We start from the raw sequence: 69,027 nt of genomic DNA on the forward strand, positions 1-69,027 counted from the left end.
CCCCTTATTCACAACAGCTCCTCGATAAGTGACTGACAGCATGCCAAATTAATACCAATTAAATCCATGTAGTTAATTCCATTGGACATGAACTGTTGTCCAAGTCTGAAAGTAAGATTGGTCCTATCTGCCCCTAAGCTCCCTCAGGAGGCTACAAAGCAAGTGGGTCCACTCTGAACCTCGTGACTCTGCGGGAGGGTTTCCCTTACCCTTTTGTTTCTCTGGTCTCTGTGTAAAGAGAGTGTATTGTGTGTATTGTGTCTCTGTGTATTGTGGCTCGATTGTAACTTGATTTTCCTTTGTGTGTTTCCTCCATGGAGTAAGTAATAGAGTGGAGCTTGCCATCAAACTTTCTTGAGTCACATCTTTACAAATCCGTATGAAAAGCACTTTTGCTTTTCATCCCTTTGACAGGGATTCTTTAAGCAATCTAAATCTCTCATTACAGGACAGGAGGCTGTCATTGACAGATAGTCCTATTGTAACACTGGTTACATTGTACAAACCATGCGTGCCTCACTAACGACTATACCCTTGAAGAAGAACTAAAGGACTGATAAAGAGGGAACATCCTGCTCCAGAAGGTGCCAAAAGCCAAAGCCAAAAGCCGGATGATTACCAAAGGAGCACAAAGTCAGCAAAAATCTGCGGTAACGGGGGGCGGGGGAGTGGGAAGGTAAAGGTGGCAGCGGGAGATCGTGACCACTGACTCGACTCAAGATCAGGAAGACTTGCCCTGCACACACACCTGTAAGGACCATGCATGCTAATTTACCTAGAAAGCAAGGCTAATTTAAATATAACCGAACAAAAGCAGAAGGAACAGCAACTACTAACTAATAGGCACGGAATGAGGTGGGCCGTTACTAACGATGTAACAGGACAAACACGCTGTGATCTCCGTGGCAAGGCCAGCCAGCTGTGTGGAACACCACCCTGCTTCCCGCTGTGCACAAACCTGTAACTAAAGAACCACCCTGACCCTGTGCCCGTGTTGGCTTCCCACAGCAGGTGAACGATTCCCCCTTTTCAGGACACACCGCGACGGCGGGGTAGGCCTTTCGGACCTCGGCAGCCCCTCTGGTGCAGACGGACCGTCAACCCCACCCCCCATGACCGGCCTTCCCCGCCCAGCGCCTCGCCCCTGTCCTACAGAGGCACCTGGGGGGGCGAGGGGGGCAAGGGGGGGGTCGGCCGCCGCCCCGAGCGTGGACTCGCCTCCTCCATCCCCTCCATCCGCTGCGGGTCGCCAGCACTCCCCGGGCTGCTCCTCACCGCGGCGGGGGTGGCCGCGGCCCTGCGGCCGGGCCCTGCCGGGGGCCCCGCTCGGGCCGGGCCGGCTCCGCGGCGGCTCCCCCCGGCCACGGGCCGCTCCCGGCCGCTGCGCCGCGCTCGAACCTCCCGCCGTTGCCCTGGCAACGCCCAGGCCGCGCCGCGGCTCTCGGAGCGCTGCCGGCTGGCGGCGGGTCCCGTCGTGGCCCGGGCGGGGCCCCGCCGGAGGGGCCCCGCTGCGCGCCGGGGCTGCTCGGGGCTGCGGGCCGGAAAGCTGTGGACAGCTCGCCTCGGCCGGGGCCGGCCGGCTCCAGGGGTACCCGGGCGGGCAGCAGCCCCGGTGCCTCCGAGGGAGCTGCCCGAGGGGGCTGCTGGCCCTGAAGCAAGGCCCCTGCCCCGGGGCCCGCCCGAGACTCCCCCGAGGTGCCTCCCGGAGCGCTCCACCCTCTGCTCTAGGGACCCGAGGTCCCAGAGAGCAGCCCCTGGCTCCCCCAGGGAAGCCTCTCTAAGTGCTGCTTCTCTGCTGGAGAAAGCTCGCTCCTTCGAGATCCACCCAAGACTCCTCTCCAGAGGCTCCTCCCCTGTGCCTTAGGGCCCTGAATTTCTGGCCGATCGGTTCTGATACCCATCTCACTTTTGCTCCCGCAGAGGGAGGCCGCCGTTGGTCTGTCTCGTCTCGTTTCAGTTTTCCCCACCTTTGGGAGTCCAGCTGTCTCTGTCTCCATAGCAGACACAAGGTTAATGTGCCTGGGGGATGTTGTCGCTCTCTCTTTAAGGGTAACGGAGCAGCCCAAGTCCCACCACTGCTGAACCAAACAGTGTGACCCGTGGGTGGGATAGTGTCCCGGTTGCAATCAACTGAACGGAACCTTTCTGTTTGATCGGTCCATGTATCCAGAAGGGAACTGGTTTGATTTGAGCATTCGCATCCCCGTTTTAATGCTTGGGTCACCAGACCTATTCTTTGAATTTCAATGGAGTTATTTGACGCGGAACAGCTAGAGGTCAAGCTACAATTCCATCTGGGGTACTTCCTAACAGTTTAATTCCACGTAATACACCAAGGTGTAATTTGCATATATTCCCAATCTCTTGTTTCTGTTTTTTTCCAAACCTTGGGGACTATCATGCCCCATGGGTATAAATGACAGTTTCCTTCGGGATCAATCCATTTGTTCAGCCCAGATTTAGAGGCCAAACTAGTTCCCAGCACTGTTGTAAGATTATCACTCTCTCTGGTCTGTATTCACCAACTTGTAAGGTCGGAGTTGGTTACCTTCCACAACTTTGACCCCTGTCCTAGTCCTAGCACTATGTTGAAGCTCCTGTTTTCTTTTAATTGCAGTGTTCCATCGCTTTCCCGTAGCATGGACTGGCAGGTAGCATTTAAACCTAGAGTTAGCATTCCCCATTCTACCGGTTTAGCTGTTGACTTACGTAGTGGTAAACAAGCAGTTGTACTGCTGGTGTTATGGATCCTCCCGAATGACCGGATGAGCTGCAAAATTGATTTCCTTTACATACTGTGAATGTAAAACAAACTGATACTACACTTATGGCATTCATCTTAACAAAGGCCAATTTATAATAACACCAACACTGCCAAGTCCACCTCTAAACCATGTCCCTGAGCGCATCAGCATCAGCCTTGCACTGCCTTTTCAGGAAAGTACTTGGAGATTTTATTTCACTGAGTTGTTTGTTGTTTTTTTTTTTTTTAACACTGTGTGTTAGAATTTGGCTGCTTGAACTTGCAAAATGCATCAGTTTAACTCAGAATCAAGCAGGGAAGAGGGAGCAGCATCAATGTGATGCCATAACCTCCTTACACATCACTTCAGGATGTGTTTTTGTGGTGGCAGGATGCTCTCCCCACCCCAGCTCCTGGGCGGCTCAGCACTTGCTGTGATCCCTCCTCCCCGGGCCACATACCAACCTAGGGCAAGTCGGGTACAGACTGCAAAAGGCAGCGGCGCTTGGGATTGATTTCATTTAGCAAAATCCGTTGATAAACAGTCGCTTCGTTCTGCTTTGTGCTGTACATTGAATGACAGGATCTGCATGAGGAGCTGAAGACCCTCAGGTGGATTTTTGAAAACGGTAAAGCTCTGAGCAGCGTGCTGTGCAAAGCACTGACATGAGCAGGTGTCCCCGTGTCCTTCGGGTGTTGTGAAAAGAATGAGGTTAACAGTCACAAAAGTTCACAGTTTCCCAACTAGGTGGGCTTGTGTAGTTGATGGAGGGGGGGCGGGGGTGTCAGACCTTGGTGCCACCAAAATAATCTCAAGCAAAGACAACAGGAGTTTGGAGATAAGAGAATGGTAAGTGTCTGATTTCCTAGGGAAAGTTAGGAGTGACATCATTTATTTCACTGCAGTTTCTTTGTTGTTGTTTTGTATATTAAGACCTGGCTTGTTTCCCCAAAGGGGTGCTAGCTTTGTGGAGCTACCACCTAGCACACTTTTCTGTTCAGAACTGGAATTAAACAAATATGCTGACTGTGTTTTTCAGCTCTTTGCACACCAAGTGAAAGAACCCTGATTTGGGGGACAACAGGACTTACAGTGCTAATACCCCCCCCAGCTTTTTGGAAAACACATAGAAGATAGTGTGACAAATGAACTCCTAGAGAGGAGGGGGGAAGAAAACCCACCAGATGACTAAGAGCTATGTCTGTAGTTGGATAAAGCTGCTCCGAGAGAGAGAGACACATCCATCTTCCCTCCATGGGAGAGTCAAGGCAACGATTAGAAATGAGGAGCTATAATCAGGTGTCCTTTTTTAACCCCAGTGTTGAAGCTGTCCTTTGAGCATTTCCTAATCCCACTGCAGCTGAAGTGGGTCAGGTACCTCAAAAGCATCTCTTGACTGACCCAACTGGTATCTGCAGTTGTCCATATGTGAAGGGGGAAAATACCCAGTTTGAATAATGGCCTCATTAATGCCTTTAGCCTTAGGGTCTGGGTGTGGACTCTGACAAAGGTGAGGAGTTGAACAGATCTTTTAATGGGTCTTCCCCTGTTGCTGCTAGTGTTTCAGTAGAGATCCTTCATCTGTTAAGTACAGTTCTTCCCTCCTGTCCCACTCCTCTCTCTCTGCTGGTTTCAGCTGGTAGTGAAAAGTTGGGGGTTTTCTCCATTTTTCCCTTTCTAAAACAAGTCTTCTATGATGTAAAAAAAAAAGCTAATGCTGCCTTTAATTGAATGGTGCTCTGCCCTGTCGGTCCTGTGCTGCTTCTGACTGCAAATAAGCCTCGACATGCAGGACAAGTAGAGGGTGGGAGGCCAAAATTATGCCTTGCTGTAGCTGGAGTTCCAGGGCAGTAACCTGGGGGCCTCCAAACCGGGGGCCTCCAAACTAAGTGCCTGGTGTCGTGCTCTGCCTAACGGGGCGGTGAGCTCGCTGAGCTGGATCTGAACACCCTCTGCAACCAGAGCCTGGCTAGGGTTGCTTTGTATGCTGACTGGTTTGGATAAAACAGACGTGTGTACAGCTGAGCCTCTGGACTATAAAAACTGAACACCGTGTTACGAGCAGGAGGCTCTCCCAGCAGCATTCGCTGCAGATTAGTTCATGTTTTCTTACTCTTCCATAAACAAACCCAAGGTAATACTGAATTTACTGCATCAGCTCTGTTTAACAGCCCGCTTCGTTAGCTGTCCTTCCCCTAGAAGGCCCTTCCAGAATCAGCAGCAGCACAGCAAATACATTGAATGAAAAGCAGCCAGAGTTAACCTGTCTTGTTTAATGTCAGCAGGAATCTGATGGGAGTATCCTTAAATCACAAGTGGTATGGATCTGGAAATGGGTCCAAAACCTCTGCTGTGTGACCCTTAGTGGGGTTCGAACCTTTTCATTTCCTGGTGATTTGTTCTAGCTGTCCAGATCAATGCAAATAAGTTGTGTTAAGATGGTAACAACTTGGATCTTTTCTTCTATCCACAAATCTTTTTTAAAAGAAGTAGTTGTGGCTTCTAAATTGGGTCAAGTTATCTAAAAATGAGAATCAGGATTTTTTTTTCTCATTTATGTTAATGCTGGGTGAAAGAGCAGAAGCTGATTTGGAAACCTGTAAGCTGAAGGGTGTTTTTCCAATAAGTTTCTTTTTTTGCTTTTGTGGAGTCTTCAGCATTTTGTTTTCTCCCACAGTACTTCTAGGCTGCAGAAGCAGCCCCAGAGGCACCATGGAATTACTTCTGCAATTAGTTTGGCTCCTGCTAAGGATATAGGTTGCCGTAATACTCAGAAGCTGGTTGAAGCGAAGAAGCCGTGTGGGGTATTTGAAGATGAGGAAGAACTGAATCACAGGCATAACAAGGCTGTAAATCTTGTTAGCCTCTTCAGTCTTCTAGGGCAAACTTAACGTGAGTTTTCTTTACAGGCTGGTTTGCAGGAGCTGCGTGAGGACACTGACACGATCAATGTGATCTAACAAGTGAACCTTTATTTCCGTGTTTCCAGTGCAATTTATAACCCTCGACCACACCCAATAAATACTGATTGGCTTCATTGCAGATAACGGCCCACCGTCCGACCTGATTGGCCACATTGCGAGTCATGCTCAAGTCACGTTCACAAATGTTCACACCCATCTTCTTCAAGAAATTAAAACTGCGTCATTAATGGCGGCTGTCTCTTCTCCTGCACCTGTAAGATGTTCATGCCCCCTGCACCAGAAGTTGTTTATACTTGCAGCAGTTCCGGTACGTCCCAGCTCAGATTCTCTGGAAAGGCTGGATTGTTCACATGTCCCTTATTTCGTAAATGCCCTTCCACACATCCCCCTTCTTTTTTTATTGAACAATCCAGACTTGGTTTACAGCCCGCTCGATCATTGAGCTTATGTACCGTAGGATACAAGGTAGCATCAGCAGTACAATTAATAACATGATAACAATAAGGATACCATACTTTACCCAGTGTAGTAACCATTCACTTATACCCCAAGAACTCAACCACGCGTCCAGCGGAGAACGATCGATGCCAATCTTTTTAATATTCTTTTGCAGATTTTGTATATGCTTGTGAAATGATTGAGAATGATCAGAAAGATTCATGCCACACAATCCCTCAAAATCTTCACATCCATGACCTAATGCCCATAACAAAGAATCTATTGCAGCTCTATTCTGTAATACTGCATGTCTAACACTATCTACATCTTCCAGCAATTCTGTTAGTATGCTTGAGGTCAGATTAATTTGCTTAGCGGTCCAGAATGCTAAATATGATAGTTCTCGCAAAGCATTGCCTCCAGCAGCTCCTGGCAAGAATAATGATAAAGCAATTCTAGAAGCCCTTCCCAGAATGAACCCATTCCTTTGCTGTGTATTAACATAGGTGGCTCCTCACTGTTACCTGCTAGATGGAAAAAATTCAAAACATACAATGCTTTCATCAATTGATCATTAGGCAACCAACCCTGGGTTCCCCCTTTTTGTTTTAACAACATTGCTTTTAGTGTCTGGTGAGAGCGCTGAACAATTGCCTGACCGGTAGGAGAGTGAGGTTCACCTGTACGATGGTTAATACCCCAAAAATTGCAAAACATGCAAAGCGAAGCGAAGCATAAGCAGGTGCGTTGTCTGTCTTAATTTCAAGTGGAATGCCTAAACCAGCAAAGCATGCATAAAGATGTCACTCAACATGTCGTGTAGTTTCGCCAGTCTGTGCGGTAGCTGTCCCACATGTCCTTTTTTATTTTGTTGAAAAGCAGCAAAGTGCGGTTAACAAAATATCTTGCATATAATGATAACAATAACACTGCTTCTCACTCACTCACGCATTCAGATATTGATAACTAGTTTTTACACTATCACACAAGGAGCTCCTTTACACCATTCACACAAAAGACATAAGAAGACACTTGCAAATATGATTACTACAATAGCAACTATAGCATTAAGCAGACTAACCCCATTCAAGTAGTTAAATATCAGTGCGAGTGGTGAAAATACACGTTGACATCAGTGCCGATCGGTGCACAGTGTGAACATTTAGCAAATTACAGAAGCAGACCAGAAAGAATACCTTTCTCCGTAGATGGACCGGGTCTGCCTCTGCAGCGAGTCAGATGAGTCAGGGAGCCCCTCCGAGAAAGGGTCCCGGAGCGCGCCTAGGGAGTCCCGGTCTTCAATTGGCTCCTGCAGCCGGACAGAGATTGTCGCATCTGGGTTGTCAACTGAATCTGAGAAAACTCGATAACAACTAAGTGTTATCAAGCAGGTGTTCTCCATTCTCCATTGCACTTCAAGAAATCTGTCAAAGGCTTTTATATCTTTTATGCAGATCCCCCTTTTGCCATCATCTTTTTTAATTAGATTATTTTTCCAAGCAACTTGAGAGCTCTTTCATAATGAACACTGCTTTTCAAATTACACAACTTTATAGGCAACCTGTAAATGAATCCTGAATTTCTTTGCTTGCTTTAGATAAAATGTCTCATATTTTACAGCCAGTTAACATCATGAATAAAAATAGCATTTTGAAGCTTTATCTTTCACCAGACACATACAGATCATAAGACAGTTTAAAAAAAATAGTTTTAGAACAAGGACCTGCTTTGACCCTATTGCAATGACTGAAAAATTAAGCACTTTTTAAACTTGCCTGGCAAGCACAAACCTACAGTGCGATTAGAATTTGGTACGCCGTGTAACTGCGGAAGTTTGATTTACAGAGGGACTGAAATGAGTTTACCTTGGCTCATAAGGTGACCCATTGTCCCGTAATTGAAGCATCTCTTTTGCTTGCCTCTCTCCTTTCTATCTATGAGGGGTTGAACAGCACTGTATACAGCAGCAGCAAGTAAGGACGCGGTACCATTGGTGCGTTCTATAACTTCAAGCATATCGGCTACTTGTGCATCTCTGGGTAGGGTACTTAAAGCTCTTTTTGTTGTATCATTAGCATTCTCAAAGGTAAACATTTTAAAAACCTTTTCCTTCATTTCCTCATCCAAATCTGGATGACTTCTAATAACCTGATGTAAACGATCGATAAAAGAAGGAAAACTTTCTTGTGGACCCTGCTTAATGTTGGCAAAGGAATATACCTTTCCTGGTTCCCTGATTGAAATCATTGCTTGGTAAGCTAACTGCTGTGACAATTGTAATACCTCTCTTATAAAACCCCGTTGTAAGCCCGTATTTGCAAAAGGACCTTGGCCCATTAACATTTGGGTTTGTATACCATACAATGGATCTCCCTGCTGCCGAGGTCGTGCAGCTTCGCGGTCGCAGAGCTGCTGCCATGCCTTGGTAAACATAAGCTGTTGAGAAAGGGATAAAAGAATGTTAGCAACCTGTTGTGAATCATATGGTAACAGATCATCTGCTGTAAAAATAAATTGTAATAATTGTTGAGTATAACTAAATTGAAGCCCGTATTGTGATACTGCTGAATGTGCTTTTTCAAGGATTTTCCAATCAAACGGTTCCCTTTTTCTACCTCCTGCCTGATCTGTAACGATAGGAAAGGCAGAAGGAAGAAAATTTCCTTCAATTAGGGCATCACGAATAACTCCTTTCCATCTTTGTCCTGCTTCTTGTTCACTTAATAGCGTATTTGACAATGAAGTAGTTGGCACAGGCATTTGTGACAAGGGCACTGGTAGTGATGACTGTACAGCAAAAGAATTATGAGTCGCAGCGTTTTCTGGATTCTTCTTGTTGCTGTCCGCTGTGGTATGGAGTTCCGATAGTTTGTTTATAAGTTGCTGTAGGACTTCATCAAGCAGTTCCTTTTTCTGCTTTTTTTTCGACATGATCCCCGGAGAAGGAGAGTCTTCCTGTAGGCGGGCCGTTGTGACGTCAGGATAAGGGCAGGATTCTAGGCGGGTCGTTGTAACATAGGGGATAAGGGCGGGATTTTGGGTGGGTCGCTGTGACGTCGCGATAAGGGCGGGATTCTAGGCGGGTCGTTGTGACGTCAGGATAGGGGTGGGATTTGGGTGGGTCTGCTGGTTCACGTACTTCCCCCTTTTCTTTGCCCACGCCCCCTTGTAGTTTTTCCGCGTTCTCTTCCAAGTCCCTTCTTACTGCTATCGGGTCGGCGCCATTATGGCGGACCTCCTCCTCCGAGGGTGTAGTCCCCGCGGAGGCCCCACAAGCCCCCGAATTCGCGGTCTGTATCTTGTTAGCAGGGGTTAAGGGAGGTGGAACAGGAACAGAAATTCGCATAGAAAAAATAGAAGTAGTAGTTGTTAGCGAAGAATCGCCAGAGGAGGGGGTAAAGGCAGCAAAGGCAGAAGCTGCAGCAGCTCTTTCAGCTTTCATACTACGCAACATCTCCATAAGCAATTTCCATAACGTGGCGTACTTGCCTGCTTCTTTTGCTCTTGCTGCCCCCGAGCTTCTATCTTTCCATAACTCTTTACCTATGGCCTCCCACGTAGCAAGTTCAAAAGCAACTCCCACAGAAGGGATTAAACTTCTATTCCGTGCCCATAATAACAGCCCGCTGCACAAACCACCGCTGGCTCCTGCTATGCACACTCCACTGCCCGCCTGCAGGTACAGGCAGTCCCCCCGTTTCTTGAGCCTTCCCCAGGATCGGCACCACCAGGCAGCTCAACAAACCGGGTGGGCTGCAACCACAGGCCATCCGCACGACTGCAAGGGTCTCTCTCCTTTGCTCGAGAGCTAGTCCAGCTTCTGGTTTCCCTAGTGAATTGCACACACACACAGCGCTCCCACCAGTAGCTGGCCCGAGACACTCGCTCTTTCCCACCACTTGGTCCCTGTGGCCTGTGTTCCCTTCTGCCCTTGCTGGCAGCCAGGCCTCTGGACCTACCCGCGCCCCAGGTGCAGAGCGGGGCCGCACACGAAGGAGTGGGAATCGCTCTCCAAGAGGAGGTAGGACGCACTGCGGTGATCACCTGCAGGGCTCAGTCAAACAAGCACACCGCCCAGCACTTTGCCTCTGTGTGGCTGGCTCCTTGATCCCCCCCTCCCCTCCTTTTTCCATGCCTATACATGCCCCTCAAATGCCTTGACTCCCCCCTTTTCTCCGCCCCTGTCTCCTCCCAAGCAAGGGACCTCCCCGCGGGTATTTTTTCCCCTTGCTCCCAGGTTTGCCACAGCCGTCCACAGGTTTGGTGTTTCAGGCGCTGTTAGCTGGGTCACCTCGGACTTCCACGGCATTACCGATGCAGTTTTTTCCTGGGTACTGCTGTCCCTGCCAGACTGCTCTCCCCAAAACCACCCCAGCTCTTCCTTCAGTTATCTGTCAAGTGTGGCCACCTCCCACGCCAATCCCCCTTAACTACCTGTGAAATCCGGCTCTTCCTCATGGCACTCTGACTCCCGTCAGCTTCGCACTCGCTTTGCTACAGGCAGCAATATCTCTTGCCATGCTCAGGCGTTTCCCACGGTGTGTTCAGTAAGCGAAGGCTCACGGCAGGCCCTAATCTTCGGCTTGCATGCCTTAAGGCATACCCCCAACGCTGGCTGCGTGTCACATCATTTCCTCCTCTCCTCTCGCTAGCCTCCATCTAGCCAGTCTTCTCCACCCCATGGTGGCTCTGAGCACCCTCGTCTCAGACCGGGCACGGTTTCAGCTTTTGGAGTGACTCTTTGCCCGTGCGACCGACTTGTCTGCCTGCAGCCTCGTTCTGCAGGTGCTGGACATGGAAGTCCTTGCCTTGCACAGGAGACTGGACTGAAGCATGGTTAGCTGTGAAAATCGTCAACTTTATTTCAACAACTAAGTCAACAGCAGCAGTTGTGCGCGCCCTGAGAGGAGCGTGGGCAGGACAGAGCAGGCCACTGGCACTGAGGCTGCCTCTGGATCTCGGCGGGCATTGCCCCAGGAGGAAATGGTGGTGCTACTCTGCAGCCTGCACTGGATCCTCTTGCTGCTCAAGCCTTTTTCCCCCTTAGGACCTGCAGGAGCTCCTGCACCCGAGTAAAGAACTCCACCAGCTTCTGGAGTGGGAATGGGCAGGAGCTAAACGTGCCTGACTGTGTTGGGATCGGCCTTGGCCTCTGCACGGGGGTGGAGGCGGTGAGAAAATGACTCCGTGCCCGCGCCGTTGGAGCAGCCCGTACTGCTGGCTGCAGTCCCATCTGTACCAGGATCCAGTCGTAAAAGTGCTGAGTGGAGGTGTAGACTCCGGGCCGCCTGGCTCTCGCGCAGCCTATCCCCCAGCTGGTCACCCCCACGAGCCAGAAGTAGTCGGTGTGGTTGTCTTGACAGACCAGAGGACCACCGCTGTCACCCTGCAGCGGAGCGGAGAAGAGTCAGAGGGTTCTGGTGGTGTTGGGTGGCCCCTGTCAGCACTGTGCCTGGCCCCTTCTCTCTCCCAGCACCTGCCGGAGCTGTACCCACTGCCCAGAAAGGCTCTGCTCAGGTGCTGGAGCCTGCCGGACCTTGTCTGGAAGGGGGTGGTGGGCCTGCAAGGTAGGGCGCTCTCTCCTCTCTGCCCGCTGATCCTGGAGGTGTGGAAGGGGAACGTTCCAGGACTGGGATCCGTACCTCTAGGCTGGGACAAGAGCACTGGGCGGCCTTTCTGGGCAGAGTGCCGGGGCCCTGGAACAGAGAGGTGCTGGGCAAGGGCCTGCAGACAGGGAAGGGGAGGCAAGCCCCGACAGCGGTGGGGACCCAGCGGCAGGAGGGCGACTCGCCAGGCGCAGCACGCGCCGGCGGACATTTGGGCACTGGCGACAGGGCTGCCTGTGCTGCTGGGGGCTGGCGCGGAGCACGCTCCTACCTGGCAGGTGTCGATGCCTCCCTGCGGATAGCCGGCACACACGTTGTGGGGGTGGATGGCCCCTCTGTACCAGCAGCTGCTGGTGCAGAGCTTGACATCGATGAGGTGGACCTGGGCCTCCTGCAGGACAGCAGTAGATCCTGCAGCTGTGAGCACAGAAAGGAGTTCTCGGGAGCAACCCTTCTGTTCCCACTTCTCCTCCCCTGTGTGGGCGAAGCCCTTCCCTAGGGCTCGCCTTTGCCCCTGCAGAGGCCTTGTGCTGGGCTTGCCCTTCCGTCTCGCTTTGGCTAATGGCTCATGTGTTTGTGAGTAAAACAGTGCTGAATTTCAGCTCCCTAGGCCAGTACACCATTCGTTTAAAAAAGTGTTTTCCCTAGCCTGGCTGTTGTAAACAGAAATGGTGCTCATCTGTGGCTGCACACCAAGGGTGGGATGGCAGCCAGAGGTAATCCTTTTGGTGTTTCACGGCTCCTGCCAGGAGTTTTGTTACTGTCCAGACTAGATAATAAATTAATAACTCATCTAAGCAGGTAGGCAGTGCCTGTAATTGAAATTGATGGCCTGCTTCTCTCTTGTGATGCTTCATCTTAGTTTATTGCAAATATTCTTGCTTCTCATAAGAATATTTTCCCTTCAGGATTTAGACGTGACTTTGCATTTGAAAGAGGACTCGGAAAGAGCAGTGCAGGGGAGTCTGGGGAATTTGTGTCCAAAGAGCAATCAACTCTTGAGTCCAAGGTAGCTGTGCCTTTAACTGCAAAACCTGGCAAGGAGTAAGGTCACTTTGGCCAAAAGAGAGCCATTGGACATCTTTTATAGAGTTCTGGTAGGTTTAGAGCAAACCAGCCTGTGGAGTAGGTCGTGTGTGGGAAGGAGAGCTCTGCACATGAATCTCTGGAGCTGTGGTCCTTCTAAAGGACCTTCTTTCGTCACATCCCTCAGTCTGACTCGCTCACCCAGCTGGGCTTGCACTCTGGGCATTCCCAGGCACTGAGGAGTTGTGGGAGTAGTACTGGATCAGCCTGCTGTGCCGGATGAGGAGTTTGGTGTAGGACTTTTTTGACCCAGGAGGGCTGAAATCAATATTCAGATGGGCTTTTTGATGGGCAGTGGCTTGTGTTCTCATGCTGCTCAAGTATTCTGTTGAAGGAGGTTACCTTCAAGGAGAGAAATCTGGCTATCTAGGGTGTCCAAAACGCCTCGGCTCTTGAGAAGCCTCTGTGGCCAGAATCCTGGCAAGACCTGAGCTGACGAAGAGGAGGGGTACCAAGTGCCTCGGTAGGACACTTTGCTGCGCTCCCTGTAGAGAGTATCAGTCCGGGGGGTGCAAGTGGGCCAGGTAAGTGTTACAAAATGCTGGATGTTCCTCTCTGCTTCAGTGGTTAGATCAGCCCAGATTACCACCTGGTGACACGTGCATGCCCACCACCACGTCCTTCCTGTGCTGGGAGGTTTTGTGCTGAGTTCACTACGTGAACCGGCACGCTCTGGCAAGTGAGAGGTTTGGCTTTAAGGACAGCAAGTCCCTGGGCTGTATCAGAGGCTGATTGCTGTTTGGTGTGAGTCTGAAGACTCTGTTACATCTGGACACTCTCAGTGCATCCTAGTTCATACCTCTGTTATTTTTTTATAAGGCTGCTGGAAGTTTTTCTGGATAAAGGTTAAAGCCTGTTACACATGTAGTTATTGCATGAACCATGTGAGTGCCAAAGTAGCGTCAGGAGGGAGTGGAGCCTTATTTCCCAGAGCATCTCTTCGCCATGTGTCAGGTAGCACAGCTTATCAGTGTATCTTTTTCCTTCTAATTGCTGGTTGCTCTGAGCTTGCAGAACTGCGTTTGAACTGGTGTTGTCCTGCTCTTGCCATTAATCCGGTTTAAAAACCAAAATCAGCAAATTTGTTTCTGCAAACTTCCTTCAGCTTTCTTTGCCTGAGCAGGTCTTTTTGAGGTCCTTACGCCCTCTGAAAGAGCCTTGTGTGTTTGGTGATATGAGAGAAAGCAAGCGAGCCACAGTGCGAGTCTCAAATCCTTCAGATGAACTAGTGAGTCCAGCAGGTGAAAACCAGCCCGGTGTAATAAAGCATGTGCCCTTGGAGAGGTGTAACGTAAAGCACGTGTCTGTATCTGTGTGCCAATACAAGATGCAGTTAAGGGCTGGGCCCCTTGTGTGGTGGAGCTGTTGCGGTTTGACTCAGGACTAACTAACCTGGGCTGCTTTTTTTCTTCTTCTTTAGTGATGATGGCCAAGGAGAAACCGCCAATAACTGTGGTTGGACATGCTGGAGGAAGAATTGCCATCATTGCGGTATGAGAGAGATGGGGGGGGGGGGGGGGTGACTTCCTCCCAGCATCTGTTCTTGAGCTGGTTTGTCCCAGAGGGCAGGAGGGATTGCTGGTGTGGGGGTGGGAGTATCATTGTTACCACATTTTCTCCAGTTTTGCTGGTGGCTTTGGTGATTTCAGCTTCTGTTGAAAACCCTTTGTACTTCAATGTTTTAAGCCCTAAAATCTCCTTGAATCTACAAATGTCACATGTCTACAAGTACTCAACAAATGCAGGACATGCAGAGAATTCTCCTGAAGTGTTTAAATAAAAAATAACCACCCAACAAACGAAACAAAAAAGCTTGCTAAGCCGCTTGTAATTGTGCTTGTGCTGCAGTGTGCATAATCAACATGCAGCTACTATCACCGTGAAAAAAATACTTTGCTGAAGATAAGCTCTGTGTGTGTGTGTGCACATGCAGTGACTAATCTGTTTCCAAGACACACTATTTGTTCTGCACGCTAGCAAAAGCGTCCATGGATTAAGGAAATGGTGTTCACAGATTTCAGTTGTGCATGTGTCTGTCCTTGCATCTCAACAGCAGCTGAAGTAGCCAGGGGTGATTTTTTGTTCAGCTGCATGCACAGCCAAACTGCAGTGCCTTGCAGATCCACTCCTGCCCCGCAGCCACAGTGATCTTCTGGTTTTGATGTTACTTCTGTTTCTTCTCAGGATGACATCATCGATGATGTGGAAAGCTTTGTTGCTGCTGCAGAGATCCTGAAGGCGCACGGAGCCTACAAGATTTTTGTGATGGCTACTCGTGGGCTCCTGTCAGCAGACTTGTAGGAGCATGAAGGTTTTCAGGGTCTTGAGCCGTGAGATCTAATAGAAAAAATCATCCTGACCAGCACTTTACAGGTGAATAGAAGAGGCAACTGGTAGTGGGGAGGATTACATCCTAATTAAGAGAGGTGGAGAAATGAGGTGGTGTTGAATTTTTAAGTTGCTTTAATTTTGTTTCCTTTTCTTTTTTTTTAGTGTGTTATCTCTTGCCCTGTAGGGGGGAGGGAGACAAGGGAAAAAAGAAGTAGTCAGCTTATGAGAAGGGACTAGAGAGGGCTCCTTGCCGTGTGGGCAGCATGAGGAGACAGCCTTTGGGTATCTGCTTCTGACTGCGACTCGCCTGAGGGCGCGGAAGGGAGGGCGCAGGCAGCTGGGCCGGGCTGCCGGCTGCTGGCAGAGCTGATCAGCAGAGCAGCTCCTTGCCAGCTGAGCGGCCTCTCGTCGCTTGCACAGCATAGCAAGGGCTTTCATCCAAACTAAGGCAGCGGAACATCCAGAAAGGGCAGCTTAGGGCAACCCATTCGCAGGGCTGCTCCCACTCTTGTGTCAAGGCGCTGGGAACAAGCTCACGTGTGCCTCCCAGCAGGGCAAGGGGTGCTAGTTAACGTGCTGGCCTTTGCATCATTTTGCTAGCCTTGGATCATTATTGTTCTTCAGTGGCAAGTGACGTGAGGGTCTAGTCCTCACTTGAATACTTGTCTGCACTGTGAAACCCCGCACAATTTCTGGAGCTGCCTGGGGCTGAGTTGTGGCAGTCTCGTGGGGAAGGAGAGTTGGAACGATACCTGCCTCTAATGCAGCTGTGCTCTCCACAACACTAACCCCAAACCTGCAATAAAAAGCACAGGATTTTTCATTTTTGGTGCTTCCTGTGAACCCTCTGAACAGCTGCTGCTGTGGCTGTACTGCGGGGCTGGTGCTGTAACCGGGCAGCTTGTAGCCGCCTTCCACGGGGAAGTAGGGCTTGCTGCTCGCTGCTTTCTTGAGTGACACTAATCCTTGGCTGGAGGGGACGCTTGAGAAAGCCGTACAAGGTGCTTGCGAAGGGCTTTGTCTGCAGGATGACACAAGAATAAATTCCCAAACTGTCATCTTCTCCCTTGATGAGGCCAACAAACACCCTCTGGTAAAACCTATACCACTCTCTAGCCAGCTGATGTGAGGAACAAATCCTGCTTGGAGGGAGCACTGCTGCTGACGGGCTGTCTCTAGCAGGCAGTTGTTTAGTTTTGCTTATCCTTCAACTTCTGCCTTCATCCTTCTCTTCCACTCCAGGATCTAAAATGGGTACGGTGCCAAGGGGCAGGCGGTGACTCTGAGAGCATGACTCTTGAACACCAGGCAGACAAGCGTGCCTTGGCACGGGGGCATTTGCCTTGCAGAATAGCGTCCTGCCTCGTAGCTGGTGAGGGTACAAAGAAGCCCAGAGCGGTTGGGTCATCCCCAGTGTCCAGCACAGGGGAAACCTCCCAGCCAGATCCCACGGGGGCTGCACAGGCCTGGATGAGGTCTTCAGGCTGTTGATGGTTTTCCTGCATTTGCCAAGTGCTACGGTCAGGTTGCAGCTGTGCTCCGTGACCACAGCGTGGGACTATCCCAGCCCTGCACTGTAGGTGTTACTGACGGGACCGACTGACGGGTGTGAAGTCTTTGCAGATGTCTCTGTGCCCCCTTGTTCCGAGCCAGTACCAGACCACGCTCTTTGTGCTGGAAGCCAGCGTTAAGAGTGTGAGCAGCACTGCTCTCCCCTCCCCCTCAAAGCGCTCGTCAGACCTGCCCGGAGCAAGGTCAGGACTGTTGAGCACTGGTGCCCCATTCAGGCTTGCTTTTGCTGGGCTGTGTTGGGGTAGAAACAGTGGATCTGCGGCACCAGCGAGCAGAGGGTTGTGCTGGTGTCACCTTGGTCGTACTGGGACCACAGCCCCAGTTATCCTTGGGCTTCGCTTCAAACCTTACCCTGGCCGGAAGCTAAAAGCATTGGTCAAACTGAGGCCAGGAGACGTTCACGTCTCCAACTCCCTACCTGCTTTAGCAAACTGGCACCCTGTGTTCACTGGGCCCTCGAAGCCACGGGCAGATGGTGGGTTGGGGCCGGTGTAGGCTAGAACACAGCATCTGCCCGACCTGACCCAGCCTGGACCAGGTTGCCATCCCACCGGCATCAAACCCCCGCATTTTCCCTCCTGCCCCACCACCCTCCCTTTGCTGTTACTGTAGCACTGTGCTGGTGTGGCCCTGGGTGATTTGAGGTCTTGCAGCTTTTCCCGCCCGTCCTGAGGGCTGTCTGGAAAGCTTCCCCAGTCCCTGGGTGTAGCCTGAGAGCTCCTGAGCCTGCGACTCTGCCAGGGACTGGAGTTAGGGCTTGGGATCCCTCCTGCGAGGGTTAGCTGCTTGCTTCAGCACACCTTGTTCCCATCTCTCAATCTTCCTATTCCCTCTTTGAATTCAGTCATCCCAGCTTGGCAAAGGCAAATACACAGAGCAGAGCTGCATGCTTTGTTTTGAATGCCTGAAAACGGGTATCTCGTCTCTTCGAAAAGAGCACAAGTGTCTGTTCAGCTTCCTGCTTGCCCGCCCTCAACCCTTCTTGGAAATCATCTTTGAACGCCTCGCTGAAGGAGATGTCAGTGCTCCAACTGCGTGACAGTCGGACCTGGAGGTTTATTAAGGAAGAAGAAGTTCTTGTTGGTTATTTTTGTAAGCAATCTCCCCGGTTTAAAGATTTTCCCCACCGTTCGAATTCCTCCCCGGGTTGGCTGGAGGCACACCTTCACCTGCATTTCTTATTCCCTTCTTCCACGGCTCTTTGCTTGGGTGCGTGGTGCTGGAGATGCATGTGTTGATGCGGGCAGCAGCTGCCTTCCACTGTTCCCACCTGAGGGAGGGGTAAAGCCTGCCGGGCTGTTGGGTACAGCCGCCACATGGCGGTGTCTCAGCCGGGCCTGGGCTCCTCCTGGAGGCGTTCGGCCCGGCCTGGCCCGGCCGTCCGGCAGGTGTCGACTCTCTGCACGGGACGCGGCCCTTTGCAGTAACCTGTTTCCAAGCAGTGACGTCATCAGCTGCGTTGTGGGGGCTCAAGCGGAGAAGGCGGCGGGGCGCATCGGCCGCGCCTGGAGCGCGGGAGCGGGACGTCGCTTGGCAACGGGACACGCTGCACTAGCCCACCTGTAAACATGGGCAGGTGGGCAGCTGGCTCGGCCAATGGGTGGCGAGGAGCGGCGGGTGGCGGCCAGTGAGGAAAGGGCAAGGGCGGGCTGAGGGTGCAGAAAAAGGCCGCTGGGTGCAGGTGCAGGGCCACAACGAGCCGGGCTGAGGGTGCGGGATGGGGGGTCGGGCTGGGAGGGGGGGGCTGGAGGGTTGAGAGAGCGGGGCTGGGGCGCCGGGGTGGGGAGAGCTGGCTGGGGGAGTTGGAGGTGGCCAGGGTGGTGGGGAAGGGGACACTTCATCCCCCCCAAAGCGCTGCCCTCGGTGGGGGGCACCCTGGCAGCAGTTGGATGGGGTTTGGTTGCTTTCTGTGAGGAGGAGGAGGGCTGGCGGCTGCCCATGCCTCCTGTCCTCCCAGGACTCCAGGCAAAAAAGCTCCCGGCCTCCCCAGGTCGGGCTCTGTGTTTTCGGGCAGGGCAGCAGCGATGGCCCCGCTCAGCCTGTCCCAGCTGCTGGACATCGCCATCGGGACACCCGAGATCGGGGCCGTCAACTTCACGGCGCTGTACAGCCTGCTGCAGGCCGTGCTCTGGCACCTGGGCCTGCAGGACCTGCCCGCACAGGAGCAGGGGGACCTCCTGGAGGGGGACCAACCCGCCAAGGCACACCCCAAAGAAGGGGGACAGGGCGGAGGTCCTTCCCCTGGGAAGGACCCACTGCAGGGGACGGCAAGCAGCCCTGAGTTCGCCTCCATGGCTGCCGAAGTGGGGCAGAGGAAGGAGACTATCCAAGCGAACGTGAGCGGCATCTCCAAGGTAGAGGCTCTTCCCAGTCCCCTGGGTGCTCCCTAATGAGACGCTCCCTCCTCTGGGGTTTGCACTGCTGTTGTGCTTCCCTTAGACCAAGGTCTGGTTTAAGCCCAAGCTCTTGGCAGCACATGGGGCTTCACTATGGGGAAGGGATGGAGTTTTGGGGAGGAAGAGCTGAGGTTGAAATGCCGCTCCTCACGTTGCCATCAGCAAGTTGTGGTGGGTCCGATACAGCCCCTGGAGCCCTTGTCTCCGCTGCCCAGAGAGGCTCAGCACCTCTCGAGGTCCGTCCCCACCACCCTCTCCATCCCTCCCTTCCCTACTCCTGCCCTACGGCTGGGTACGGCGTCAGCTCCCCAGGCAGCTGAGAGGCTCCATGAGCACCTCACGGGTCTCATCTCTCACCACAAATCCCCTTGACTCACCCGAGGGCTAAACCCAGCACCAGCGGGGACTGGAGAGGGGCCTCATCCTGCACTACACTGAGCTGCTCGTGGCCGTGCTTCACTTGGGCATCCCCAATGGGAAGAAATAAGCTCAGGTTCAAGGAAAGAGCCACTCTCAGCGCTGCAGGGCCGGATCCTGCCAGGGCTGGCACAGGGAGAAGGCAGCAGGGAGGGTTTCCCCGGATGGCTGAGCAGAGAGCGTTCACCCTGCTCAGGGCAGGCCCCTGCTTGATGGCTCCCCACTTCGTTAGCAGCGGTTACTGCTGCCCTCCTGGGCCAGGCTGTGGTGGAGAGGGTGGCAGTGGCTCTTTGCTCTTTGGATTGGCTTCAGCGGTCTTGCACGGAGCCTGGCACAGGCAGGCAGGGCTGGACCCGTACCTGCTGATTAGGGTTGTGCGATAGGCTCCCCAGGGCAGGGCTGGGGGTGTCTGGGGAGGCGCTGCCCCTTCTTGGCTCTTGAAGATGTGAAGAATGGTCAGTGCTGCCCGCAGGGCCCTGCGCTGCCCCTCAGCTCTGTACAGACCACAGCAGGGGTGAAGCTTCTGGTCCCCAGGGACCCTCCTCTGGGTCTCACCCCCGCTGCCCCCCTCTCCTAGGCCACGGCGCTCTCCCAGGATCTCCTCAAGGAGATCAGTGGGATGAAGGCGGCGCAGTCCCGCATGGGAGAGGACATCCGGACGATCCAGAAGGCGCTTGGCTTGGTAAGCTGCCGCCGAAGCCCCCTGGGAGGGAGCTGGGCCCTTTGTCCCCCTCCCTGCCCCTCTCCGGGTCACCCCGCTGCCCCTGCCTCATGGCCCTGGGTGTCAGCTGGCGGGCAGGGCACCAGGAGGGACAAGTGGGAAGGCTGTCCTGAGGGGGGAGCAGGGGAGCTCAGCCCACCCCACCTGGAGCCCCCCATCCTCCGCTTGCCAGGGCTGCCTGGGAAGGGCAGAAACGGGCACCGCTGCCTGCAGGTCAGGCTGGTGGTAGAGGTACCTGCGTCTGACAACCAAAGCGACGTTCAGGCACTCGTTAACTACACAGTCGTAGAGAAAGTGACAGAGGTGCTGGGAAGGAGGGGAGATAAAGTTCTACCCGTGTAATACAGCCACAGCCCTGCCCAGCCTCCCTCTGTCTTGTGCCCCAGTTAATTTGTGGATGCTTCTTTTAAACCCTGCTCCTGTGTCCCGATTGCCATCCTTCTCCTCACCCCTCTCCAGGAGAACCTCCAGGATGCTGCTGGACAGCTGCCAGGCCTCCATGACCAGACTGCGTTGGACAGTGATGTGGTACAGCTGCGTCCCCAGGGGACCAGTGCACCCAGTCCCTCTGTGACTGGGCACGGTGCTGGGCAGAGGTGGTGGGGGGTCAGCGCTCCTGTGGGTCCCGTCCTGCCTGGCTCCGTGGCCAGGGCTGACCCCTTGATCACCTCATTCCCCAGAAAAAGCTGAAGGAAAGGCTGAGCCTCTACCCCACCCCAGAGGAGGTGAGCGACATGGTGCGCTGGGAGGTGCTGGAGGATTGCCTGGTGGGCAGCAAAGCAGGAGGTGAAGAAGGAGGAGGAGGAGAAGCTGAAGAAGAAAGAGAAGGTGAAGTAGGAGGAGGAAGAGAAGGAGGAAGAGAAGGAGGAGGAGGAGGAGAAGGAGAAAGAGGCCAAGGTCTGCCAACGGTGAGTGCTGGGGGATCCTGGCTGCAGGAGAGGGACCAAGTGGGACCCCAGCCCCCGGTGCCACCAGCTGCTGCACAACCTGGGGCCTCTGCGGAGGTTTGCTCAGCACTTCTCTGCCCTGCACGTCCCACTGGGAGGCAGGACCTGGCACAGGCCGAGCCAGGGCAGCTCCTCGGCTGGCCAGACAGACGGACCTCCTCCATTGTTTATGCCATTGACGGCCCACAACAGCCCCTCCTGAAATCCTTGGGGTGACCACACAGCCCCGTGTCCTCGCTCAGTGTTGGGCAAGACCACGGCTCCCTGCTGTGCTGGTCTCTCTGGGGCTGGTAGGTGGGAGCAAGGGACAGCAGAGGGACATTTTGGGGCAAACCCCAGCATTTTGGATCGTGAGCCGGTTTCCAAATCCTGCCTGGGGCTGCTGCTCCTGAAACTTGGGTGCAGCCCGTTGGGCTGGGAAGTGGGTCTGGTCCAGCAGGTCTGGGGTACTGAATCCCGTCGCTAGAGGAAAAAATGCTGTTGTGTTAGGTGGCGTCAGTAGGGTGTTGGCTGATCCTCTGGATCGGCTGCTGAAACGACTCCGCAGGCACGAAGGCGACCAAAGGGCTAAGGGGGCTGGGGAGGGACCAGGAGGCCGTGGCTGCAGGAGTTTGGGGGGGTCTCCACAGGGTGGGCAGGCTTTGCCTTTGGGCTCTTGTCGGGTACTTGAGTTTGGCTTCATGAGCCGGGGGATGTGGGGACAGGGGCTGGGCACAGGGTGGGTGGGCCCTGGGTCTGCCCTTGCTGCTGCACTTCTGTCTGTAAACCTGCTCCCCTTTGCCTCCTCTTCCCAGGAGGGCAGTGGGGGCCAGTCTGCCCCTGCTGAGGCCCCCACTTCAGATGCAGGCACCCCACGTAGGCCAAGATCAACGTCGGCATTAAAGGGACCTGGGACACAGCCTGCACCAGGGACCAGCAAGGGGACTCCAGGGATGCAACCTGGCTCCCTCAGGATGCAAGCAGGGATGCAGAGAGCACCCAAGACCCCTGAGACGTGGGCAGGCGCTCCTTCAGATCAGACAAAGACTTCTGATGCCAGCAGCACCGCCCTAAGAACACAGCCAGGGTCCCCTGGCACCAAGACCACCACTCCAGGGATGCAGCCAGGATCCCCTGGCACCCAGACCACCGTCCCAGGGATGGAGCCAGGGACCCCCAGCAGCCAGACCACCATCCCGGGGACACAGCCAGTACCTCCAGGGACCCAAGGAGGAGGAAGAGGGGTTCGATCAAGCCCCCCCAGCCTGGAGCCCAGCCATCCTGCTACTGAGACAGTCCCTGCTGAAGCCACCCACGGTGCTCAGGAGATGCAGATGGATGCCACAAGCCCCAAGGAGGGAGGCAAGGCTTTGCCCAGCGCACAACTTGCCCTGGCAGGCCACCCAGCAGTGGGCACCCTCTCGCTGACAGCCCAGGAGATCGCCCTGGACGCCGCTCCCAGGGCCACATCCCCTTCTCAAGAGCTGGCGGTGCCCTGGGGGTCCTCGGGATCCAGCAGCGCCTCCGAGCGCTACGCAGAGACGGTGGAGGCTCTCCGCCAGATCGGGCAGCTCAGCCATCTCTACACTGCCCTGAAGGAGCAGGTGGCCCAGCTAGAAGCCAGCAAGCCAGAGCATGCTGAGCTTGAGAAGCTGCGTCTGCTCTTCCTGGAGGGAGGTGAGAGCCCTGGCGGGGCTGGTAGGGGGATGATTTTCATGGGGACACCCTGGGTCAGGGGCTCCTCACCCCCAGAGCCTGGCCCCGAGGGTGATACCCCCTCGCTGACCCTTGGACCATGTCTTTCTAGACCAGGAGAGCATCACCAGTGTCCTGGCCAACCTCCGGGACTGGGTGTCCTCCCTGCAAGGCCTGGCCAGCGATCTGCAGGACCAGAAGGGGAAGGTGAGCCAGTGGCAGACCCCGAGGGGGCTGCAGGGATGCCAGGGGGGCTTGGGTAGGGACGGGGCAGGTGAAGGGCTCCCATGCTGGGACGACAGGGGGGAGCCATGCCCTAACTCTGCCACTACTGCGGTTCCCAGATCAGGCAGCTGGAGGATGCCCTTGGGAAGCTGGGGGTAGTTGGAGCCGACCAGCAAGCGGATGGCATTGGCCAGATCATCCAGCAACTGGGGTAAAAGAATGGGAGAGGGTTTCCTACCCCATGGGGTTGCAAGGGAGCCCCCCACATTCCAGTCTGGGGGGCGACGGACACCCCCCAAGCAGCCTCGTGGAGGCTAAGCCTGCCTGTGTCCCTGCCTCGTTGGCCAGGTCCACGCTGCAGGAGGTAAAGCAGGAGCTGAAGGATCTGGGAGAGCAGCAGGAGATGTCCAAAGCCATGCTGGAGCAGCTGGTGACCAAGACGGCCAACCAGCTGCAGGAGCAGGTGGGGTCCAGGGGAAGCGCTCCCACCGCCCGCCAGCTCGGTGGGGTGGTCGTGTCAAAGGTCCTGGTCACATCCCCTGGCTGGCTGGGGCCATCGAGCCTCAGCGTCACCAAGGCTGGTTGGCTGCATCCGTCCCATCTCAGAGCCGATTCCTTCTCCCCTTCCTGCAGCTGGACAAGCTGAGGGTGATGGTGGAGAGTGCGGGGCAGGAGCAGGCAGCGTGCCCCACCTGCAGCACGGACATCAGCATGCAGGTGGGACAGCTCCTCCAGCGCTACGAGAAGCTCCAGGAGGTGGTGGACTCCTTCATGTCGCAGCAGCCCGTGGGCAAGGTGGTGAGGCAGCTGCCGGGGAGGAGCCAGGTAGGGAGATGCCAGCATGGGGGGCTTGGGAGGGGGTTGCCAGGACCACCCCTGGCTTGTCATACTTCGCTGTAACATGGGGCAGCCCCTCGCTGCCCCCCACGTTGGCTTGTACGCGTCAGCAGCATGCAAGGAAATGAAAACCTTGATGCAAATGTCCTGTTGGCACTGAGAGCCTGGGGCCACTGGCCGAGTACCCTGGGTCTGTCCCACTGGGCAGCCAGCCCTTCCTTGCATGGCACCACCTTGTCGTCTTCCTCCCTGAAGCAGGACGAGTTGCTGCTGAAGCACATTGAGGCCACCCTCGTGAAGGTGCAAGGGGACTACGAGAAGCTCAGGTCTGTCACGGGGAACCTCCTGGATGACCAACACCAGAAGCAGATAGATATCGAGGTAGGTGGCTGAAACTCCCGTAGGGTCACAACATCCTCCGGGCAGACCCCAGGCTGGGGACCACAAGGGAGTTGTCCCCCTGCCAACCTGCTCGCAGCCCCGTGGAGGTTCAAAGTACCTTTCCTGGAGGTTTTTTGGGCGGCGGGTGGCAGAGCAGGGAGTGCTCATCTGCCTGGGAGGCTCCGACCCTGCTGTGGTGCCATGGGCTGCTTTCTGTGTTGGAAGGCTCTGTTCCAGTCCCTGGAGAGGCTGAAGAAGGAGAAAGCGGACAAGGAGGACCTGCTGCTGGCAATTGATGTGGTATGGCCCCGAGGGGCTCTGGCGCCAGCCAAGGGGGTCCCAAGCAGGGTGACAAACACCCCTTGTTCCCTGGGGCTCGGTGGCAGAACCAGCCAGGGGGAGGGAGGATTTCCAGACCAGCTGTGGGTCCCTTGTCAGGTCCCTCTGTCTCCCTCCAGGTCCCTTCGGCTGGTGGGACCAGCCTCACAGGGGTGATGAGGCAAGCAGGCCACGTAGCCGCTTCTCCCTCTCCTCCCAACACAAGCTGGCCCTGCCCATTGTACCTCCAGCCTTTCCTTACCCCTCTCCCGCCTTGCCGTGTTGCTAGAAAGCAGACAAATCCGCCCTGGCCAGCAAAGTCAGTCGCACCCAGTTTGAGGCAAGCATGGAGCGGCTGAATGAGGCGATCCAGGAGATGCTGAGCCGGATGACGTGCCAGGAGCAGGGCTGGCAGCAGGCCCAGAGGCAGCTGAGTGAGGAGATGGACTCGAAGGTGAGGGGTGGCTCGTCCCAGCGGTGTGAAGTTGGCACTTTGGGGGCTTGGCAGCCCAAGGCAGCATCCCTCTGCGGGTCCCCCCCTCCTGGCTTTTCCCTGGGGACCATGATGTCCCAGCCCGGGGCAGTCAGCTGAGGGTGTGCGTCCGTCCGCAGCTGGACCGCCTGGAGCTGGGGCCTTTCCGGCAGCAGCTGGAGGAGCACTGGAAGGGGATCCTGGAGCAGCTCAAGGAGAAGCTGAAACCGCCGGACGCTGACAGCGCGGCTGGGATTAAGAAGTGAGTGCGATGGGGACGGGGACGGCTTTGGGGACAGCACTCGCCCCCTTCCCTCTGGCTATCACAGCCAGTGTCTGAGTGGCCCCCCAGTATCTGCCCAGTGTAGCCAGCGAACCGTGGGGATGCTGGCAAAGGAGCTATGCCTTCTCCTCCCAGTAGCAGGTTCCTGCCTAGGAGGGGGCACCTGCAAGAGGGAGCCCTCCTGAACCGAAACTGGGGTGTGGGTGCAAAGGCTTCCTGGAGCAAGGGCAGGGAACAGCGGCTCGTCCCCCCGGGCAGGGGTGCGACGCTCAGCGCTGCGGAGCTGGGTTATGACCTGCCCTCCTGGCAAGGTGCAGGGGGGTAATTAGCGCTGACGAAGCGATGAAAGCGAGGCGAGGGCTGGTTCGGACGGCAGGCCTGGGCACCTGGGCCCTTCACCTCGCCTCCTCGCCCACCCTGGGCAGCCACAGGCACCTGCCAAGTTTTGGAGGTGCCAGCGGGGCCAAGGCGAGCGTGTCCCAGTCCTTGGGGCAGTTGTGATGAAGCTCGTCCTAAAAAACCGTGGGAATCCTGCATCCCTCAGGTCTGGCAGCTGCTCCCAGGCTGGGAGCATCCCACTCCAGCAAGAGGTACAGGAAAACCCCCATTTTGTCTTTCCCATCACCCCCAGTTCCCATGGAACTGGGGTGCTGTGGGTGTCCTTGGGATTAGTTCCCATGGCAGTGGTGGTTTTTGGGTGCTCCCCTCTGCGGATTCTCTGGTGCCTAATAGGAGGTGGAGGTTTCTCCTAGGTGGGAGCCCATGAACAACCACTCTCCCCCATCGTACCCTCTTTAGTTTATAACCAGCCAGCAGGCTGGGCTATTACTGGGATGGTGGGGGATAAAGCAGGCTCGAAACCCCATGGTTCCCCCCTGCAAATGCTGTAACTCGCCACAGCGAAGTGCCCAGCACCTTGCTGCTGCCTGCAAGCCACCTGCCTGCATGCGGGCCGGTCTGTGTGCCCCCCAGCAGCTCACCCTGCCCTTTTCTCCCCATTCAGGGCCCATTTCCACTGCTTGTCCTGCGACCGGCCCCTCAGCATGCTGATGCCTGGCCAGTGAGTAGCACCAAGCACGGGTGCACTGGGGGGGGCTGCATGGGTGGGATGGGGAGGACATGGGTGCTGGCAGTGCCCTGCTGTGCCAGGCACGGGGGGGTGGCTGCCTGGGGGGGTCTGAGCCTGCCCAGCCCCTCTGCAGCACTGCCCATCAGCGGAGGGACGGGGACACCTCCTCGGGGGGCAGCAGGCAGGGGGAATGCTGTGGGGTAAAAGCCCGTGGGTTTTGGGGCATAGCCCCGAGCTGGGGTGGGTCATTTGTCCCCTGTCACCCACCTGCGGCTCCTGCCCTTCCCAGGAGCGTCGTGGCCCTCCCGGCCATGCAGCCGCTGCCGTCCCGCCATGCCGGGCGCCCCCACACCGTCCTTGAGCAGGAGCAAACACAGCAGCGCGGGTACAGGTAGGGAACGCGGGGACCCATCCCTGGCCCCTGGGGTGCAGGGGCACCCTGCCCCGGGGAGGGAGAGCTCTTCCTCGGGTGGGGGCGGAGGGGTTCAGGGGGGCCTGGGCAGGGGAGCAGATATGCTACGGGGCTGTGCTTGCCCCAGGTCTGTGGGGTTTTACAGCCCGCTCTGCGCTGCCCCGTCTAGCCCAGGTCTCGGTCTCAATGGTGCCGAAGCCACATGTCACAAGTTGTGTCTGGTCTCAGCCTGACCTCAGGCTCAATGGGGATTCAGGTGCCTCCTGTGAAACAGGTCACTGAAATTAGGCGCTGCAGCTGGGACAGCCCAGCTCCTGCCTCCTGGTGTCCTGGGTGTGGGGTGCAGGGACCTGCCCTGGCCATGACCAGCTCGCCGGGGCTGTGGGGAAAGAGCAGATCCAGCACAGTTGTGGGGGGAGCCGGGAGGGACCTCACTGGGGAGCAGCCCCCTGGCCCCCTCCTCAGTGTAGCAGGGTGAAGCACGGGGTGCCACAGTGCTGGGTGCTGAGCATCCCCGTGCCCTGTCCCACAGGGAGCGGGCAGCCGAGTGCAGGTACCCCAGCGTGCCACGGTCCTGCGGGGGCCGGCACACCGTCGGCGAACAGCTGCAGCGGGGCCCTCGCAACCAGCCCAGCACCCGACGGCTGCTCCAGTCCCCAACCGTGCTCTCCCGCAAGGTAGGGACGTCAAAGGTAGGGATACGGCAGGAGCGACCAAGGCTGGGAGGGTGATGCTGAGTGTCCGGAGGGAATCTGTGCCTCAGTTTACCCGGGGAGAGCTGGGTGTGGGAGGGTTGCGTGGGGATGCTGAATTCGGTCCGGTGTTTCAGCCAGCCCTCTCTCTCCTTCCCAGCACACCGAGATGGAGCTATTGGGTCAGGACGGCCGCATCTACAGGGGCCGGAGGGACGAGCAGGTGCCTGTGCTTGTGGGTAAGGACGGTAAGGCCGGGGATCCGCTGGGTGTGAAGGGAACAGCCAGGCGGGCAAGGCACCCGTGGGGTGCCAGGTTTTCCCCCACCCCTGTTCCCCCTGGCTCCCCCTACCCCAGCTCCCTCTGGTCTCTCCTGCCAGGCTTCCTGAGGGAAAAGCCCACACTGTCCCCAAGGCAGTGGGACATCCAGGACACTGGCCTCCTGCTCTCACAGCCCCAGAGCGCTGGGTCCTCACTCAGCCAGACGGCTATGTCCCTCTCAGGGCACCGGGGGAGGGGGGGAACAGGGCACCCTGCTGTCTCCTGGTGGGTGGGGGCCATCAGGGGACATCACCTGCGGCCGGGAAGGGTGGAATGGGGGTCTGGGGTAGGATGGGGAGAGGCAGGATGGAGGGGGAGGACTGGAGGATGGGGCAAGCAGTCCCCACCTTGGAGGTGGAGTGAGGTGGGGGGCCATGGGGGGCTTGGTCCTGGCCAGTGTCTGCTTCAGGGTGGGGGCCAGGACCCCATTTCTGGGTGTCTCTGGCCAGGCAGGTGCCCCTATTGCCTGCTCCGTCCTGGGCTGGCAGAGCTGCCTGCAGCCGGTGCCTGCCCCGTGGGCTGCAGGGGGGCTAACCCCTGCCCCTCGCCCCCAGGCACCGCCATCCCGCTGCAGCACAGGCCAGCCTCGTCCCATAGCCACCTCTCCCAGGCGTTGAAGTTCCTTCGGCCCCACCAGGATGGATCCAGCGCCCCAGCAGCCCGGTGGGACTGGGGGTCCCTGGCCGAACACCCACCACCCCCGCCACCGAGCAGGCGAGCGAGTGGCTCCAGCTAACGCTAATAAAGGGTGATGGGCAGCCAAGCGCCTGCATGGCCTCAATGGGGTGGCCCTGGGTGGGGATCTTCCCATCATGCACAAGGAAGGGTCAGCAGCATCCCTGGTCCTGCGGCCACATGTCAGCGGAGGAGCTGAAGCCACCCCCTGTCCAACCCCCTCCCAGGGTCTGTGCTGGCCCCGCGTTGCCGTGCTCCCCCTGACACCCCCTGGCCTCCACGAGCCCCGACGGCCCCTGCCAGGGGAGTTGGTGGCCCCAAAGAGAGTCTGGGGGAGCAGGAGGTTGATGCTGCTGCTGAAGGAGGTGTAACATGGGGACCTCAGTGGGAAGGGTGGTGGCAGGACAAGGCTTAAGGCCAGAAGCAAATCCCACCCCAAGCCCCCAAGTTTGCTGTCGCTTATCCCAAGGGATGAGCTTCACCGAGCTCGTTTCCTTATCTCCTAGTGGAGAAATCCCCTTTCTCACCCCCTTGTCCCTCTTCCAACGCTGCCATTGATGGGAAAATGAAGGCACCGACCCCGCTGCCGCCCAGTTCAGGGGCAGCTGGTGCTTCCCACCTCCAGAGCAAAGCACCAGAACCCCTTCTTTGCCCCCAACCCTGGGGGGACACATCCCCTCCTTTCCTTTATGCCACCCCCATGGCTTGGGGCTGCTTTTCCCCAGCCCCTTTCTGCCACCCATTCCGTGAGAGAAAACCCCGCTGCGTGCTGAGACCTAGCCCAATTTGTGTCAGGAGTGGAGAGGTACCAGGCAAGAAACCCCCTGGAAGCAGTGCGGGGAAGTGTGGCCATGCACGTGGGGACAGCCCTGGCTCCCCCAGGCAGGCATGCAACGACACGTGGCCGGGGGCAGGGATGGGACAAAGCTGGTGGGACTTCTTGGGTGAGCAGGAGGGTGAGAAACCCTGAGGGGAACCCCAGAGGCAGCCTGGGGGGACGCAGGCATCCGGGGAGCATCCCTTCACATGCACACGCACACGCACGCGCGCACACCCCACCCCCCCCCCCCCACACCCCCACTCTCTGTGCTGTGTCCCTGGGGGCTTCCCCATGAAAATCCTGCTCTCCTGGTAGATCTTCTCCCCAAATTCAGAGGGGGAGCCCCCAAAACTTACACACACACACCCCCTCCAGTAGCAGCTGTGAGACCCCATCCCTGCCCACCCTGCTGCAGTCCCAGGCAGCCACCTCCCAGGGATGCTTTCCAGAAAAAAAAATGGGCGTTAAAAACCTGCTTTGGGGGTGCCCAGGTGGATCCAGTAGGATCTGGTGTCCCCCCCTAAGCCACCTCCAGTGAGATAACTGGGAATACACAGAGCAAACCAGTTGGCACCAGAATAGAGCCAGCAAAGGACCACTCTGCACCCCACGGTGTGGTCAGGTGTTGATGGGCTTAAAAACACCCCCAGGACTAATTGTATCTGCAGGATATGGCCCAGCTGGGGCTGACCCCTTTGGTGCTCCCCACCGCCGCTGTCACCGCTACCGCCACCGCTGCCGCCACCACCCCCCCCACCCCAGCTCAGCCCCTCTCCCACCCACTGCCCCTTTTGCTGTTGCTGGGTCTCAGCTGCACCGTACAACCCCCCGCTGCCCCTATAAACATGAGCACCCAGTCCCACATCCCTCCTTGGGTCCTGCCTGCGCTGCTGGAGAGGGTGAGTAGTCCCAGCTGGGTGGGGTTTTTCTTCCTTTTTTCCTTGGAGGGTGTGCTGTTTTGGGGGAGAATCTCCCCAACTCTGAGGATGCTTTACTGCTGTGCCTTGAGCCCCCTGGCCCTTACTGGCAGCTCCAGAGCTGCTGCATTCCCATTTTGGGGGTGTGTGTTTACCCCAGTTGCGTGTTGTGTGAGCTGTGTGGCAGTGGGGGCTGGGTTCTTTATTCAATTTTAATTTAGTTTGGCCATTTAAGCACCAAACGAGGGACTGGAGTGTTGTCTGGAGTCATTGGAAGGCTGGTGGCACAGCGAGCGGCTTGGGAGGTTGGGGCCCAGGGTTGAGCAGTGCTGAGGCTCTGCCTGTCCCATGGGGCAGGAGGGGGGAGTCGGGGGCTGGCGAGCCCCCACATCCTTGGGCTGGTGTCCCATCTGCAGTGGGGGGCATTCAGAAGGCACCACCCCCAGCACAGGGTTTGCCTAAAAGCCTGGCAGCCCCCGAGAATCGCAGGTGGGACTGGGTGGCCCTACAGGGCTGAGGCCTGGAGGGGGACTCATCACACAAGTGGGTGATGGCACCAAGGCGGGGTGACGACGACTGGCTGTTGCGGGGGTTTTGCAAGCCACAATATTTTGCAAGGGTGCAGGATGGGGTTTTGGCTGCACCCCAGCACATGGGGGTCCTTGCTATGCCAGCATGGCACCCCCCCCAGCTCTGGGGTCTCCCCTTCCCTCTGCCTCCCCCCCCCACCCCGGGGACAGCAGCAGTGGCGAGTGCAGGCAGCAAGGGGCACTTGCTGCAGGTTCCTGGGGTGGGTTCACTCCCATTCTCAGTGCCCTGCCAGGGACATCCAGCAAAGAGAAAAGACAGAGACAGCTGGTGTTAAAAAAGTGATTTTTGGTTTTGGTTTATTGTTTGGTTTTTAATTTTTTTTTAAATTAATAAAAAAACTTCAACCTGTTTTTTCCTTTTTTTTTTTTTTATAAGCAAGATTGATTTGAAAAGTAACAAACCCCCAAGCTCCCCTCTCCCTGGGGAAGGGCCATGAACCACGGTTGCAGGGATAGGGCGGGGGGGTAAATCCCCTTGGGCCCTGGGGGTGCTGAAGAAGGACGGGGTTGCGGGGGGGGCATCCTGGGGCGCGGGGGGCGGGTCTGTGCAAGAAGCTGGGCTGAATTTTGGAAGCCAGAGAGGCGCGTTTGCTCTGGGTGCTGCAACAAGTGTCCGGGAAATCCAAAGTCAGGGGTGGGGGGGTGGGGGCACCCAGGAGCTCTATGCCCCCATGGCCGTGATCTGGGGTGCCGACAGCTGCCTCCATCCTTATTTTTTCTTACCCCACCCCTCCTTCCCTCTCCTGCCCTGCTGCAGGGATGCTGGGGAGGGGGCAAGTCATGAGAACCTTCCCCCTCTGCCCCACAGCAGCCTCCTCCACGCTGCTGCTCCTTCTCTCTAGATTTATATACATTAGATAGATTTATATACATTAGATATATTGAAAAAAAAAATCGGGGAGAGAAAAGATCAGCTAGCAACTCTTGCAGAGGCTCTCGTGGGCCAGTGCCCTCCCTGGCACCATGTTCCCCCCCGGTAAAAATAACGATAAAACCTAGAAAAAATGATTCCAGTGCGTTTCTCAGGGAGCCCCTGCTCCCAATGCCCTGGCTTGGACACCACCCCCCAATTCCCCCCTTCCATGCCCTTCCCCCCCCCCCAACCCAGTCTTATCGCTGGCCATTCATGGTGGCCACGGCTTTCGGGGCGGGGGGGGGGGGGGGGGGGGCAGCAGTCGGGGGGGCAGCGGGGGGCCAGGTGGGCTGTGGGTGGTGCAGGTGATGGTGGAGGCGGTGGGCGAGAAGGGGGGCAACCAGGCGTGTTGGTGGCTGGGAGGCCCAGAAGGGGCTGAAGCTGCCCAGGGTGGGGAGCAGGCCATGGAGGTGATGGGGCTGTTGCTGCTCTGCAGGCTCTCGGAGGTCCGCAGCTTGGAGAACATGGCCAGAGCGTCCGGGAGGTTGGGTGGCGTGGCTGGCGTGTTGCTGGGGGTGCACATCTGCGGGAGGGAAAGAAGAAGGTGGGTGTCAGACCGGTCATGGATGCTTTTGGAGTTCCTAACCTGCCTGTAGGAGCTGGACCTGTCACAGGGGATCCTGCATCCCACACCTGCGACCCCTCCCCCCCCCCCCCCCCTCCGCCCTAGGGGATGCTCGAGCCCAGGTCCGGCTGGTATTGGGGTATCAGCAGCCCCCAAGGGGCTGGGTGGCTCCCCCAAAGTTGTGGGGGCTGCATGGGGAGGGTCTCCAGCCCAGGCTGGGAAGGACATTCGGACCATCCAGGCTGCAAAAAGCGCTGGGGTGAGGCAGGTTTGGGGAGGGGGCCGCTGCTCTGGTGCCAGGAGGGGAGCAGCAGGGATGGGGCTGATGCAATGGAGTCCAGCATGATGGGTGGGGAGGGTGCTGGGGTCCCACCTGACCCCACAGGACCCCCCCCTTCACCCAACCCCCTTCGCCTTCGCACCGTGTTAGGGCAGAGAGAGCGGAAGGCAGGCAGGGCCCCCCCCCGAGACACGAGGCGGCAGCCGGGCCCCACGTGGTTCCTGGTACCCAGCTAAATTTAGCACCTTCCCCCCGCCTCCTGCCCAGCTGGAAGCGGATCGGGCCCCTTTTGCAGCCAGGCTCACCAGCAGAGGAACATCCCAGTGGGGACAACAACCCCCTAGCCCAAAACAGGGTGGGCACCTGCCCTAAGGCCCCTGCCCCCTCTTTTATCTGGCAGGGAGCAGCGCTGTGCCAGGGGCTGCTCTGAGCACACGCGGGGGTGGGGGGCATCAGAAATAGCGACGCTTTGTCCAGCCCCATCCCTGGGGGGAAAAACCTGTCTTAGGGGGCACTTCCCCCCATCAGAGCCATGGAGCAAAATTCCCCTGGGGTTGCACGGGGTATGTTGATGGGGAGGGGGGGGGGATGCATGGACCTGGAGGTGGTGGGTGCACGAGGGGGGACTTCACCCCTCTGGGTTAAATCCATCCCAAATCCCTGTTGCCCTCATGGAGTCGGGGCCCGGGGCACAGCTGAGCAGCGCATCCCGCCGCTGTGCTGCTCACGGGGCTGTCAAGCAGCGCCGAGGGGCCGGGGTAGCAGCTCCTGCCTCCAGCTTTTGCTGCCTTTAGCAACGGGGAATTGGGGAGACGCTTCTGACGAGGAGTAGCTGCTGCATCTCCCCCCTTCTGGGGCTTATCCCAGGGTTTGCCCCTGGCTGCTGCTCAGCAGCCCCAGCTGCTTCCCCAGCAAACGCCCGAATCTTTCTTATAGGTTCCTCCTCATCCTCATCCCGGCCCCCCTTAGCGATCGCCGGCATCAGAGGAGCAGCTGGATGCACCGCAGGTGCTCCCCGCTCCCCTCTGCTGCAGCCAAACCCCAGCCAGGGGGGGTCCCAGCCGGAGCTGTTGGAAGACAGGGTGCTCCCCCAACCCCTCCGGCGGCCGGCAGACCCGTGCTGGCAGCGGGACAGATGAGCTCCCATCAATCTGCGGAGCCGCTGCACCCCAAAAATGCGCTCCCGGCCAGGCTGGCACTGAAAGGGTTCGTGGTGAGCCAGGGATGTTCCTCCCTCGCTGCACACAGGCTTTAGGAGATCTCATTTCTGAGCTCACCTCAGAGCAGTGGTAAGCCAGCTTTTGGGTTGGTTTGGTTTTTAAAGAAAATTGACTGTATAAATTTGGCAGTACCTAAAAAGATACTTGTTGCAAAAAAAAAAGAAATGCAAAAACTTCAAGTGGCTGTGTTTTGAAAAAACCAAGCAGCACCACAGCCACACGATTGAGGCTGGGCACGATGCTGGAGGGGGAAGGCAGCTCTGAGCTTCTGGGGTGGTGTTGGCCAGATTAATTTAAAAACCCCAAAACCAAACAAGAAGAATTGCCATGTAATTATTGCCTTGAATAAGGAGTGCCGTGCCCGTCCTTGATACGTCTGTGTAATACGTGGATACTGATAAGTAGTAAAGTTGGTACGTGGAAAGTAGAGTTGTGTGGTGAAGGAAGGAAAAGATAAGCGAAGTGTTCAGGTTTGAAAAACGAAAGATGGGGGGAGGAAAGAGAAAACCTTATGAAAAATCCCCTTTAGGATGTGTTCTGATGCATTGGAAAGATAGAGCAGGACAAGGGGGCACAGAAAATAAGAAGTAGTTAAGGAAGTCTTGCAATCAATGGTGGCCGCTTTATAAGCTGGAAGATGGGGCAAAACGGCCTAAGGAAGGTGGCACATTAGACTGTAAGACACTCTGGCAGTTAATGCTGTTTCTGAGGAGAGAAGGGAAATGGGATGAAGTAACATACGCTGATATGTTCTTTGTTCTCCGGGACAATCCTGAGTGGCAAAGAGCCTGCGGATTAGTACCCCCACGAACCCGGGGAAGGCAGATAACAGAAACAGTTCTCCAAGCTCCTCTCCGGGACGCAGTCGGACCGGATGGAGAAACAGTAAGAGTCAAAATACCATTCTCTTGTAACGATCCGAAGGAATGCAAAGATGCCGCCCGAAAATAGCGCAGTGACCCAGTAGGCGCTACTCAAAATCTCCAGTTTATAACAAAACAGTACAGCCCTGATTGGAATGACATGTAACTGTGATTGGACTGCTTAACCGAAACAGAAAAAGAGTTGGCTATAAAAACTGCAGGGGATTTGGCAAAAGAATATTATGAGATAAAAGGGGGTGATGTTAAAGAATTCTTGAAGCAAAAGGGAGACATTGGGTCTCCCCACAGAGGTTCTTGAAATATCAAGCTATCAAGGTTGAGCAGGACGATGTTGAGATTGTGACCACTAACGTTGTCCACCCAGCTTCATTTCTTAGTGGGAAGACTGGAGAACCAGTGGACCACGACTGCCTCGAGATGATTGAGGCCACGTACTCTAGCCGCACTGGACCTAAAGGATACCCCCATGGATCGGGTAGAGCACTGGTTCACAGATGGGAGCAGCTATGTTCTGGGTGGAAAAGGACATTCCGGGTACGCCGTCACCACTACCGAAAAGGTAATAGACTCTGGACCACTACCGGCTGACACTTGAGCACAAAAGGCCGAGATCATAGCCCTCGCTCAGGCCCTGGAGAGGGCCGAAGGAAAGGCTGTGAATATTTGGACTGATTCTCAGTACGCCTTTGGAGTGGTACATGGCCATGGAGCAATTTGGAAGGAGCGAGGACTGTTGAACTCCCAAGGAAAGGCTATCAAGCACACAAAGGAAATTTTAAGACTTTGAATGCAGTCCAACTTCCTGAAAAGGTGGCGATTATGTACATTAGGGCACACCAGAAAGTGAGCACCGAATTGGGAAGAGGAAACGAGCTGGCGGACAGAGGCGCAAAACAGGCAGCTAAAGAAACGGTAAAGGTAGAGGGAGCACTAGTCCCAGACGCACAGATAACCCGAGAAGGTAAGCCAGAATACACTAAGGAGGATCGAAAATTAATCACAGGTTTGGAAGGAACATCCAATGAGGACGGGTGGGCTGTAACATCACATGGGAAACTCATAGTCCCCTCTTATATGGTTTGGCCATTGGTCTGGGAGGAACACAAGAAGGGACGCTGGGGGACGGAGGCATTATACAAATACCTTCTCAGACATGTGACAGCTCGAAATTTATACATCACTGTCAGACAAGTGACTCAGCAATGTGACCTTTGCCTCCAGACTAATCCAAAAATTGTCCCCAAACCAGAAATGGGTCAAATTGGGAAAGGAAATTGCCCGGGACAACACTGGCAAATTGATTTCTCGGAACTTCCTAGAAAAGGGGGGTATAAATACTTGCTTGTGCTAACTGATACCTTTTCAGGCTGGCCAGAAGCCTTCCCACGCAGAACAGCTAAAGCTCGAGAGGTGAGCAAGGTGTTGCTACAAGAAATCATCTCCAGGTTTGGAGTCCCAGCGGCGATGTCCTCAGATAGAGGGCCGCACTTCATCTCCAAAGTTGTGCAACAAATAAGCCACCATCTAGGGATCCACAATCCAGTGGCCAGGTGGAGAAAATGAATCACCTGATTAAACAACAGATTGTTAAATTAGGACAAGAAACCAATTGGGCCTGGCCACAATCTCTACCCCTAGCAATGCTACGGATACGAACTAGACCCCGAGCTAAAGAAGGGCTAAGCCCGTTTGAAATCCTATATGGGCGACCCTATGGGGTACAAAAGGGAACCTCTTCACAAATTGGTGAAGAATTGATGACTTCCTATATGGTGGCATTAGGGAAACAGCTCCGTAAAACTGAAAAACAGGTGTTTGGAACCTGATGCAGGGGTTTGGAAGGGCCAGTGCCTAACATACAACCTGGAGACTATGTGTGTGTTAAGTCTCTTACAGAGAAAACTTTGGAGCCACAGGGGGAAGGAACATACCAAGTGCTTCTCACCTCTTTCACGGCAATCCAGATCAGGGAACAAAGCGCCTGGATTCACCACTCCCGAGTGAAGAATGCTCCTAAAACTCCCTGGAAAGTAACACAGGGTGAGGATGAACTGAAACTAAAGCTTCGCCAAGCGAAATGAGTATCTTGCACCCAGAAGTGTTTAGTAACTTGGCCTGCCAAGATTTAGTCAGGAAAATTATTGTATTTGTAGTTCTTGTAAGCCAAGGGTCGAACGGTAACACCCCAGAGTGGCCATGGACCCAAGCTCATAGTGAATATACTGGGGATATGGGACTGCTCTCTGATAGAAAAAGCTTAAGCCTTGCCACCGTGGTTATGCATAAAAATGAAGTGTACCCTGAAAATGATCGGAGCACAGACCTTCAGAGAACGATGCCCCAACTGCAGGGAATGCTGGGTCAAAACACAAGCGTAGGATGCCGAGTAATTAATGGAACTTCCTACGAAAGGGCAAACCAGATATCTGTATCCAATATAATAACAATATAATAACAAACACAATAAATAGAAAGCCTTGCAGTATCTTGGATTGTTGGCATAATTTTACTCTAACACAACCTGTCTTTGTAACGTGTGTCTGGGCACGTGGTGGAATAGGATTATCATTGAAATTTAAGATAGATCTGTACCTTCTACGACAAGGTACAGCCCTGCACAACCTATACAGCTGATACTAGCACTCAAACAGTCCAAACCCAAACCAAACTTGCATCTAAGATTTATGAGACTGGTCCATATGTCATCAGAAATACAGGTCAGCAACAAGCATGATTTAACCCAGAGTGGTCTCTAAAAAGGGTGGAACTGATGATGCAAATGAATGCTTCAGAAATACAACCATTGTGTTCCCCTTTCTTACGGCCTTCCTATGAAGGGTGGACCACTTGGCTACGCAGGAGAACGGATATTTTTCAAAGGCAAATACCAAGGGATGTAGCTGGGGTGTTAGGGACAGGACTTGGGGTTCTAAATACCACAGATTCAGAAGTAATAATGAACAAATAAGGTGCCTCTACTGCTGATCTGTCCAAATTACAACAGCCATCACAATCCTCCCTATTAGCTCTAGGAGCTCACCACTGGTTGGTGTCAGAAGTTTTACCAGACTGGGAACGGACAAACATAAGGGATCATAATATCATTATAGATGCAATTGGAGGGCTCCAAAGTAATATCTCATTGGCCCTGAGCTGTATCCAGGCCCAGCTGTGGATGCAATCAATAACTGCAATATTATAAGGGAAGGAGAGGAAGGGGTCTTCCCCACAGAGATACGGAAGACAGTTTGGGATAGTGCCACTGATAGGGAAAGAGAGCTCCAGTCCTGGTGGGAAGTGGTAAACTTTACCTATAACCCCACCACACACACAGTCACTGCCCTCGTGTTAACCATCCACAATGCATCAGTGACTGTAATATATCCCATAATAGCCTTGGGAATAAATCATGGTCAAACTTTGCTTTACCCTTTGGAACACAGGACGTGGGCCTGAAAGGTAGAGAACAAATGGCAAACAGTTGATTGAGAATCCTGCATTGTACGGGAGCAACAGGGATTTCTCTGCAAAAGCAATACCATGTGTGCACAAGACATTTGCCTGGATACCGACCAAAAGGTCTGTCACACTGAAATTCGCCTGAATGCCAGTCCAAAACCAGAGGTCATATATTCAGGAAAAGGTTGTGCTTGTTTAAGAGCAACATGTCGTTTTGTGTCTGTAGAAGGAGTAGAAATAGACACCAGGAATCGCTTGAACTTCTGTATTTCTAATTTTACCACCATCACAGGATGTGACTTTAGCTACTTTGCTCCTGTGGTTTCTCATCAAATCCTGAAATCAAACTATACGTTGATTTCTGAACTAGAACCCACACCTATAGGGATGGATTTAGCAGTGAAAAAAAGATTGTTGAAACACCCAGGCTTAATACGGATATTAGAGTGTCTTGGTTTGAAAGACAGGTGTCTGTGGAGGAAGGCAGGAGCCTCCCTTGAAATGGAAAGTGCAACCCCCTTCCCTCCAAATTATTATAATTTTGAAATTAACAGGCCTTCAGGCAAAGATATGGGGAATAGGAATAACAGTTCTTTACTAGTATATATATATATAAAACACAAGGCAGGGAAAAAAACCAAACAACACACTGGTTTGCACTGACAGAGTCAGAAATACAACCTGACACCCTGTTAGGGTGGCAGTGGCAGTCCAATAAGATGCTGGCTGCAGTCCTCCTGAAGCGATGGATGTAGTTCTGTGGAAGCAGCGATCTTATAAAAGGGTTTGGTCTTCCTCCGAAGGTCCAGTGGTAGGTAGGTAGCTCTTGTCCTCTGGAACTCCATACTTACGTGGCAATTCTTCTTGTTTGGTTTTGGGGTTTTTAAATTAATCTGGCCAACACCACCCCAGAAGCTCAGAGCTGCCTTCCCCCTCCAGCATCGTGCCCAGCCTCAATCGTGTGGCTGTGGTGCTGCTTGGTTTTTTCAAAACACAGCCACTTGAAGTTTTTGCATTTCTTTTTTTTTTGCAACAAGTATCTTTTTAGGTACTGCCAAATTTATACAGTCAATTTTCTTTAAAAACCAAACCAACCCAAAAGCTGGCTTACCACTGCTCTGAGGTGAGCTCAGAAATGAGATCTCCTAAAGCCTGTGTGCAGCGAGGGAGGAACATCCCTGGCTCACCACGAACCCTTTCAGTGCCAGCCTGGCCGGGAGCGCATTTTTGGGGTGCAGCAGCTCCGCAGATTGATGGGAGCTCATCTCTCCCGCTGCCAGCACGGGTCTGCTGGCCGCCGGAGGGGTTGGGGGAGCACCCTGTCTTCCAACAGCTCCGGCTGGGACCCCCCCTGGCTGGGGTTTGGCTGCAGCAGAGGGGAGCGGGGAGCACCTGCGGTGCATCCAGCTGCTCCTCTGATGCCGGCGATCACTAAGGGGGGCCGGGATGAGGATGAGGAGGAAGCTATAAGAAAGATTCGGGCGTTTGCTGGGGAAGCAGCTGGGGCTGCTGAGCAGCAGCCAGGGGCAAACCCTGGGATAAGCCCCAGAAGGGGAGAGATGCAGCAGCTACTCCTCGTCAGAAGCGTCTCCCCAATTCCCCGTTGCTAAAGGCAGCAAAAGCTGGAGGCAGGAGATGCTGCCCCGGCCCCTTGGCGTTGCTTGACAGCCCCGTGAGCAGCACAGCGGCGGGATGCGCTGCTCAGCTGTGCCCCGGGCCCCGACTCCATGAGGGCAACAGGGGTTTGGGATGGATTTAACCCAGAGGGGTGAAGTCCCCCCTCGTGCACCCACCACCTCCAGGTCCATGCATCCCCCCCCCCTCCCCATCCACGTACCCCATGCAACCCCAGGGGAATTTTGCTCCATGGCTCTGATGGGGGGAAGTGTCCCCTAAGACAGTTTTTTCCCCCCAGGAACGGGGCTGGACAAAGTGTCGCTATTTCTGATGCCCCCCACCCCCGCGTGTGCTCAGAGCAGCCCCTGGCACAGCGCTGCTCCCTGCCAGATAAAAGAGGGGGCAGGGGCCTTAGGGCAGGTGCCCACCCTGTTTTGGGCTAGGGGGTTGTTGTCCCCACTGGGATGTTCCTCTGCTTGTGAGCCTGGCTGCAAAAGGGGCCCGATCCGCCTCCAGCTGGGCAGGAGGCGGGGGGAAGGTGCTAAATTTAGCTGGGTACCAGGAACCACGTGGGGCCCGGCTGCCGCCTCGTGTCTCGGGGGGGGGCCCTGCCTGCCTTCCGCTCTCTCTGCCCTAACACGGTGCGAAGGCGAAGGGGGTTGGGTGAAGGGGGGGGTCCTGTGGGGTCAGGTGGGACCCCAGCACCCTCCCCACCCATCATGCTGGACTCCATTGCATCAGCCCCATCCCTACTGCTCCCCTCCTGGCACCAGAGCAGCGGCCCCCTCCCCAAACCTGCCTCACCCCAGCACTTTTTACACCCTGGATGGTCCGAATGTCCCTCCCAGTCTGGGCTGGAGACCCTCCCCATGCAGCCCCCACAACTTTGGGGGAGCCACCCAGCCCCTTGGGGGCTGCTGATACCCCAATACCAGCCAGACCTGGGCTCGAGCATCCCCTAGGGCGGAGGGGGGGGGGAGGGGGAGGGGTCGCAGGTGTGGGATGCAGGATCCCCTGTGACAGGTCCAGCTCCTGCAGGCAGGTTAGGAACTCCAAAAGCATCCATGACCGGTCTGACACCCACCTTCTTCTTTCCCTCCCGCAGATGTGCACCCCCAGCAACACGCCAGCCACGCCACCCAACCTCCCGGACGCTCTGGCCATGTTCTCCAAGCTGCGGACCTCCGAGAGCCTGCAGAGCAGCAACAGCCCCATCACCTCCATGGCCTGCTCCCCACCCTGGGCAGCTTCAGCCCCTTCTGGGCCTCCCAGCCACCAACACGCCTGGTTGCCCCCCTCCTCGCCCACCGCCTCCACCATCACCTGCACCACCCACAGCCCACCTGGCCCCCCGCTGCCCCCCCGACTGCTGCCTCCCCCCCCACCCCCCCGAAAGCCGTGGCCACCATGAATGGCCAGAGATAAGACTGGGTTGGGGGGGGGGGAAGGGCATGGAAGGGGGGAATTGGGGGGTGGTGTCCAAGCCAGGGCATTGGGAGCAGGGGCTCCCTGAGAAACGCACTGGAATCATTTTTTCTAGGTTTTATTGTTATTTTTACCGGGGGGGAACACGGTGCCAGGGAGGGCACTGGCCCACGAGAGCCTCTGCAAGAGTTGCTAGCTGATCTTTTCTCTCCCCGATTTTTTTTTTTCAATATATCTAATGTATATAAATCTATCTAATGTATATAAATCTAGAGAGAAGGAGCAGCAGCGTGGAGGAGGCTGCTGTGGGGCAGAGGGGGAAGGTTCTCATGACTTGCCCCCTCCCCAGCATCCCTGCAGCAGGGCAGGAGAGGGAAGGAGGGGAGGGGTGGGGTAAGAAAAAATAAGGATGGAGGCAGCTGTCGGCACCCCAGATCACGGCCATGGGGGCATAGAGCTCCTGGGTGCCCCCACCCCCCCACTCCTGGCTTTGGATTTCCCGGACACTTGTTGCAGCACCCAGAGCAAACGCGCCTCTCTGGCTTCCGAAATTCAGCCCAGCTTCTTGCACAGACCCGCCCCCCGTGCCCCAGGATGCCCCCCCCGCAACCCCGTCCTTCTTCAGCACCCCCAGGGCCCAAGGGGATTTACCCCCCCGCCCCATCCCTGCAACCGTGGTTCATGGCCCTTCCCCAGGGAGAGGGGAGCTTGGGGGTTTTTTACTTTTCAAATCAATCTTGCTTAAAAAAAAAAAAAAAAGGAAAAAACAGGTTGAAGGTTTTTTATTAATTTAAAAAAAAAAAAAAACCAAACAATAAACCAAAACCAAAAATCACTTTTTTAACACCAGCTGTCTCTGTCTTTTCTCTTTGCTGGATGTCCCTGGCAGGGCACTGAGAATGGGAGTGAGCCCACCCCAGGAACCTGCAGCAAGTGCCCCGTGCTGCCTGCACTCGCCCCTGCTGCTGTCCCCGGGGTGGGGGGGGGAGGCAGAGGGAAGGGGAGACCCCAGAGCTGGGGGGGGTGCCATGCTGGCACAGCAAGGACCCCCATGTGCTGGGGTGCAGCCAAAACCCCATCCTGCACCCTTGCAAAATATTGTGGCTTGCAAAACCCCCGCAACAGCCAGTCGTCGTCACCCCGCCTTGGTGCCATCACCCACTTGTGTGATGAGTCCCCCTCCAGGCCTCAGCCCTGTAGGGCCACCCAGTCCCACCTGCGATTCTCGGGGGCTGCCAGGCTTTTAGGCAAACCCTGTGCTGGGGGTGGTGCCTTCTGAATGCCCCCCACTGCAGATGGGACACCAGCCCAAGGATGTGGGGGCTCGCCAGCCCCCGACTCCCCCCTCCTGCCCCATGGGACAGGCAGAGCCTCAGCACTGCTCAACCCTGGGCCCCAACCTCCCAAGCCGCTCGCTGTGCCACCAGCCTTCCAATGACTCCAGACAACACGCCAGTCCCTCGTTTGGTGCTTAAATGGCCAAACTAAATTAAAATTGAATAAAGAACCCAGCCCCCACTGCCACACAGCTCACACAACACGCAACTGGGGTAAACACACACCCCCAAAATGGGAATGCAGCAGCTCTGGAGCTGCCAGTAAGGGCCAGGGGGCTCAAGGCACAGCAGTAAAGCATCCTCAGAGTTGGGGAGATTCTCCCCCAAAACAGCACACCCTCCAAGGAAAAAAGGAAGAAAAACCCCACCCAGCTGGGACTACTCACCCTCTCCAGCAGCGCAGGCAGGACCCAAGGAGGGATGTGGGACTGGGTGCTCATGTTTATAGGGGCAGCGGGGGGTTGTAGGGTGCAGCTGGGACCCAGCAACAGCAAAAGGGGCAGTGGGTGGGAGAGGGGCTGAGCTGGGGTGGGGGGGTGGCGGCGGCAGCGGCGGCGGCAGCGGTGGCGGCGCGGTGGGGAGCACCAAAGGGGTCAGCCCCAGCTGGGCCATATCCTGCAGATACAATTAGTCCTGGGGGTGTTTTTAAGCCCATCAACACCTGACCACACCGTGGGGTGCAGAGTGGTCCTTTGCTGGCTCTATTCTGGTGCCAACTGGTTTGCTCTGTGTATTCCCAGTTATCTCACTGGAGGTGGCTTAGGGGGGGACACCAGATCCTACTGGATCCACCTGGGCACCCCCAAAGCAGGTTTTTAACGCCCATTTTTTTTTCTGGAAAGCATCCCTGGGAGGTGGCTGCCTGGGACTGCAGCGGGGTGGGCAGGGATGGGGTCTCACAGCTGCTACTGGAGGGGGTGTGTGTGTGTAAGTTTTGGGGGCTCCCCCTCTGAATTTGGGGAGAAGATCTACCAGGAGAGCAGGATTTTCATGGGGAAGCCCCCAGGGACACAGCACAGTGGGTGGGGGTGTGGGGGGGTGGGGGTGGAGTGTGCGCGCGTGCGTGCGCGTGTGCATGTGAAGGGATGCTCCCCGGATGCCTGCGTCCCCCCAGGCTGCCTCTGGGGTTCCCCTCAGGGTTTCTCACCCTCCTGCTCACCCAAGAAGTCCCACCAGCTTTGTCCCATCCCTGCCCCCGGCCACGTGTCGTTGCATGCCTGCCTGGGGGAGCCAGGGCTGTCCCCACGTGCATGGCCACACTTCCCCGCACTGCTTCCAGGGGGTTTCTTGCCTGGTACCTCTCCACTCCTGACACAAATTGGGCTAGGTCTCAGCACGCAGCGGGGCTTTCTCTCACGGAATGGGTGGCAGAAAGGGGCTGGGGAAAAGCAGCCCCAAGCCATGGGGGTGGCATAAAGGAAAGGAGGGGACGTGTCCCCCCAGGGTTGGGGGCAAAGAAGGGGTTCTGGTGCTTTGCTCTGGAGGTGGGAAGCACCAGCTGCCCCTGAACTGGGCGGCAGCGGGGTCGGTGCCTTCATTTTCCCATCAATGGCAGCGTTGGAAGAGGGACAAGGGGGTGAGAAAGGGGATTTCTCCACTAGGAGATAAGGAAACGAGCTCGGTGAAGCTCATCCCTTGGGATAAGCGACAGCAAACTTGGGGGCTTGGGGCGGGATTTGCTTCTGGCCTTAAGCCTTGTCCTGCCGCCACCCTTCCCACTGAGGTCCCCATGTTACACCTCCTTCAGCAGCAGCATCAACCTCCTGCTCCCCCAGACTCTCTTTGGGGCCACCAGCTCCCCTGGCAGGGGCCGTCGGGGCTCGTGGAGGCCAGGGGGTGTCAGGGGGAGCACGGCAACGCGGGGCCAGCACAGACCCTGGGAGGGGGTTGGACAGGGGGTGGCTTCAGCTCCTCCGCTGACATGTGGCCGCAGGACCAGGGAGGCTGCTGACCCTTCCTTGTGCATGATGGGAAGATCCCCACCCAGGGCCACCCCATTGAGGCCATGCAGGTGCTTGGCTGCCCATCACCCTTTATTGCCAGTAGCTGGAGCCACTCGCTCGCCTGCTCGGTGGTGGGGATGGTGGGTGTTCGGCCAGGGACCCCCAGTCCCACCGGGCTGCTGGGGCGCTGGATCCATCCTGGTGGGGCCGAAGGAACTTCAACGCCTGGGAGAGGTGGCTATGGGACGAGGCTGGCCTGTGCTGCAGCGGGGTGGTGGTGCCTGGGGGCGAGGGGCAGGGGTTAGCCCCCCTGCAGCCCACGGGGCAGGCACCGGCTGCAGGCAGCTCTGCCAGCCCAGGACGGAGCAGGCAACAGGGGCACCTGCCTGGCCAGAGACACCCAGAAATGGGGTCCTGGCCCCCACCCTGAAGCAGACACTGGCCAGGACCAAGCCCCCCATGGCCCCCCACCTCACTCCACCTCCAAGGTGGGGACTGCTTGCCCCATCCTCCGGTCCTCCCCCTCCATCCTGCCTCTCCCCATCCTACCCCAGACCCCCATTCCACCCTTCCCGGCCGCAGGTGAAGTCCCCTGATGGCCCCCACCCACCAGGAGACAGCAGGGTGCCCTGTTCCCCCCCTCCCCCGGTGCCCTGAGAGGGACATAGCCGTCTGGCTGAGTGAGGACCCAGCGCTCTGGGGCTGTGAGAGCAGGAGGCCAGTGTCCTGGATGTCCCACTGCCTTGGGGACAGTGTGGGCTTTTCCCTCAGGAAGCCTGGCAGGAGAGACCAGAGGGAGCTGGGGTAGGGGGAGCCAGGGGGAACAGGGGTGGGGGAAAACCTGGCACCCCACGGGTGCCTTGCCCGCCTGGCTGTTCCCTTCACACCCAGCGGATCCCCGGCCTTACCGTCCTTACCCACAAGCACAGGCACCTGCTCGTCCCTCCGGCCCCTGTAGATGCGGCCGTCCTGACCCAATAGCTCCATCTCGGTGTGCTGGGAAGGAGAGAGAGGGCTGGCTGAAACACAGGACCGAATTCAGCATCCCCACGCAACCCTCCCACACCCAGCTCTCCCCGGGTAAACTGAGGCACAGATTCCCTCCGGACACTCAGCATCACCCTCCCAGCCTTGGTCGCTCCTGCCGTATCCCTACCTTTGACGTCCCTACCTTGCGGGAGAGCACGGTTGGGGACTGGAGCAGCCGTCGGGTGCTGGGCTGGTTGCGAGGGCCCCGCTGCAGCTGTTCGCCGACGGTGTGCCGGCCCCCGCAGGACCGTGGCACGCTGGGGTACCTGCACTCGGCTGCCCGCTCCCTGTGGGACAGGGCACGGGGATGCTCAGCACCCAGCACTGTGGCACCCCGTGCTTCACCCTGCTACACTGAGGAGGGGGCCAGGGGGCTGCTCCCCAGTGAGGTCCCTCCCGGCTCCCCCCACAACTGTGCTGGATCTGCTCTTTCCCCACAGCCCCGGCGAGCTGGTCATGGCCAGGGCAGGTCCCTGCACCCCACACCCAGGACACCAGGAGGCAGGAGCTGGGCTGTCCCAGCTGCAGCGCCTAATTTCAGTGACCTGTTTCACAGGAGGCACCTGAATCCCCATTGAGCCTGAGGTCAGGCTGAGACCAGACACAACTTGTGACATGTGGCTTCGGCACCATTGAGACCGAGACCTGGGCTAGACGGGGCAGCGCAGAGCGGGCTGTAAACCCCCACAGACCTGGGGCAAGCACAGCCCCGTAGCATATCTGCTCCCCTGCCCAGGCCCCCCTGAACCCCTCCGCCCCCACCCGAGGAAGAGCTCTCCCTCCCCGGGGCAGGGTGCCCCTGCACCCCAGGGGCCAGGGATGGGTCCCCGCGTTCCCTACCTGTACCTGCGCTGCTGTGTTTGCTCCTGCTCAAGGACGGTGTGGGGGCGCCCGGCATGGCGGGACGGCAGCGGCTGCATGGCCGGGAGGGCCACGATGCTCCTGGGAAGGGCAGGAGCCGCAGGTGGGTGACAGGGGACAAATGACCCACCCCAGCTCGGGGCTATGCCCCAAAACCCACGGGCTTTTACCCCACAGCATTCCCCCTGCCTGCTGCCCCCCGAGGAGGTGTCCCCGTCCCTCCGCTGATGGGCAGTGCTGCAGAGGGGCTGGGCAGGCTCAGACCCCCCCAGGCAGCCACCCCCCCGTGCCTGGCACAGCAGGGCATTGCCAGCACCCATGTCCTCCCCATCCCACCCATGCAGCCCCCCCCAGTGCACCCGTGCTTGGTGCTACTCACTGGCCAGGCATCAGCATGCTGAGGGGCCGGTCGCAGGACAAGCAGTGGAAATGGGCCCTGAATGGGGAGAAAAGGGCAGGGTGAGCTGCTGGGGGGCACACAGACCGGCCCGCATGCAGGCAGGTGGCTTGCAGGCAGCAGCAAGGTGCTGGGCACTTCGCTGTGGCGAGTTACAGCATTTGCAGGGGGGAACCATGGGGTTTCGAGCCGGCTTTATCCCCCACCATCCCAGTAATAGCCCAGCCTGCTGGCTGGTTATAAACTAAAGAGGGTACGATGGGGGAGAGTGGTTGTTCATGGGCTCCCACCTAGGAGAAACCTCCACCTCCTATTAGGCACCAGAGAATCCGCAGAGGGGAGCACCCAAAAACCACCACTGCCATGGGAACTAATCCCAAGGACACCCACAGCACCCCAGTTCCATGGGAACTGGGGGTGATGGGAAAGACAAAATGGGGGTTTTCCTGTACCTCTTGCTGGAGTGGGATGCTCCCAGCCTGGGAGCAGCTGCCAGACCTGAGGGATGCAGGATTCCCACGGTTTTTTAGGACGAGCTTCATCACAACTGCCCCAAGGACTGGGACACGCTCGCCTTGGCCCCGCTGGCACCTCCAAAACTTGGCAGGTGCCTGTGGCTGCCCAGGGTGGGCGAGGAGGCGAGGTGAAGGGCCCAGGTGCCCAGGCCTGCCGTCCGAACCAGCCCTCGCCTCGCTTTCATCGCTTCGTCAGCGCTAATTACCCCCCTGCACCTTGCCAGGAGGGCAGGTCATAACCCAGCTCCGCAGCGCTGAGCGTCGCACCCCTGCCCGGGGGGACGAGCCGCTGTTCCCTGCCCTTGCTCCAGGAAGCCTTTGCACCCACACCCCAGTTTCGGTTCAGGAGGGCTCCCTCTTGCAGGTGCCCCCTCCTAGGCAGGAACCTGCTACTGGGAGGAGAAGGCATAGCTCCTTTGCCAGCATCCCCACGGTTCGCTGGCTACACTGGGCAGATACTGGGGGGCCACTCAGACACTGGCTGTGATAGCCAGAGGGAAGGGGGCGAGTGCTGTCCCCAAAGCCGTCCCCGTCCCCATCGCACTCACTTCTTAATCCCAGCCGCGCTGTCAGCGTCCGGCGGTTTCAGCTTCTCCTTGAGCTGCTCCAGGATCCCCTTCCAGTGCTCCTCCAGCTGCTGCCGGAAAGGCCCCAGCTCCAGGCGGTCCAGCTGCGGACGGATGCACACCCTCAGCTGACTGCCCCGGGCTCGGACATCATGGTCCCCAGGGAAAAGCCAGGAGGGGGGGACCCGCAGAGGGATGCTGCCTTGGGCTGCCAAGCCCCCAAAGTGCCAACTTCACACCGCTGGGACGAGCCACCCCTCACCTTCGAGTCCATCTCCTCACTCAGCTGCCTCTGGGCCTGCTGCCAACCCTGCTCCTGGCACGTCATCCGGCTCAGCATCTCCTGGATCGCCTCATTCAGCCGCTCCATGCTTGCCTCAAACTGGGTGTGACTGACTTTGCTGGCCAGGGCGGATTTGTCTGCTTTCTAGCAACAGGGCAAGGCGGGAGAGGGGTAAGGAAAGGCTGGAGGTACAATGGGCAGGGCCAGCTTGTGTTGGGAGGAGAGGGAGAAGCGGCTACGTGGCCTGCTTGCCTCATCACCCCTGTGAGGCTGGTCCCACCAGCCGAAGGGACCTGGAGGGAGACAGAGGGACCTGACAAGGGACCCACAGCTGGTCTGGAAATCCTCCCTCCCCCTGGCTGGTTCTGCCACCGAGCCCCAGGGGACAAGGGGTGTTTGTCACCCTGCTTGGGACCCCCTTGGCTGGCGCCGGAGCCCCTCGGGGCCATACCACATCAATTGCCAGCAGCAGGTCCTCCTTGTCCGCTTTCTCCTTCTTCAGCCTCTCCAGGGACTGGAACAGAGCCTTCCAACACAGAAAGCAGCCCATGGCACCACAGCAGGGTCGGAGCCTCCCAGGCAGATGAGCACTCCCTGCTCTGCCACCCGCCGCCCAAAAAACCTCCAGGAAAGGTACTTTGAACCTCCACGGGGCTGCGAGCAGGTTGGCAGGGGGACAACTCCCTTGTGGTCCCCAGCCTGGGGTCTGCCCGGAGGATGTTGTGACCCTACGGGAGTTTCAGCCACCTACCTCGATATCTATCTGCTTCTGGTGTTGGTCATCCAGGAGGTTCCCCGTGACAGACCTGAGCTTCTCGTAGTCCCCTTGCACCTTCACGAGGGTGGTCTCAATGTGCTTCAGCAGCAACTCGTCCTGCTTCAGGGAGGAAGACGACAAGGTGGTGCCATGCAAGGAGGGGCTGGCTGCCCAGTGGGACAGACCCAGGGTACTCGGCCAGTGGCCCCAGGCTCTCAGTGCCAACAGGACATTTGCATCAAGGTTTTCATTTCCTTGCATGCTGCTGATGCGTATAAGCCAACGTGGGGGGCAGCGAGGGGCTGCCCCATGTTACAGCGAAGTACGACAAGCCAGGGGTGGTCCTGGCAACCCCCTCCCAAGCCCCCCATGCTGGCATCTCCCTACCTGGCTCCTCCCCGGCAGCTGCCTCACCACCTTGCCCACGGGCTGCTGCGACATGAAGGAGTCCACCACCTCCTGGAGCTTCTCGTAGCGCTGGAGGAGCTGTCCCACCTGCATGCTGATGTCCGTGCTGCAGGTGGGGCACGCTGCCTGCTCCTGCCCCGCACTCTCCACCATCACCCTCAGCTTGTCCAGCTGCAGGAAGGGGAGAAGGAATCGGCTCTGAGATGGGACGGATGCAGCCAACCAGCCTTGGTGACGCTGAGGCTCGATGGCCCCAGCCAGCCAGGGGATGTGACCAGGACCTTTGCCACGACCACCCCACCGAGCTGGCGGGCGGTGGGAGCGCTTCCCCTGGACCTCACCTGCTCCTGCAGCTGGTCGGCCGTCTTGGTCACCAGCTGCTCCAGCATGGCTTTGGACATCTCCTGCTGCTCTCCCAGATCCTTCAGCTCCTGCTTTACCTCCTGCAGCGTGGACCTGGCCAACGAGGCAGGGACACAGGCAGGCTTAGCCTCCACGAGGCTGCTTGGGGGGTGTCCGTCGCCCCCCAGACTGGAATGTGGGGGGCTCCCTTGCAACCCCATGGGGTAGGAAACCCTCTCCCATTCTTTTACCCCAGTTGCTGGATGATCTGGCCAATGCCATCCGCTTGCTGGTCGGCTCCAACTACCCCCAGCTTCCCAAGGGCATCCTCCAGCTGCCTGATCTGGGAACCGCAGTAGTGGCAGAGTTAGGGCATGGCTCCCCCGTGTCGTCCCAGCATGGGAGCCCTACACCTGCCCCGTCCCTACCCAAGCCCCCCTGGCATCCCTGCAGCCCCCTCGGGGTCTGCCACTGGCTCACCTTCCCCTTCTGGCCCTGCAGATCGCTGGCCAGGCCTTGCAGGGAGGACACCCAGTCCCGGAGGTTGGCCAGGACACTGGTGATGCTCTCCTGGTCTAGAAAGACATGGTCCAAGGGTCAGCGAGGGGGTATCACCCTCGGGGCCAGGCTCTGGGGGTGAGGAGCCCCTGACCCAGGGTGTCCCCATGAAAATCATCCCCCTACCAGCCCCGCCAGGGCTCTCACCTCCCTCCAGGAAGAGCAGACGCAGCTTCTCAAGCTCAGCATGCTCTGGCTTGCTGGCTTCCAGCTGGGCCACCTGCTCCTTCAGGGCAGTGTAGAGATGGCTGAGCTGCCCGATCTGGCGGAGAGCCTCCACCGTCTCTGCGTAGCGCTCGGAGGCGCTGCTGGATCCCGAGGACCCCCAGGGCACCGCCAGCTCTTGAGAAGGGGATGTGGCCCTGGGAGCGGCGTCCAGGGCGATCTCCTGGGCTGTCAGCGAGAGGGTGCCCACTGCTGGGTGGCCTGCCAGGGCAAGTTGTGCGCTGGGCAAAGCCTTGCCTCCCTCCTTGGGGCTTGTGGCATCCATCTGCATCTCCTGAGCACCGTGGGTGGCTTCAGCAGGGACTGTCTCAGTAGCAGGATGGCTGGGCTCCAGGCTGGGGGGGCTTGATCGAACCCCTCTTCCTCCTCCTTGGGTCCCTGGAGGTACTGGCTGTGTCCCCGGGATGGTGGTCTGGCTGCTGGGGGTCCCTGGCTCCATCCCTGGGACGGTGGTCTGGGTGCCAGGGGATCCTGGCTGCATCCCTGGAGTGGTGGTCTTGGTGCCAGGGGACCCTGGCTGTGTTCCTAGGGCGGTGCTGCTGGCATCAGAAGTCTTTGTCTGATCTGAAGGAGCACCTGCCCACGTCTCAGGGGTCTTGGGTGCTCTCTGCATCCCTGCTTGCATCCTGAGGGAGCCAGGTTGCATCCCTGGAGTCCCCTTGCTGGTCCCTGGTGCAGGCTGTGTCCCAGGTACCTTTAATGCCGACGTTGATCTTGGCCTACGTGGGGTGCCTGCATCTGAAGTGGGGGCCTCAGCAGGGGCAGACTGGCCCCCACTGCCCTCCTGGGAAGAGGAGGCAAAGGGGAGCAGGTTTACAGACAGAAGTGCAGCAGCAAGGGCAGACCCAGGGCCCACCCACCCTGTGCCCAGCCCCTGTCCCCACATCCCCCGCCTCATGAAGCCAAACTCAAGTACCCGACAAGAGCCCAAAGGCAAAGCCTGCCCACCCTGTGGAGACCCCCCCAAACTCCTGCAGCCACGGCCTCCTGGTCCCTCCCCAGCCCCCTTAGCCCTTTGGTCGCCTTCGTGCCTGCGGAGTCGTTTCAGCAGCCGATCCAGAGGATCAGCCAACACCCTACTGACGCCACCTAACACAACAGCATTTTTTCCTCTAGCGACGGGATTCAGTACCCCAGACCTGCTGGACCAGACCCACTTCCCAGCCCAACGGGCTGCACCCAAGTTTCGGGAGCAGCAGCCCCAGGCAGGATTTGGAAACCGGCTCACGATCCAAAATGCTGGGGTTTGCCCCAAAATGTCCCTCTGCTGTCCCTTGCTCCCACCTACCAGCCCCAGAGAGACCAGCACAGCAGGGAGCCGTGGTCTTGCCCAACACTGAGCGAGGACACGGGGCTGTGTGGTCACCCCAAGGATTTCAGGAGGGGCTGTTGTGGGCCGTCAATGGCATAAACAATGGAGGAGGTCCGTCTGTCTGGCCAGCCGAGGAGCTGCCCTGGCTCGGCCTGTGCCAGGTCCTGCCTCCCAGTGGGACGTGCAGGGCAGAGAAGTGCTGAGCAAACCTCCGCAGAGGCCCCAGGTTGTGCAGCAGCTGGTGGCACCGGGGGCTGGGGTCCCACTTGGTCCCTCTCCTGCAGCCAGGATCCCCCAGCACTCACCGTTGGCAGACCTTGGCCTCTTTCTCCTTCTCCTCCTCCTCCTCCTTCTCTTCCTCCTTCTCTTCCTCCTCCTCCTTCTCTTCCTCCTTCTCTTCCTCCTCCTACTTCACCTTCTCTTTCTTCTTCAGCTTCTCCTCCTCCTCCTTCTTCACCTCCTGCTTTGCTGCCCACCAGGCAATCCTCCAGCACCTCCCAGCGCACCATGTCGCTCACCTCCTCTGGGGTGGGGTAGAGGCTCAGCCTTTCCTTCAGCTTTTTCTGGGGAATGAAGTGATCAAGGGGTCAGCCCTGGCCACGGAGCCAGGCAGGACGGGACCCACAGGAGCGCTGACCCCCCACCACCTCTGCCCAGCACCGTGCCCAGTCACAGAGGGACTGGGTGCACTGGTCCCCTGGGGACGCAGCTGTACCACATCACTGTCCAACGCAGTCTGGTCATGGAGGCCTGGCAGCTGTCCAGCAGCATCCTGGAGGTTCTCCTGGAGAGGGGTGAGGAGAAGGATGGCAATCGGGACACAGGAGCAGGATTTAAAAGAAGCATCCACAAATTAACTGGGGCACAAGACAGAGGGAGGCTGGGCAGGGCTGTGGCTGTATTACACGGGTAGAACTTTATCTCCCCTCCTTCCCAGCACCTCTGTCACTTTCTCTACGACTGTGTAGTTAACGAGTGCCTGAACGTCGCTTTGGTTGTCAGACGCAGGTACCTCTACCACCAGCCTGACCTGCAGGCAGCGGTGCCCGTTTCTGCCCTTCCCAGGCAGCCCTGGCAAGCGGAGGATGGGGGGCTCCAGGTGGGGTGGGCTGAGCTCCCCTGCTCCCCCCTCAGGACAGCCTTCCCACTCGTCCCTCCTGGTGCCCTGCCCGCCAGCTGACACCCAGGGCCATGAGGCAGGGGCAGCGGGGTGACCCGGAGAGGGGCAGGGAGGGGGACAAAGGGCCCAGCTCCCTCCCAGGGGGCTTCGGCGGCAGCTTACCAAGCCAAGCGCCTTCTGGATCGTCCGGATGTCCTCTCCCATGCGGGACTGCGCCGCCTTCATCCCACTGATCTCCTTGAGGAGATCCTGGGAGAGGTCCGTGGCCTAGGAGAGGGGGGCAGCGGGGGTGAGACCCAGAGGAGGGTCCCTGGGGACCAGAAGCTTCACCCCTGCTGTGGTCTGTACAGAGCTGAGGGGCAGCGCAGGGCCCTGCGGGCAGCACTGACCATTCTTCACATCTTCAAGAGCCAAGAAGGGGCAGCGCCTCCCCAGACACCCCCAGCCCTGCCCTGGGGAGCCTATCGCACAACCCTAATCAGCAGGTACGGGTCCAGCCCTGCCTGCCTGTGCCAGGCTCCGTGCAAGACCGCTGAAGCCAATCCAAAGAGCAAAGAGCCACTGCCACCCTCTCCACCACAGCCTGGCCCAGGAGGGCAGCAGTAACCGCTGCTAACGAAGTGGGGAGCCATCAAGCAGGGGCCTGCCCTGAGCAGGGTGAACGCTCTCTGCTCAGCCATCCGGGGAAACCCTCCCTGCTGCCTTCTCCCTGTGCCAGCCCTGGCAGGATCCGGCCCTGCAGCGCTGAGAGTGGCTCTTTCCTTGAACCTGAGCTTATTTCTTCCCATTGGGGATGCCCAAGTGAAGCACGGCCACGAGCAGCTCAGTGTAGTGCAGGATGAGGCCCCTCTCCAGTCCCCGCTGGTGCTGGGTTTAGCCCTTGGGTGAGTCAAGGGGATTTGTGGTGAGAGATGAGACCCGTGAGGTGCTCATGGAGCCTCTCAGCTGCCTGGGGAGCTGACGCCGTACCCAGCCGTAGGGCAGGAGTAGGGAAGGGAGGGATGGAGAGGGTGGTGGGGACGGACCTCGAGAGGTGCTGAGCCTCTCTGGGCAGCGGAGACAAGGGCTCCAGGGGCTGTATCGGACCCACCACAACTTGCTGATGGCAACGTGAGGAGCGGCATTTCAACCTCAGCTCTTCCTCCCCAAAACTCCATCCCTTCCCCATAGTGAAGCCCCATGTGCTGCCAAGAGCTTGGGCTTAAACCAGACCTTGGTCTAAGGGAAGCACAACAGCAGTGCAAACCCCAGAGGAGGGAGCGTCTCATTAGGGAGCACCCAGGGGACTGGGAAGAGCCTCTACCTTGGAGATGCCGCTCACGTTCGCTTGGATAGTCTCCTTCCTCTGCCCCACTTCGGCAGCCATGGAGGCGAACTCAGGGCTGCTTGCCGTCCCCTGCAGTGGGTCCTTCCCAGGGGAAGGACCTCCGCCCTGTCCCCCTTCTTTGGGGTGTGCCTTGGCGGGCTGGTCCCCCTCCAGGAGGTCCCCCTGCTCCTGTGCGGGCAGGTCCTGCAGGCCCAGGTGCCAGAGCACGGCCTGCAGCAGGCTGTACAGCGCCGTGAAGTTGACGGCCCCGATCTCGGGCGTCCCGATGGCGATGTCCAGCAGCTGGGACAGGCTGAGCGGGGCCATCGCTGCTGCCCTGCCCGAAAACACAGAGCCCGACCTGGGGAGGCCGGGAGCTTTTTTACCTGGAGTCCTGGGAGGACAGGAGGCATGGGCAGCCGCCAGCCCTCCTCCTCCTCACAGAAAGCAACCAAACCCCATCCAACTGCTGCCAGGGTGCCCCCCACCGAGGGCAGCGCTTTGGGGGGGATGAAGTGTCCCCTTCCCCACCACCCAGGCCGCCTCCAACTCCCCCAGCCAGCTCTCCCCACCCCGGTGCCCCAGCCCCGCTCTCTCAACCCTCCAGCCCCCCCCTCCCAGCCCGAACCCCCATCCCGCACCCTCAGCCCGGCTCGTTGTGGCCCTGCACCTGCACCCAGCGGCCTTTTTCTGCACCCTCAGCCCGCCCTTGCCCTTTCCTCACTGGCCGCCACCCGCCGCTCCTCGCCACCCATTGGCCGAGCCAGCTGCCCACCTGCCCATGTTTACAGGTGGGCTAGTGCAGCGTGTCCCGTTGCCAAGCGACGTCCCGCTCCCGCGCTCCAGGCGCGGCCGATGCGCCCCGCCGCCTTCTCCGCTTGAGCCCCCACAACGCAGCTGATGACGTCACTGCTTGGAAACAGGTTGCTGCAAAGGGCCGCGTCCCGTGCAGAGAGTCGACACCTGCCGGACGGCCGGGCCAGGCCGGGCCGAACGCCTCCAGGAGGAGCCCAGGCCCGGCTGAGACACCGCCATGTGGCGGCTGTACCCAACAGCCCGGCAGGCTTTACCCCTCCCTCAGGCGGGAACAGTGGAAGGCAGCTGTTGCCCGCATCAACACATGCATCTCCAGCACCACGCACCCAAGCAAAGAGCCGTGGAAGAAGGGAATAAGAAATGCAGGTGAAGGTGTGCCTCCAGCCAACCCGGGGAGGAATTCGAACGGTGGGGAAAATCTTTAAACCGGGGAGATTGCTTACAAAAATAACCAACAAGAACTTCTTCTTCCTTAATAAACCTCCAGGTCCGACTGTCACGCAGTTGGAGCACTGACATCTCCTTCAGCGAGGCGTTCAAAGATGATTTCCAAGAAGGGTTGAGGGCGGGCAAGCAGGAAGCTGAACAGACACTTGTGCTCTTTTCAAAGAGACGAGATACCCGTTTTCAGGCATTCAAAACAAAGCATGCAGCTCTGCTCTGTGTATTTGCCTTTGCCAAGCTGGGATGACTGAATTCAAAGAGGGAATAGGAAGATTGAGAGATGGGAACAAGGTGTGCTGAAGCAAGCAGCTAACCCTCTCAGGAGGGATCCCAAGCCCTAACTCCAGTCCCTGGCAGAGTCGCAGGCTCAGGAGCTCTCAGGCTACACCCAGGGACTGGGGAAGCTTTCCAGACAGCCCTCAGGACGGGCGGGAAAAGCTGCAAGACCTCAAATCACCCAGGGCCACACCAGCACAGTGCTACAGTAACAGCAAAGGGAGGGTGGTGGGGCAGGAGGGAAAATGTGGGGGTTTGATGCCGGTGGGATGGCAACCTGGTCCAGGCTGGGTCAGGTCGGGCAGATGCTGTGTTCTAGCCTACACCGGCCCCAACCCACCATCTGCCCGTGGCTTCGAGGGCCCAGTGAACACAGGGTGCCAGTTTGCTAAAGCAGGTAGGGAGTTGGAGACGTGAACGTCTCCTGGCCTCAGTTTGACCAATGCTTTTAGCTTCCGGCCAGGGTAAGGTTTGAAGCGAAGCCCAAGGATAACTGGGGCTGTGGTCCCAGTACGACCAAGGTGACACCAGCACAACCCTCTGCTCGCTGGTGCCGCGGATCCACTGTTTCTACCCCAACACAGCCCAGCAAAAGCAAGCCTGAATGGGGCACCAGTGCTCAACAGTCCTGACCTTGCTCCGGGCAGGTCTGACGAGCGCTTTGAGGGAGGGAGGCGAGAGCAGTGCCGCTCACACTCTTAACGCTGGCTTCCAGCACAAAGAGCGTGGTCTGGTACTGGCTCGGAACAAGGGGGCACAGAGACATCTGCAAAGACTTCACACCCGTCAGTCGGTCCCGTCAGTAACACCTACAGTGCAGGGCTGGGATAGTCCCACGCTGTGGTCACGGAGCACAGCTGCAACCTGACCGTAGCACTTGGCAAATGCAGGAAAACCATCAACAGCCTGAAGACCTCATCCAGGCCTGTGCAGCCCCCGTGGGATCTGGCTGGGAGGTTTCCCCTGTGCTGGACACTGGAGATGATCCAGCCGCTCTGGGCTTTTGTGTACCCTCACCAGCTACGAGGCAGGACGCTATTCTGCAAGGCAAATGCCCCCGTGCCAAGGCACGCTTGTCTGCCTGGTGTTCAAGAGTCGTGCTCTCAGAGTCACCGCCTGCCCCTTGGCACCGTACCCATTTTAGATCCTGGAGTGGAAGAGAAGGATGAAGGCAGAAGTTGAAGGATAAGCAAAACTAAACAACTGCCTGCTAGAGACAGCCCGTCAGCAGCAGTGCTCCCTCCAAGCAGGATTTGTTCCTCACATCAGCTGGCTAGAGAGTGGTATAGGTTTTACCAGAGGGTGTTTGTTGGCCTCATCAAGGGAGAAGATGACAGTTTGGGAATTTATTCTTGTATCATCCTGCAGACAAAGCCCTTCGCAAGCACCTTGTACGGCTTTCTCAAGCGTCCCCTCCAGCCAAGGATTAGTGTCACTCAAGAAAGCAGCGAGCAGCAAGCCCTACTTCCCCGTGGAAGGCGGCTACAAGCTGCCCGGTTACAGCACCAGCCCCGCAGTACAGCCACAGCAGCAGCTGTTCAGAGGGTTCACAGGAAGCACCAAAAATGAAAAATCCTGTGCTTTTTATTGCAGGTTTGGGGTTAGTGTTGTGGAGAGCACAGCTGCATTAGAGGCAGGTATCGTTCCAACTCTCCTTCCCCACGAGACTGCCACAACTCAGCCCCAGGCAGCTCCAGAAATTGTGCGGGGTTTCACAGTGCAGACAAGTATTCAAGTGAGGACTAGACCCTCACGTCACTTGCCACTGAAGAACAATAATGATCCAAGGCTAGCAAAATGATGCAAAGGCCAGCACGTTAACTAGCACCCCTTGCCCTGCTGGGAGGCACACGTGAGCTTGTTCCCAGCGCCTTGACACAAGGGTGGGAGCAGCCCTGCGAATGGGTTGCCCTAAGCTGCCCTTTCTGGATGTTCCGCTGCCTTAGTTTGGATGAAAGCCCTTGCTATGCTGTGCAAGCGACGAGAGGCCGCTCAGCTGGCAAGGAGCTGCTCTGCTGATCAGCTCTGCCAGCAGCCGGCAGCCCGGCCCAGCTGCCTGCGCCCTCCCTTCCGCGCCCTCAGGCGAGTCGCAGTCAGAAGCAGATACCCAAAGGCTGTCTCCTCATGCTGCCCACACGGCAAGGAGCCCTCTCTAGTCCCTTCTCATAAGCTGACTACTTCTTTTTTCCCTTGTCTCCCTCCCCCCTACAGGGCAAGAGATAACACACTAAAAAAAAAGAAAAGGAAACAAAATTAAAGCAACTTAAAAATTCAACACCACCTCATTTCTCCACCTCTCTTAATTAGGATGTAATCCTCCCCACTACCAGTTGCCTCTTCTATTCACCTGTAAAGTGCTGGTCAGGATGATTTTTTCTATTAGATCTCACGGCTCAAGACCCTGAAAACCTTCATGCTCCTACAAGTCTGCTGACAGGAGCCCACGAGTAGCCATCACAAAAATCTTGTAGGCTCCGTGCGCCTTCAGGATCTCTGCAGCAGCAACAAAGCTTTCCACATCATCGATGATGTCATCCTGAGAAGAAACAGAAGTAACATCAAAACCAGAAGATCACTGTGGCTGCGGGGCAGGAGTGGATCTGCAAGGCACTGCAGTTTGGCTGTGCATGCAGCTGAACAAAAAATCACCCCTGGCTACTTCAGCTGCTGTTGAGATGCAAGGACAGACACATGCACAACTGAAATCTGTGAACACCATTTCCTTAATCCATGGACGCTTTTGCTAGCGTGCAGAACAAATAGTGTGTCTTGGAAACAGATTAGTCACTGCATGTGCACACACACACACAGAGCTTATCTTCAGCAAAGTATTTTTTTCACGGTGATAGTAGCTGCATGTTGATTATGCACACTGCAGCACAAGCACAATTACAAGCGGCTTAGCAAGCTTTTTTGTTTCGTTTGTTGGGTGGTTATTTTTTATTTAAACACTTCAGGAGAATTCTCTGCATGTCCTGCATTTGTTGAGTACTTGTAGACATGTGACATTTGTAGATTCAAGGAGATTTTAGGGCTTAAAACATTGAAGTACAAAGGGTTTTCAACAGAAGCTGAAATCACCAAAGCCACCAGCAAAACTGGAGAAAATGTGGTAACAATGATACTCCCACCCCCACACCAGCAATCCCTCCTGCCCTCTGGGACAAACCAGCTCAAGAACAGATGCTGGGAGGAAGTCACCCCCCCCCCCCCCATCTCTCTCATACCGCAATGATGGCAATTCTTCCTCCAGCATGTCCAACCACAGTTATTGGCGGTTTCTCCTTGGCCATCATCACTAAAGAAGAAGAAAAAAAGCAGCCCAGGTTAGTTAGTCCTGAGTCAAACCGCAACAGCTCCACCACACAAGGGGCCCAGCCCTTAACTGCATCTTGTATTGGCACACAGATACAGACACGTGCTTTACGTTATCCTGACACCCACCTGTGTGGGTAACCACTGGTTTAAGCATCGTTTTCCTCCTTAAATGAACAGCACCACCACATTAAGATGAAACCCTCCGTTTCTGTGGAGACCACACACTGACATCAGAGACCGTAAGCAAATCCAAATATCTAACAGACCCCTGTGCAAGGAGAGCTACAAAGCAGCACCCAGTTTATGGAAAATGGCAGTGACTTCCTTTGTGCTCCAGAACAGGACTTGAAGAAAGAGGTATCATGATTGGGAACAACAAATGGGCTTCTCCCAGTAACACCTCTCCAAGGGCACATGCTTTATTACACCGGGCTGGTTTTCACCTGCTGGACTCACTAGTTCATCTGAAGGATTTGAGACTCGCACTGTGGCTCGCTTGCTTTCTCTCATATCACCAAACACACAAGGCTCTTTCAGAGGGCGTAAGGACCTCAAAAAGACCTGCTCAGGCAAAGAAAGCTGAAGGAAGTTTGCAGAAACAAATTTGCTGATTTTGGTTTTTAAACCGGATTAATGGCAAGAGCAGGACAACACCAGTTCAAACGCAGTTCTGCAAGCTCAGAGCAACCAGCAATTAGAAGGAAAAAGATACACTGATAAGCTGTGCTACCTGACACATGGCGAAGAGATGCTCTGGGAAATAAGGCTCCACTCCCTCCTGACGCTACTTTGGCACTCACATGGTTCATGCAATAACTACATGTGTAACAGGCTTTAACCTTTATCCAGAAAAACTTCCAGCAGCCTTATAAAAAAATAACAGAGGTATGAACTAGGATGCACTGAGAGTGTCCAGATGTAACAGAGTCTTCAGACTCACACCAAACAGCAATCAGCCTCTGATACAGCCCAGGGACTTGCTGTCCATGAGCCAGACCTCTCACTTGCCAGAGCGTGCCGGTTCACGTAGTGAACTCAGCACAAAACCTCCCAGCACAGAAAGGACGTGGTGGTGGGCATGCACGTGTCACCAGGTGGTAATCTGGGCTGATCTAACCACTGAAGCAGAGAGGAACATCCAGCATTTTGTAACACTTACCTGGCCCACTTGCACCCCCCGGACTGATACTCTCTACAGGGAGCGCAGCAAAGTGTCCTACCGAGGCACTTGGTACCCCTCCTCTTCGTCAGCTCAGGTCTTGCCAGGATTCTGGCCACAGAGGCTTCTCAAGAGCCGAGGCGTTTTGGACACCCTAGATAGCCAGATTTCTCTCCTTGAAGGTAACCTCCTTCAACAGAATACTTGAGCAGCATGAGAACACAAGCCACTGCCCATCAAAAAGCCCATCTGAATATTGATTTCAGCCCTCCTGGGTCAAAAAAGTCCTACACCAAACTCCTCATCCGGCACAGCAGGCTGATCCAGTACTACTCCCACAACTCCTCAGTGCCTGGGAACGCCCAGAGTGCAAGCCCAGCTGGGTGAGCGAGTCAGACTGAGGGATGTGACGAAAGAAGGTCCTTTAGAAGGACCACAGCTCCAGAGATTCATGTGCAGAGCTGTCCTTCCCACACACGACCTACTCCACAGGCTGGTTTGCTCTAAACCTACCAGAACTCTATAAAAGATGTCCAATGGCTCTCTTTTGGCCAAAGTGACCTTACTCCTTGCCAGGTTTTGCAGTTAAAGGCACAGCTACCTTGGACTCAAGAGTTGATTGCTCTTTGGACACAAATTCCCCAGACTCCCCTGCACTGCTCTTTCCGAGTCCTCTTTCAAATGCAAAGTCACGTCTAAATCCTGAAGGGAAAATATTCTTATGAGAAGCAAGAATATTTGCAATAAACTAAGATGAAGCATCACAAGAGAGAAGCAGGCCATCAATTTCAATTACAGGCACTGCCTACCTGCTTAGATGAGTTATTAATTTATTATCTAGTCTGGACAGTAACAAAACTCCTGGCAGGAGCCGTGAAACACCAAAAGGATTACCTCTGGCTGCCATCCCACCCTTGGTGTGCAGCCACAGATGAGCACCATTTCTGTTGACAACAGCCAGGCTAGGGAAAACACTTTTTTAAACGAATGGTGTACTGGCCTAGGGAGCTGAAATTCAGCACTGTTTTACTCACAAACACATGACGTTTCAGCCAATCAGTTTCCTTCTGTTCCACAAAGAAAGCAGACACATTCCTTGCTACGCTTAAAGGCTAACACAGCAGCTAGCAACAACAGCAGTGCTTTGCATCACTCTGGTTTTAAACAAAGTTTTCAAATGTCTGGTTTTAAATGCAATTTTGCTCTACTTTTAGAGAATGGTAGGCAACATGTAGACCTACCTGGATCCTAAAGAGAAGTTCTCCCTTTTTCTTGTTCAATTTTCTCTGCAAAGAAAAGAAAAAAATTGCAAGCCAAAGATCTACCCACAACCACATCAAAGCTTATGCACAGGTTACCACAGTCCATTTCTTTTCCTTCAAAATCTTTGGACATATCAAGATGTGCAAGTCAGAACTGTTACGAGAGGTTGGCATAAAAAATGGTTCAAACAATAAAGAACATTTTTCTCCCAGACACAAAACCTCTATTTGTACGTAGACAAAAGAGGGCAACAGAAGCAAGCCACAGCTGTACTTCTGCCTGGCACAACCCCTTGGATTACAAGGCTGGTTAAAAGAGTTGCTGGGTTTTTTTTCTGGAGAGTCAGAAAAGATGCTTGTGGTATCTTACCTTCTGGGCGGAAAAAGACAAAAAAAAAAAAACAAGAGAGAAGAGAAAAAACCCAAACCACCGTTTTTATAAAACAAGAATACCAAAGAACACCGAGGGGTGGTGGGGAAATAACCTGCACACTCTAACTTGCGCTTTCGTTCTGATGTGAGTAATAAAGCACCACACGTTCAAGGCAAGACTATCACTGGCACGAAGAAGCAGCATTCCCAGGTGCATAATCCTGTTGCTTTCATGAAGTGCTGACAAATGGGTTAAGAAATGCTAAAAGAAACTCTGGAGCTAACAGTGTGCATTAAAGTGATAATCCCCAAGAACAATAGTGCTGCATTTACAACAGAGTCTATGAGCAAGAGGGAAGAACAAAGTGTTTTGTGAAGAGATAGAGCTGGAAGGACAGATAACATCCCTGTGCTCCCTCTAAACCTAGGAAAGAGATGGGGGTGGGGAAGTAGGCACAGACCTACGCTCACTCCAGTTTTTCACCCGCACTCTCCTCCTTCATGGCAGTTTGCTGGGCTCTGGGTCTGAAGCAGACCATCAGCTCTCTGTATAAAGTACTGAGTTTCAAAGCCACTGAAATGATTTAACAGATGGTGCTCCACTCCTTTTCTTGAGGATGAGGAAACATCCAGAGTCCACAGGCATTTGTGAAAGCACAGCCCCAAGCCAGCTGCAAGCTCTGAGACACAAAGAGCACACAATCAGAGAGCATAACCTCGCAGTGACATCCTGTCTCAAAGGCTCCGATTTCTGCGTTTTGAGTGACGTGACCTGTTGCTGCCGCTTTAGCGCAGCCCTTTAAGAAGGGCAATTTTAAGCACCTTTGGCATTTTTCTGTTAGGGCTCCATAGGATACCAAATCTGGGTATCACACCAGGCTACACTCTCAGGACAATAAATCAGCCGTTACACTGCATAACAGTCGTTAATTAACAAGGCACATGATTTCTACTAGAACAGGGCGAAAAGGTGCGAGCCAGGACTCAGGAGCCCAGCCAACTCACTACGAAGCCCACAAAGAACGGCACAAAGTACAAGTCACCGCTGTAGGGCTCTGGGGCTGCTCCCAGCCACGGCTTTCACCTCCCTTCTGGCTGTAGCACCACTGCCAGGGATCCTGAAGTGCAGAGCCTGGAGAGGGGGGACAGGATGCTCCACACCGATCTCACTGTAGCCCGGAGCAGGCTGCTCCACGGTGAGTCTCAGCCACAGGAGTACCCCCACCTCCTAACTGCCCAGACCCAGCTTTGTGGGAGCTGAGCCAGGCAGACCTGGAGATTGGTTGTGTTTCAACAACCGGAGTTTTTTCTGTCCGGTTTTGGTGTAGGGAAGCATACAGCTCTGGGCGAGTAGCACACGTCCTACCTTTCACAACCAGCAACACAGGGACAAAGCTGAACCCTGCTTCACTCTGCCGTCGGACTTCACACCGCCAGAATTGCAGGTGATGGCAAACAGAGCAGGAAGAGCTGATCAATGGGTTGGTTTGACGGGCCACTTGAGGTGGGAAGACACTTTTCAAATCACTCAACTGGACAAGAAAGAACGTGTAGCAGAGAGGGTAAGTACAGACACTCCCAGCATGCCCTAAGCCTAGCTGCATTTTCACCTCTGCCTGGCACAGCACAGCTCCACAGCAGATGCTGCCACACCACCAGGATGCACTAGAAGCTTACAGGCTGCTTTTAGGCAGATGTTACCTCAGTATTTTACACCTCCAGTAACAGACTTTATCCGTCTCACTCAAAACCAGGTACCCATCAGATTAGAAAACTGGAGAGAAGAGCAACTTTCTGCTGAGAGTTCTGGACAAGTTCACCCCATAATCTACCCCACATCTTGCCAAAAGACAGCTACCAAGCCACAGCTGGATTGTTTTACATTTGTGCCTAAGGCATGCAGGAATGTAAGGTCATTATCAAGTGCTTGAGTTTCTGCAGGAGATAAAGTAAGAAAGTGGTGATACACAGCAAATTACTTTGCATTTGGATAGGTGAGGACTGAAACCAGTTTTCCACTGGAATTATAACTAAACCGGACAAGGGCCCCTTTCTGTATGAGCTACCTCTTACAAGGCTCTCCAGCAGCACAAGCTCCCCCAGCTGAGCTTCCTTGAAGTGACATGCTTGGAAATCCATATACAGTTGCATCAATGCCCTGGTAGCAGACAAGTATCAGCTTGTGATACTGTGGAGGACAGCATCCTCTTCAGAGTAGGAGGGGAAGGAAAAGGCCAAGACTAACCACACTGTGATAAATGATGTTGTCCCAAAGAGGATTCCAATTAAAGTTTACAATTTATTAGGTGATAGAGAGGCAAGCAAACAGTGCTGGGTGCGCCGGGAGTCTCTGCTCAACCAAGAGGCACACCGTGAAAAACAAAGCAACTTCTTTTATAGTCTAGCATTAATTACATATTCATAATAGGTGTGTTCTTCCAAAAAAAACCTCTCCGCCTCCGGTGATCCCTCATAATCATCCTTGGTGATCGCTCTTACTCTTCCTTGCATTAGTGGAATCTTCCTCTCTGAGCACAAGCCAGGGCCCCTTTTCTGATGCAAACTCCTCTTGTAAGGAGCAATCCTGTAGATGTGTCCTGGGTGTGTAGGTGTGTTTCCTTGATATCTGGAGCTTTATCTTCTTGATGTCTCCGTAATGGCTCCTTGATATCTGGAGCTTTGTCTCCTAGGTGTTAGGCAAGATGTTATCTATTAACCAATTTTGCTCATCAAATAGCTAAAACATCCTTGTGGGGGAAAGGAAAACTCAGGGGAACAAAGACGCAAGCGAAACTAAACAGATCAGAGTGGGGCCTTAGTCAGGGATAGCCAGGGTTTAGCTCTTTCATTCCCCCCCCTTTCCTTTAAACTTTGTAAATGCCTTTACAAAGGTTCCAAGTTTTCATACTTCATTACCTTAGGCAAAGCCCAAACTCTCATAGGCAATCTCTTTATCTTACACCACAAAAGGCAAATGGCGACTGTTAGTACAATGACAAATACTAGCAATATTAAAAGTGGGTGAATTAAAACATTCAATGCCTTTTCTGCAGAGGGTGAGTATCCTGAAAAGATGTCCCACCCATGATGGGCAGTATCAGGTTTAATTTGACTAGATAGTCCAACAAGTCTGTCTCCGGCTATCACTGTTCTAACGATAGACTCGGCTAGTGGTTTATTTCGCCTTGGTTTTTTTTTTTTTTTTTTTTTTTTGAATGTGTTCTCAAAGTTCCTGGGATTGATTTAAGATCTTGTTCAATTTATTTTTTTTTGGAGATCAACTTACATGACTCAATTTTAAGCTCTCATGATGCCAAAATTTTGCTACTTGTTCCCCTGTATATGCGAAAAATGAATATGTTTGTCCATGCCAAGTTAGATGCGTTCTATTTTTAACACGAATCAGATGAGCACATTTCACAATCCCTCATCTGCTTTTTCATGGTATTGATTCGTGTTTTCCTTTCCAATCGAGTCAACACTTCCCGAATTGGTATCAATTTTGGATCTTCTTTTGTTTTTATTATCATCAGAGAATGAGCTTTCTCTTTCCCTGGTTCTGGGTCAACAGGTACCGCAGATATTTGCATCCCCTGTATAACCGAATGTATTCCTCTAGTAAAACAAGGTATTAAGCATGGAATTATTAACAATCCTCCACATAGCCCCAATACAACTGTTCCGATTTTAATAAGCCAATCACTGCCCGTAAGATCTCCCCACAATCCTTCTAGATTGATCCCATTCCAAGTTTGTACTGGGACATGTGCAATTTTCTTCATTTCTTTTACAAGTTCACTTACAGCTTTTCCTTCATCATCAATTTCTGAGCAACAGTCGCTAAGGTTAAATTTTCCACAGACGACTCCTTCTTGTGCTAGCAAGTAATCCAAAGCTAAGCGATTTTGATATAAAGCAGTTCTCATCTTGGTATTTTGTTTTGCAATTAATCCAAGTGCATCTCCAGTTTTATTCACAACTATTTCTACCGCAGCTTGTAATCTAATTATTCTATTTAGCATATATATTGGGGTTGTATAGCTCCAGGATCCCTCTTCAGCCCATGTAGCTGGATCATAGTAGGCGATGATTCTCTCTGGAGTCCATTCATTATCTTTCCAATTTCCAATTTGCAGGCTCCGTTTATGGCGCCTTTTTCTTAGCTCATCACCTTCAGCATACACTGGGACTCCTAACCGCTCTCCTCAATCTATGGGTAATAGGAAAAAACTGGGTCTTATAGTTCTTAATACACAGGATCCTGTCCAGTTCTTTGGTAAACAGGCATAGGCTAGTTTGCCACAAATCCAATAATGTCCCCCAGGAGCTGGCCAACCATTTGGTATGTTTGTTCCATTGGTCCAATTCTTAAATTGATTATTCATTTCTAGTGGGCTTCCCCATTTATCCCAGCTCTTTTGAGTTTCATTCCATAGGCAACCTCCTTCACACTCCAGGTTACCTCTTTGTCTTCCATTTTCTTTCAGATTTTGCCAACAGCTCCTTCCAATTATACTCGTTTGAAGTACCCATTGTTGTTTCCTATTATCCCTCTCCATTGTTTTCCATATTTGGAGATTGCTTATATTGCTCTCCATAGCCTCCCATGGCCATCGTTCACCTTGATTTGTTCCACCACAAACACAACGATTAGTTATATTTAACGACTTAGCAATGTTTTCAGCAAGTTCTATGAATAAATTTTTAGCAACTGTGGGAATTTCATCTTTCACTCCTGTTTCCAATTCATGTTAGAATGTGTTGAACAACAGTCTAGGTTGTACTGATTCCTTTATTTTTTCTTTTATTTCAATATTAGTGACTACACCTGGATCTTCTCCAGGTCCTCATATCTTAAGTCCAATTTTGGTTCTTCTTTCTGTTTCCAAGTTTCTAAATCTATAAGGGTTAAGTTTACTAAATGGCAGGCACGGGCTGTACAATTACTATCTGTTTGCACCCTAGTGATGGGGGCTTATAAATCCCCACATTGACTATCATATCCCCAGCCTGCAGTATCCCAACAAACACAAGACCATCCCTTTCTTCCACAGAAGCGTCCTCTTCCCGTTACTCATGGGTCGCGATTGGCTTTTACTGAGCATCCTGGAGCACCGTTGCCTGCACAAATGTATTTAGGCTGATCCTTATAGGATCGCCTCCACTCTAAATTCCCACAATTAGTGTCTAGATCATCACCTATAATAGCACATGCATCAAAAATTACTGACACACAGGGGTTCAAATTGGTTATAACCTTACTTGTTCCAATGAACCTTTCTACTTCCGAATTTGTCTTCATTTCTACCCAATATTGATAGGGGAGTTCCTTTGGATCATAGCATACAATCTTTTCATTTTCTTTGCATAGAGCATACTGGGTTTGGTTATAAACGCAGTGTCCTATTTTCTGATCTTTACAGTCATAAATAGTATGAGAAACCAAGGTCTGAGAGCTTATTCGTCCTCTCCTAGTAGTTCCTACGCATTGACTGCAATTGCTTGCCATAACCAGAGTTAAGGAGCTTATCCCAAGTAGGACTAGAAGAGGTCCGGCCAGGGCCATAGTGATCGGCGGTCAGGGCCATAGTGATCGGCGGTCACAGCCTCAAGGGGTTGCAGCCCTTGGCAGACCTTTCAAGCCACACCACTTGTACCCCTCCGGTCTTGCCCTCCTCCTTTTCACTTTTAAGAGGTAACCTTTAATCAAGAAATATTTCCTGGTTAAACTGGCAGCAATAAAACCTCACCCACGGTAAATTGTATAAGGGGGTGGTGGCTTCACAGCAGTGAATGCTCAAGAATTCCAGTCCGTTCCTCAGATAATGTCCTTGTCTTCCCCCTGGGGAAACGATATACCTAGAACATTTAGAATATTTTGCTCTTAAAAACAAAGAACACCGGTTACACAGCAGACATGCCCTTGTATCAGCCCTTCTCCAGGGATTTAAGAGGGTTTGATTCCTTGCCAATCCTCCCATACACTAATAGATTAACCCTCAGTCATTACCAAATTATCTTTCCTAATAGATATGTATTCAAAAATATCCCTGTTTATTAATTCTATGGGAGTAGTTGTAACGAAATTCCCACAGCAATTTATTTTCTGTTCTTTGATGAAGGCCTCTTTAAGTCCGTTTGATGGTTAGCTTAGTTTCTCCAGGCTCAGAGATGACTCTCCACTCCTGTACTGGATCTTTCACTCGCGACACATGTGGCCACCCTTTTTCAGCAGTTCTCACAGCTGTTTCTGTAGTTAATAAAACAAGAAAAGGTCCTTCCCAGAGGGGAGACAGGGTTTCTCCTTTCCATGTTTTTATCAAAACCTTATCTCCCGGTTTTAACCGATGAATTGCAAATCCTCGTGGTGGTGTTTGAGCCATCCTACCAATCTCTCTCAGCTCTTTTAATCTTTTTCCAATGGTCATTATATATTTTTGGATGCTATGATCTTCAACTACATTGCTCCCCAAAGACATCCCTTGGGAGTAAGGCATGCCATATAACATTTCATATGGTGATAATCCAGTCTCACTGTTTGGCTTAGTTCTTATGTTTAATAGTGCCAATGGTAAGCACTTTGTCCAGGGCATCAGTGTCCCACTCATTAATTTAGCCAATTCCTCTTTTATTCTTTGATTCATTCTTTCTACTCTCCCCGAGCTTTGTGGGTGCCACGGAATGTGATATTCCCATTGAATACCTAATGATTTACATAATAATTTTACTATTTCAGAAGTAAAGCGTGTGCCCTGATTGGAATCGATGTACTCGATTATCCCATATCTAGGTATCAAGTGTTCTAATAAAAATTTTACCACCCTTGGTGCCGTAGCTCGTGCTACAGGATAAGCTTCTATCCATTGTGTTAAATGATCTATTATTAACAGCAGGTATTTTATCCTCCCTACTTCGGGCAATTCAGTGAAATCAACTTGTACTTTCTCAAAAGGTCTGTAAGCTATTTTTCTCCCTCCCGTGGCCACTTGTCGAAACACCTTTCTATTTCTCTTTTGACAAGTTAAGCAACCTTCTGTAGTTTGCTTTGCTATTTCAAAAATTCCAATGCAGCCAAATTGTTTAAGGAAATGATCACTTAACGCCTTTGTACCCCAATGTGTTTGTGCATGCAAATGTTCCAATATTTGCCTAGTATAGGCTTTTGGCAACATCTCTCCCCCGTTGGGTAG

At 55.2% G+C, this 69,027-nt stretch overlaps 2 protein-coding genes and 1 pseudogene across 2 annotated transcripts; 2 read left to right on the forward strand and 1 right to left on the reverse strand.

Moving 5' to 3' along the window:
* Positions 1-18,725: 18,725 nt before the first annotated feature.
* LOC147413966 (glutamine-rich protein 2-like) lies at positions 18,726-28,602 on the forward strand. Its single transcript, XM_086476893.1, has 19 exons — positions 18,726-19,055; positions 20,092-20,196; positions 20,695-20,763; positions 20,916-21,026; positions 21,977-22,838; positions 22,969-23,063; positions 23,201-23,292; positions 23,430-23,544; positions 23,715-23,906; positions 24,174-24,299; positions 24,525-24,599; positions 24,907-25,071; positions 25,230-25,351; positions 26,376-26,432; positions 26,731-26,832; positions 27,386-27,505; positions 27,687-27,793; positions 27,926-28,024; positions 28,421-28,602. Exons 1-19 carry the CDS (start codon positions 18,726-18,728, stop codon positions 28,600-28,602), a joined length of 3,126 nt encoding a protein of 1,041 aa, XP_086333019.1.
* Positions 28,603-29,429: 827 nt separating this feature from the next.
* Positions 29,430-41,217, forward strand: LOC147413967 (uncharacterized; annotated as a pseudogene).
* A 3,384-nt stretch (positions 41,218-44,601) lies between these two features.
* LOC147413968 (glutamine-rich protein 2-like) lies at positions 44,602-54,517 on the reverse strand. Its single transcript, XM_086476894.1, has 19 exons — positions 54,188-54,517; positions 53,047-53,151; positions 52,480-52,548; positions 52,217-52,327; positions 50,375-51,236; positions 50,150-50,244; positions 49,921-50,012; positions 49,669-49,783; positions 49,307-49,498; positions 48,914-49,039; positions 48,614-48,688; positions 48,142-48,306; positions 47,862-47,983; positions 46,781-46,837; positions 46,381-46,482; positions 45,708-45,827; positions 45,420-45,526; positions 45,183-45,287; positions 44,602-44,795 (listed from the first exon to the last, which is right to left on the reverse strand). The coding sequence occupies exons 1-19, from the start codon at positions 54,515-54,517 to the stop codon at positions 44,602-44,604; spliced, it is 3,144 nt and encodes a 1,047-aa protein (XP_086333020.1).
* Between the last annotated feature and the right edge of the window lie 14,510 nt (positions 54,518-69,027).

This window comes from Leptosomus discolor, chromosome 22 (genome assembly GCF_034619465.1).
Source record: "Leptosomus discolor isolate bLepDis1 chromosome 22, bLepDis1.hap2, whole genome shotgun sequence".
Lineage (NCBI taxonomy): Eukaryota > Metazoa > Chordata > Aves > Leptosomiformes > Leptosomidae > Leptosomus > Leptosomus discolor.

What these genes read in the sequence shown, in the direction of transcription:
- LOC147413966 (XM_086476893.1), top strand. Translation starts at nt 18,726, where the DNA reads ATGGCCCCGCTCAGCCTGTCCCAGCTGCTGGACATCGCCATCGGGACA. An exon ending in CCAACCAGCTGCAGGAGCAG is followed by an intron (nt 23,545 to 23,714) that starts GTGGGGTCCAGG and finishes CCCTTCCTGCAG; the next exon opens with CTGGACAAGCTGAGGGTGAT. An exon ending in AGCTGCCGGGGAGGAGCCAG is followed by an intron (nt 23,907 to 24,173) that starts GTAGGGAGATGC and finishes TCCTCCCTGAAG; the next exon opens with CAGGACGAGTTGCTGCTGAA.
- LOC147413968 (XM_086476894.1), bottom strand. Translation starts at nt 54,517, where the DNA reads ATGGCCCCGCTCAGCCTGTCCCAGCTGCTGGACATCGCCATCGGGACG. An exon ending in ACGTGAGCGGCATCTCCAAG is followed by an intron (nt 53,152 to 54,187) that starts GTAGAGGCTCTT and finishes CCCCTCTCCTAG; the next exon opens with GCCACGGACCTCTCCCAGGA. An exon ending in GCAGCAAAGCAGGAGGTGAA is followed by an intron (nt 51,237 to 52,216) that starts GAAGGAGGAGGA and finishes TCCTCTTCCCAG; the next exon opens with GAGGGCAGTGGGGGCCAGTC.